This window comes from Hibiscus syriacus, unplaced genomic scaffold (assembly GCF_006381635.1).
Source record: "Hibiscus syriacus cultivar Baekdansim isolate YM2019G1 unplaced genomic scaffold, ASM638163v2 tig00110294_pilon, whole genome shotgun sequence".
Classification (NCBI taxonomy): Eukaryota; Viridiplantae; Streptophyta; class Magnoliopsida; order Malvales; family Malvaceae; genus Hibiscus; species Hibiscus syriacus.
Window position 1 is genome coordinate 265,475 of NW_024062666.1, and position 70,769 is coordinate 336,243.

The window sequence follows — 70,769 nt, forward strand, 5'->3', positions numbered from 1 at the left end:
AAATATATGATAAATTTTAATTTTGAGGGAGAACGACTATCCCACCCACTATCCTATATTCGACCCGGCTTAAATCATGTAATGGAAAAATCCAAATGGGGTGAAATGAGAGCCACATAAACCATAGGAGACCTAAAATGTGGTCCAGAGCTCATGGTACCATGCTTATGGATGAAGTCAAGTCACATCCTGCACAAAAAAGGAAAGATAGGAGATGTCATGTGGTCCACTATTCTAATAAAAAAATATCACAAACCACAGATAACATCTCTTTTGTCATCTTTCCTCTTTTTATGAATTGAGAATTTATTTGATCCCTTCTCACATCACCTTCAAATTCCAATGTGAACTTTAATCATGCAGGACGGCATGAAGAATCAATTTGTATTATGCATGATCTTAGGGAAGGAAAACAAAATTCTTAAATTAGTATTGCCGATGGGAATAAATAGATTATGATAATTGAAAATAATTTATTTTTTTATTTAAACGAATGAGAAAGCTAGAGATTTTGTAGTATTCTTTTAACATGTTGCTTGTTGGCGTTTAAGATGTTGCTATGTGAATAGCTCTCTATTAAGAAATTGGACAACTTCATTGACAATTATTTTTAAATTTTATATATAGGAAACTAAATTACAAAAATATCCCAAATATGACTGATGATTACTAAAACTCGCACATACATTATAAATAGTGTATATATGTAGGAATAAGCTTTCTATCAAAAGAGCAAATTAGAAGAGGTGGAGATTTGGGAGTTTGGCAAAGTTGCATAATAAATAGGCTTGAAAAGAAAAACATTACAAAGGGCAGAGCAGCTAATGCTAAATAGGTAAAAATAAGGGAAACCAACCAAAGGGAATAACAAAAATCACAACCTTCTCCCAAACTATACTGTGTATACATGAATTCACTAATAATCCAAAATCTTGTTTATGTACTGCCAAATTACACAGCCAACTTGCTTGATTGAGACAGAACCAAGACCGAAAGTAGTAGCAAAAACCCTAGGTGGATCTTATTCGACATTTGCAGATACACATTTCGCTTACCTAAAAGGACGTCCTTCAACCCAAAGAATTACATTATCCAATAAAAATCAACAAGAAAATGTCAACAGATGCCATTTGAGTGCTAACTTCTTGTCGCCCCGTATTTTCGTTTGCATTTTAGTTCATGTAGAATGCAACTCTTTTGTGCAATATCATCAAAAGGAGGTAAAATCTAAAATACTCCCTAATTGTAGATTTTAACAGGCTTCTCAAAGGTGTGCCGGTTCTGCAAAGAAGCGTGATGTCATTTAGGTAGAGTCGAATTTTCGTGGCATCTCAAAGGTTAGCCATTTTTATGGACTCGGAAAAAGCAGATTGATTAATCATGGCCTTAAAGAATATCTTAATCCTTGGGGTAGGTGTCTTATTAACTCGATTTACGATGAAACTTGGGAAATATTTTAATAAAGGATTATTACCTGATTAGCAGCATAAGATCTTTTTGGAGCATTGTCAGTGTGTTCCAGCCCAAGGTACTGCTCCCATGCACCATAAACATCTCGTCTCTGAACATATGTAAAAGTAAAACAAGATTAAGGGAAAATGCGAATGAAACTTGGACAAATGTTTCGAATATCCATACAAAAAAAAATATGCGCACCTGAAAACGGCTAGATACAATATCAGAATCTTGAAGGTAATCTGGCCGACCAAGTGAGAGAAATGCAAACTTCCACTGAACAGAAAATATGTTTCATATAAATAAAAAGTAAAAGGATATAGAAAAACAAAGACAGAAGAGAATGAAAAATGACTAGTTCAAAAAATTATTAACAGAGGAAACATGACAGCCAAGGTTGCATTCAGTCAGCATGAGAAGAGAAAAACGTTGGACACGAGAAGGATTAGGGTAAATCAGTGAGCACAAGCTCACATAGCATTCAGGAAGTACAACAAACCTTTGCAAAATCCTCATCTGGAACTTGCAGCTTCTTCTGTAACCGGATTTTTATTTCAGCCAGGGTTTCACCTTCATGAATCACCAAGAAAAAGGGTTCTCCAAAATTCAGAATTTGCTGTAAAAACAAGACAATTAAATTGGTAAGGAAACATGATAGTTATAAAGAAGCAATCATAAGCAAAGCAAAATGACAACTGAAAATAAGACGATGTGTAATAAAATCAAGATTGTTACCATTTGATTCTGAGCTGTTTCTTTAGTAAAGTGGTAAACATGAATTAAACGATCATTTGGACCAAGATTTTTCTCTTCTTCTGGAATCTGTAAGATTAAAGAACAACAATCAAAACCAGCTCTCCACATCTTAAAGAATGCATATCTAAGAAATTATATTCATAAAATCAGAACTGGCAAAATACAAGAAAAGAAACTGATTCATTAGATCACAGCATGATGTATGAGTGCATGCATGATAGGAACAGAAGGGGGCGGGGAAGGAACTAACCTCTTCTGCCCTTAATGTCCAGTACTGGTCATTTATATTCTCAATCTTCTCACTAGGCGGGAAAATCTGCAGAAATATATAGAAACATACAAAATTTTGCAATTAGAGGGAAGGAAAAGGTACAATAGGTAATAAAGGAACCTCAAAAAACAAACCAGGAAGAGAGAGAAAAACATGAAACACAAAAGTGGATATGCAATCAAGAAACTAAACAAAGCAACCGACTTTTCAAAAAGCAATGTCAAGTTTTAAACAAATAAGAAAATTTGATGGAATTAGAGGATTATGAAAGAACCAAGACATTAGACAATCCATCACCTAAGCATCCAGAGGAAATCAAATAAAGATGTAAAAAGCTCCCGTTGCTCATTTCCCACTTTCAAGGTAAACACCGACATGAGCAAAAAAAAAAACAATGAAAAAATGACATCCAGACCTTGTAGATCTTGTGATAGAAAACTTCAAGCAACCGCAGTTCTGCATCAGGATGAGACAATTCCACCTGTTTCAGAATAATGATTCACCAATTTTATTCTATTATCCATAAAAAAAATACACATGCCTTCAACATGATAATTTTGACCCATGGAATGAAATAAAACTTACCTTTGTCTTAAGATCGTTAATCACATCACCCACAGTGCTCTGTTTTGGAAGCCGAATAGTATGAATAACGACCTGGGATAAAAAAGAACCTAATTTTATTGTACTAAAACATTTAACATCATTCATTAGAACTCTTAAATATGATTCACATACTCACTTCATCCTTAATAGCATGATGAAATGCTACCTTCAAGGTTTTCAGACCTTGTAATTCGGGTAGAGGGATGTCTAAAGCTTCATAGTATAAAATATCAGAAGTCTGTCAAAAAAACAAAACTGGTTAGCTCTTAGCTTTTCATCATTTGGCCTTTCAATATGCACTCCTAAGGGGATTTGACTATTACCTGGTTGTAGTGGACCAGCATGTCAGACAAATGATCCACCCCACGATACTTAATAGGCTGAGGTTTGGGTTGCTGAGAGTAACAGTTGTGAGATGTAAGCCTGATTTTGGACGGATCATTCAAACCAAGTTGTTGAGCTACTCTCTCAACAACATCATCATAAGTATAAAGCCTTGACCTAAACATTCAAAAGAGAGGAGTGTGAAGCTTGGATCATCACATTCATATACAAAAATAGAAGAAAATATCAGTAAATAAAGATATGTCAATTGCAAAAGGAAGTCAACTTCTACCGAAATCTTGAACTTACATCTCCAGACAAAAATCATCTTCCTTGGGTTTTTCCAAAGACCGAAAATGTACAATCTACCATAAAGAAATAAAAAAAAAACAAATATTACATTAGCTCATGAAGCAAAAAAGTTTATTCGAGCATGGATACAAGTATAACTGAAGGGTTAAGGATTGAAAGTGTACAATCTACCATAAAGAAATATGTCTATAGATAGGCTAACAGCTTAACATGCAAAGGGATGGGCAATATTATTTTTTTTGATAGAAGCTAGGCCTCATTAAAACCCCCTTCATATCCTGCATGTTATATCAGTAACATGAAGGACATCGGAAGGAGGACAAGAGCACCTCTGAATTTTATTACCCTGAAACATAACGTACAACCAATTCATAGAACGACCTGCAGCAGTAAGACCGACCTAAAAAACTGGACAAACACAAGAACACAGAAACCTCAACAGAATACTACTTGATCAACCAATACCAGCCTTTGCTAACTCATCCGCTTCCCAATTGGCGGCTCTCAATATATGTCTTGAAATGATGCCCTGTCCTTCCACCTTAGATGCTAAACCTCTAACCAAGTTCTGAAATAGTGGGGTACAGAGGTTAGGATGTTTAGTCCACTTCAGAGCTGTGGTGGAGTCCACTTCCAAAACAATCTTCCGACTTGGAGAGAAACCTACTTCTTTGATGAGAGTCAAACCTCTTTTGATCGCCATTAGTTCTGCAAGAATTGGAGGACCACCTCCAATATTTTCTGAGAATGAACCCAGTAACAAACCCCTGTCATCTCTAATCAAACCACCTATTCCACCTTTGTCCCAACCCTTAGCCATTGCTCCATCAACATTGAGTTTAAGGAAGCCTTGTGGAGGAGGTACCCACTTAGAAGGAGTAGAACACCCTTTTTACAGAATACCATTCGAATCTGCCAGTTTTAGATCCCCAACTAGGGAATCGAAAGGAATATAAACATCCTTAACACCCCGAACCAAGTAGCAGTTCTGTATCTAGCAAGAAAGAACAGCATAGCAGAATCCACCTTCTTTTTTTGAAAAACAATCTTATTTCTGCATTTCCAAACCGACCACAGAACCGCCCTTGGAATGAATTTCCAAATATTAGATCTCGGAACTAAATCATCCCACAAAATCAAAAAATCCGTCATATTCTTAGGAACCACAAATGAAACATTCCAGTCCCTCAAAAATCTGGACCACAGAAACCAAACCACCTCACAATGCAGAAACAGATGTGAAATTGACTCCTCACACTTCCCACAAATCGGACATAAAGGATGATTAATCCCAACGACACCTCTCTTCAACAGCTCCTCTTTAACTGCTACTCTTTGATGTGCAACTTGCCAAACAAACGAGGAGGTGCAACCCCTGTCCAAACGTGCCTGTCCCAAAAACCCTCTTCTCCATTAATGCCCTCCTTATCGAAAAATTTTTCGATACAGGATTTAGCCGAAAAACAGCCATCTCCATTACCTAGCCATATCCAACAATCTTCCTCGAGTAATGAAGGAGATGAGGTGTTTAACAAGGAAATAAGCTGCAACCATTGCTCAACCTCCCAATCCACCAAATTCCTTCTCAATTGTATATCCCAAACCCAACCGGATATACTGTGCAACCTGAATTCTGCCACCTTTCCCATTTTATTTTTTGATAAAGCAAAAATTCTCGAAAACATCTCCTTCAGAGAAACCATACCCAACCATATATCATTCCAAAACTGCACTGATTCCCCATTACCGGCTCTTAAACACATGTTATTCCTTAAGCAATCCCCAAAATCATCAAAAGAAAAGAAATTATTAACCACACCTTTCCATATCCAAGAAGCTCTGGCTGAGCAATTGTTCCCAATCATCATAGAATTCGGGTTCAAATTATTCACACTGCACATCACTATCTTCCACCATGATCTCTTCTCCGAAGCAAATTTCCAAACCCATTTCCCCAATAAAGCCCTGTTCAAAATCAGCAAATTCAGAATCCCTAAACCTCCCAATTTCTTTGGCTTACACACCAGCTTCCAATTCAACCAATGAATATTATTTTTTCCTGCCGAGCTTCCCCATAAAAAAGCTGTCATGATCGAGTTTAGCTTGCTGAAAACACTTATTGGTATCCGAAAAATAGATAAGTAAATGGGGAGAGAGCACAAAACCGATTTCACCAAAACAACCCTTCCCGCCAACGATAGGGATTTAGCCTTCCAACCATATAATGCACTGTAAAATTTCTGCACAACAGGTTCCCATAAAGCAAAAGAGTTCCTCTTGGCCCCCAACGGTAACCCGAGATACTCCGAAGGAAAAGCACCCTTAGAACATCCAATTTCCTTTGCCCAAGCATCTAGAACCTCGTCCTCCACGTTCACTCCAAAAATTCTGCTCTTAGTTAAGTTAAGCTTCAACCCCACCAACAATTCAAAAATCAACAAAACCCTTCTAACATTCAACAAATCACGAATTTATGCCTTGCTGAAAATTATTAGATTATCCGTGAATTGTAAATGGGATAACTTGAAAGAGCTATCAAGAGAACCTAGCTCGAAACCCGAAAACAGCCCTTTTCCACTGCTTTTTCCAACATTAAATGTAACAACTCCCCTCCCAAATTAAACATCGGAGATAACGAACAACCCTACCTTAGTCCTCTTGAAGGTTTAATTCTCTCCGTTGGATTCCCGTTTACTACGACTGAAATGGAAGCCGTTGACACACATTTATAAATCCAAGAGCACCATCTAACACCAAACCCCATTTTGCTCATTAATTTCATCAAAATCTCCCAATCCACCGAATCATAAGCTCTCTTAAAATCCACCTCGAAAATGACTCCCTTCAATCCTTTCTTCCTCCAGTAGTCAATACTTTCATTTGCAATAAAAGAGCAGTCCATAATGTGCCTCCCCGGGATAAAAGCAAATTGGGAGGGACTTATAACTTTGTTAATGCATAGGCTCAACCTCCTTGCTAGAACCTTAGATAGGATCTTATAAAACCCCCCAACAAGGCTAATAGGCCTAAAATCTTCTAATGCCTCCGGATGCACCTTTTTAGGAATAAGAGAAATGTAAGAGTGATTAATCTCCTCATCCCATTCCTTCCCCTCATAAAAATCCTTAAAAAACAGTAGCATTACTTGTTTCAAACTAGGCCAGAATTTCTTAAAAAACCCTAAGTTTAACCTATCAGGTCCAGGCGATTTGTTGATGTCCGAATTGGCAATTACATCCCATATTTCCTCTTCAGAAAATGGCTTTTCAAGAGCTAAACTATGATCAGTCGAAAGTTTTAGAAAATCCAAGTCCAACTCTTCGGCCTCCAGAGTATTTTTTTGCGTGAACAGATCCTTATAGAAATCCACCACTGATGCTTTTATCCTCCTAGGATCTGAGATGATTTCACTCCCCAATTTGAGGGACTTAATACCATTCCTCCTACCTCTGCCTCCTGCACATTGATGGAAAAACCTTGTATTCTTATCTCCTTCCAAACTCCACTTCACTCTCGATTTTTGAAACTAGATAGACTCTTCAATTTTATAAAGGTCCCACAATTGTTTTTTTTTGCCTCTACTAGTTGCTTCATAGACACCCCAGGTAAGTCTTGCTGCAAATCAATCTCTAACTTCTGAATATCTTTTTCCAAACTGCTAATTTTTCTAGGAAATTCTAAGTAGCCCTTATTTGACCAACTCTTAACAGCTTTCTGTACCCCTTTTAGGACGCTGGAAAATGGAATTTTCTTGTCTGTTTTACACAACTTGAGTAGTTCGGCCTCTATCATATTACCAAACCCTTCTTCCTCCATGACATAGTTGAACAACTTGAAAGGTTTAGGACCCCAATTCTAGCCCCTATTTTCCAGCAAAATCAAATTATGATCCGAAATAGACCTTGGTAGAAGACTTTGGGAAATCAATGGAAAAAGTGACAGAAAATTCTGATCCAGAAGAAATCGATCCAATCTCACATAAGTTGGGACATTCCTATTATTACACCATGTAAATCTTCCTCCAGCCAAAGGTAAATCAACCAGATTAGCACTGTTCACAAAATGTCAAAAAACATTCATTGAGACCAAATTAACTTCACCACCAGCTTTCTCTTCCCGTGACAGAAAAGCGTTAAAATCCCCTCCAAGACACACTGGGCAGTCTGCATTTTCCAGAAATGAAAGCAACTCCCCAAAAAACAGCTCTTTTTCAGAATCCACACTCGGGCCATACACATTAATAAACCAACAAGGTCCAGAGGACTCTTCAATAATTCCTCTTACTGCAAAAAATTTGCTGTGAATTACCTCTTCCTGAACAACACAATCATTTTCATTCCACAAAGTAATTAAGCCTCCAGCAGAACCTTCAGCTGAAGATACTGCCGAACCAGTCAGAAATTTGCCTCCCAATTTTCTCAATAATGAAGGACTCACTGATTCCAATTTCGATTCTTGGATAAAAAATATTGAAGGCTTCTTTTCTTCAACACACCTTACCGCTCTAGCTTTAACCCTCCTACCTAGACCTCGAATATTCCAAGACAAAATTTTCCAATTAGACATCTATATCTTACTGAATAACCTTCAATCCCAAACCCCTTAATTACTCCCGTTTCCTTCTCTCTCCTCAACCAAAGAACCTGTTTTTTCCAAAAAGTTTTGTTTTCCCCCTCTAAATTTAACCTCCAACAGTTTGCTAACATTCCAGCACTCAAGAGCCTCCACCCCTCCAGTAGGCTCCCTGGAATAAATAATATCTGAACTTACATCTACACAGCTCGTAGCTCCCCCCTCCTAGACCTCGAATAAACCCGATTACATGAGCCTCTTCTCACTTTACTTCCAGCCTCACTCTTTCCATTAGTAATTTGCAAAGAACCGGATACAGGCCCACACTGAAGAGAGGCCCGAGACTGGTCCTCAATATAATCTACTGTGGGAATATGACCCCCACAATATTTCCTCCCATTTTTTTTTTGATAGGAATAGGAAGCCTTGTTAAAAACCTCCCTCATAGTTGACCATTTCCTAACAGAAAGGATCAAGTAGTGGAGGGAGGAAAAGAGTGCCTCATTTTATTACTAAATCGGAATTACATAAGACTTAACAATACAACAGATGATTTTACATTAGACTTAACAACTTCAGCTACTTCAAGAACCTACATCCATAGAAAAATAAACTATAACTAAAACATACAATCAACCGATCCCCTGCTTTGCTAAACTATCTGCCTCCCCATTACAAGACCTTGGAATTAACCTAATTAAAACCACTTTTTCAGAAAGGATCAACAGAATTTCTCTAACAAGAGGCAACATGAAAACTGGTGCCAAAGACGGAGTGTGAATCCACTCCACTACTGACTTACAATCACTCTCAACAACCAATCTACTGGCAGCAGACCAACTTGAAGCTAGAAAAATTTCGATGCCTCTTTTAATAGCCTTTAACTCTGCAACTGGTGGGGGACCTTGACCAATATTCTCTGAAAAAGTCAAAAGAGTGCAGCAATTCCAGTCCCTTAAAATGCCTCCAATACCTCCAATCGAGTCATTTAACCTAACAGCTCCATCAACATTCATCTTTAAGAAATCAACAGGTGGAGGAAGCCAGCCAATAACAGAATGATCCTTAGGTTTAGGAACAAAAATACCATCAGCAAGTGATGGATCCCCAATTAGCAGATCTTCCTGAATAGGGAATTTAGGATACTTGGCTAGGAACCATTTAGATAACCTAAATCTCACAAAAAAGAGAGACATCCTATCAAGGTTTAAACTTTCAAACACAATCGCATTCCTTGCTTTCCAAATAGACCAAAAAACGACTCTCGGGATAAACTTCCAAATCAATGAATTCAACCTCAAACTCCCCCACGAATTAAGTAAGGAAGGAGGGTCCTGTGGTAGCACAATAGACAAGTCCCAGAAGCTTGCCAGTTTATTCCATAGTTCCCAAACTACAAAACACGAAATGAATAAGTGTTGCATAGATTCCTCATGTTCCTTGCAGAAAGGACAGAGAATATCTTCTTCTAAGGACATTCCTCTTTTCACTAACTCCATTTTAACAGCAACCTTCTGATGAGCTAACTGCCATAGGAAAGCTTCTACACGAGGCGGAGACAAACCCAACCACACCCCTTTTGACCACAAATCAATACCCCCAACTTCCTTACCAAGAGCTTTCCTGCACGATTTCACTGAGAATAACCCATCACCACTTGCTGACCAAGAGAGAAAATCTTCAACCGAATCAATGAGTTTTATTTCCTTTAATTTCATCATCAGATCCAACCATTGTTCCAATTCCCAATCAGACAAATTCTTCCTAGTAATAATGTTCCACTGCCAACCATTCAACTCAAAGCTTCCAAAATCAGCAACCTTACCCCATTTGTTAGTAGAGAGTGCAAAAATTCTAGGGAAAAGAATTTTTAAAGGAACCTCATCCACCCATGGATCAGTCCAAAAAGATATGGACTTACCATTGCCTACTTGCAACTTCGAAAATGATCTAAGACACTCACCCGCCGAATCATTCTTCAAAAAATTATTAGCAATACTTCTTAAATTCCAAGAAGATTTTGGAGAAAAGACCTTACTAATAGACATAGTATTACTACTAATATTATGCTTACTACATAACACTCTTTTCCATATGGAATCCTTTTCATTTGCGAACTTCCACACCCATTTCCCCAATAATGCCCGATTAGAAAGATTCAAGTCAAGAACCCCAAGGCCACCACTGTTCATTGGTTTGCAAACTGTATCCCAACTAACCCAGTGGATCTTCCTTTTTTCCGCACTGTCACCCCATAAAAATCTGGCCATTAAGGAGTTTAATTTATTCCCAACTTTGCAAGGCATTTTAAAGAAAGATAGGAAAAATATTGGCAGGGAAGTCAACACTGACTTTAATAGAACTGTCCTGCCAGCCAAGGACAGAGAAGAAGCTTTCCACCCAGCTAGTTTTGAATTAAAATTTTTAAGGACAGGATCCCATAAAGCTTCAGAATTCTTCTTAGCACCGATTGGAAGACCCAAATAATCTGTGGGAAAACGATCAACAGAACAACCCACTTCCAATGCCCAGTCTGATAAAATATCCTCATCAACGTTTACACCATACAGTTTACTCTTCTTTAAGTTTAGATGCAACCCCGCCATTATACTGAAAATCCTCAACACCCTTTTGACATTTTTAATCTGAGTAAGTGAAGCTTGGCAAAAAATTATGAGATCGTCGGCAAATTGAAGATGAGATAACCGAAGTGTATCCGCAGAATTCCCAATCACAAAACCTTGGAAAAGTCCTTTGTCAACTGCTTTGTCTAGCATCAAATGCAGCAACTCACCTACAATATTAAATAGGAGCGGAGAGAGACTACAACCTTGTCTTAGTCCTTTAGCCATAGTAAACTCTTCCGAAGGGGAACCGTTCACCAGAACCGAAATTGAAGCAGAAGAGAGACACTGTGAGATCCACGAACACCATCTAATACCAAAGCCCATCTCCTTCATTGCTCTGTTCAAAATCGGCCATTCAACAGAATCATATGCTCTGCGAAAGTCAACTTTGAAAACAACCCCTTGTAGACCTTGTTTTCTCCAATAATCGATCCCTTAATTTGCAACAAATGCACAGTCCAACAATTGTCTCCCTGGTATAAACGCAAACTGGAAAGGGCTGATAATGTCACCAACACAGCTGCTAAGTCTCTTGGATAGAACTTTTGATAGGATCTTATACAAACTTCCTACAAGGCTAATTGGTCGATAGTCTTCAACACTTTCCGGATTTAAAATTTTCGGAATTAGGGTAATAAAGGCGTGATTTACTCCATGCTCCCACATCCTTCCGAAATAAAAATCGTTAAAAAATTCCAGTACTTGCTCCTTTAAATCTGGCCAGCATTTCTTGAAGAAACCCATTGTAAAACCATTCGGACCAGGAGATTTAGAACTGTCCGAGGATGCTATAGCTTGCCAAACTTCCTGTTCTGAAAACTTCTCCTCTAATTTTGTAGATTGTTCTCTTGACAGTTTAGAGAAATCCAGAAATAAGTTCTCCACTTCCATTGTAGAAATGGAATTAAAAGCTGTCTTAAAAAAATCAGAAATGTGGGTCTTGATCAGAGACGGGTCTGAAACTACAGTCCCATTAATCTTCAGACTAGTAATTGCATTTCTCCTGTTTCTGTTTAGAGCACACAAGTGGAAAAATCTAGTATTTCTATCCCCTCCTTTGATCCATCTCGTTCTTGCTCTTTGAAACCAAACACTTTCTTCAATCCTGTACAACCTCCAGAGATTCGATCTAAACTGCTTCACCTGGTCCCACTCCTGCGGAGAAAGATTACTACCTTGTGCCTTCAATTCTAACTCATTAATTCGCCCTTCTAAAGTTTCGATAGAGTCTGAAATCCCATTAAATTTCCTGCTTGACCAGTTTCTGATTGACTTTTTAGTTCCCTGTAAAATACTGAAGATACCCCTTCTATCATTCCTTTCCATCAAGTCAACCGTTTGAAGATTTAACCAATTCCTCGAAGCCTTCTTCCTCTAATAAATAATTGTAAAATCTGAATGGTTTAGGAACCCAGTCTACATACGAATCCTCCAATGACACCGGATTATGATCTGATATGGACCTAGGCAGTAGCCTTTGAACTACGTTCGGAAAGCAGGTCAAAAAATTACCAGAAATTAAGAACCTGTCAAGCCTAACCCAGGTTGATTCTTCCCTGTTGTTACACCAAGTAAAAGTTCCTCCCACCAACGGAAGATCAATTAAATTTGTTTGTTGCAGAAAATTCCTAAATATATCAACAGAATGCCAATTTTGAGACCTTCCCATCTTCTCAGCCGGATCAAGATACGTATTAAAGTCCCCCCCAATACAAAGTAGATTCGATTGGGCTGAAACAAACTCCAGTAATTCCCTGTAGAATTCATCCTTTTCAGATTCAGTGGAGGGACCATAAATATTCATAATCACACACTCTTCAACAACATTCTTAAACTTCCCAAATATTGCAATGATCCTGCTACTTAAGTAACTATTGGACACATTAAATTCATTATCATTCCACATTACCGCAAACCCCCTGCAGACCCAACAGTTGGTGAAAAAATACATCCCTCGAGAAGACAACCCCCTATCCTTCTCCTTAGAGCCATAGAACAGTTTTCTAGCTTTGTTTCTTGAATAAGTAGAATGCTCGGCTTATTCTTCCTGACCAACTTAGCTACAGCTCTTGTTTTTTCCTTCTTCCCCAACCCCCTTATGTTCAACGAAATAATATTAATGTTACTCATAAATATATCAAATATCCCAAGAACCTCAAATCAAAAAAGCACAATAGAAAAACCCCTTATTTCAACAATTCCTACTAACCCCCAATCCTTCCTCAAGATCAATAATTTTATCTAAAAACACCTTCTTGCCTTCTTTAAATGAGATCCCCAGCAACGTACTAACCTCCCACGTAGCCACTGCTTCTTCCAAAAACATCGAAAAGGAGGGAGAAGAAACTGTGTGTAAACTAGCCACCTCCAAAGCTTCCCTAGTCAAAATACTTCTCTGTCGCCTACTCTCTTTCCCTATAACTGCTCGAGACTGACAATCTGATCGAGGCACTACTCTACTCCCTGAATGCTGGTCCAAGTCTCCTACTACACTTTTAGAGGGACCTCCTTCCTCATCGTCGCTAATTATTCCATCTTCCTCTAAAATTGGGAGCGGTTGGGTGGTCAAGAAAGAATTGGAAGCTTTTCTATTTTGGTCTTGTACCTCAGCTGGTCGCAACAACTCTTCTTCTATCTTCGGATCATACCAGAATTTTCTATCTTTTGATCTTCTATATACTCTATTACAAGTTCCTCTATTTCATCTTCCCACCGGAACACTCGTCAAAGCCAAACTTCTGGACAAATGAACCAACGGACTCCAGCTCCTCTGACCATTAGAAAACGTCCCCTTACGTAATTCCATTGGTTAAGTTCCAACAGTTTTAATTGAAACATCATCATTTTCCTCCTCCACTCCTTTTGCGTTCGTAACCTCGTTATCCAAGACCACTACGTCCTTTATCGATTCTTCATTGGACTTGATCCATTCCCTGTTTAATTAGGGAATAAATCTGCCTTTGGACCCTTCGGCAATCCATTTCAGATTATACGCAGGCCCTGGAGGAAACAGAATCTTCATGCTTGATTCAGAAATCAAACTGTTACAATCTTGGGCTTGAGAGTCTAGGCCCAATTCTTCCCTGAGACCAAGTCCCGCATGCTCCCCAGCAGGATATTTTCCTTTTTCCCGCAAATCTGAGAACCCAACATCTAAAATATCCATATTTGACTTTTTTGGTAAAAGCTGCTCCCCATCCCCCTTTTGCAACCTACTCCTCTGTTCCTGATCATGCCAGTTGTCTTTCTTCAGCATAGAGTCTTCAGAAGACTTAAAATTTTCAACTTGTTCCAAAGTAAGACGGCGGCCGCACTCTTCCTCGGGAAAATGATTTTCACTGTACCCGTAATTTTAATTTTCACCATCAATCCCCCTGGAAAACTCCTCCGGTTTTAAAAATACCGATCCCAGTATGGCTTTGACCTTGTATGATCTGCCGTAAGACCCTATTGTGACCATTTCAAGGACATCAAACGGACTGGCGACCCTGATCAAAACTCTTGCCGACGATAAATCTGACCTGTTCTTTGAAGAATCCAAGATGCCAATGAACTTTCCCCATTTCTGAACAAGTTTCTCCAAGAACTCTACATTCCAGCATAATAACGGTAATCCCATTAATTCCACGAGACAGAACGCCAATGGAACTCCCTCCTCGTTTAGCAATGGCTCCAGCCAATCAAACCAAAAACAGATCTCCTCCTGTTTTCTTGCCCATGTATCAGAGTAGTCTTCAATCGATTTAATGGTTACAACACAGGCATTCCATGCGTAGCCCCATCTCGCTATTTTTACCTGAATTCCTTCACTTGCCAAAGCTTTTTGAACAAATTCTTGCTCGAAGGAATGCTTGATTACCCCTGTTAAAGACCTTTTCACCCAAGTTGAATCCTCCGAGGAGATATGCATCTCCCAGACATTCCTTATCCCATTAGCAGCCTTCCTTATCCTTTGACCATCCTCTTTATTGACATTTCCGCAATCCTCTCTATTGGTCGTTTCCACCACCTCCTTGTATGATCTACTATCCCTCAGGTTTCTCAAAGATCCAGCGTGCTTCTCACCATTTGTTTTCTCCACCCTTATTGGGATTGGCCCATCCCTCATAGACCTGCCTTCAGTAACTTCTCTATTCCTGTTGTTCTGATATTTTTCTAACCCGACTGAAACTCTTTTCCCGTCGATCCAAGTTCCGTTAACACACTGAATAGCCCTCCTCCTCCCTTCCTCACTTGCAAACTGAACAAACGCGAAAGTGTAGTTCTTGTATTTCGGTTTCTGAGTAAAATTTGGAATGAAAATCCTCCCATTATCAAATTCCACAGTAGCATACTCACGAGGAACATCCCCCATGTGCTTCCCATTTTCTCTCTCTTCCTTAGTGCTTTTAGAATTTTCCTGCAGTAAGGGGACAACTCCTGCAGCATTCGAACGCTTGCACAAGTCCACCGAAACAACATTTGAATTTGAGCAAAAATTCAAACCCCCCTCGATTTATGTGTTTTTGCCTTGCTGGGAACCTTGAATCCATTCCTATACCCTATTTTGGGAATCTGACACCTCCTGAGTACCCACGTGCTCATCCTATTGTAACTGAACAACCCCTTTGCTCCAATCGAAGGAGCTCTCCTCCCATGGATCCTCTGAAACAGCATCTTCAACCATATCTGATAACTCAGGAAAATAATTTTCAGCACATTCAACCTTAATCTTAATCAAGAACTTCCTCCCTAACGAATTGATGATAATATGTTCAGGAATATCAAATGGACTGGCTACCCTGAGAAGCATCTGTGCCACTCTGCAATCCACTCTATGAGTAGTTTCATCTTGAATCTTCACTAGCTTTCCCCATCTGGATGCCAAACTAGTAAAGAAAGGAACCGACCAACAATTTAATGGAACTCCAACCATAGAGATCGCACAAGGCAGGGGAATACCTCCCTCATCCAAAACAGGTTCCAATCTTTCAAACCAGAAGGACAAAGCTTTCCATTTTTCTTACATCACCATCCTTCTCTCCTCCACCGTTTGGAAAATGACCAAACAAGCATTTTTTGCAAATCCCCACTTAACCACCTTTGCATTGATGCCGTCATTCCTTAGAGCTTTCTGCAAAAACTCCACTTCAAAAATTGCTTTACATATACCCGTAAGTGATGATTTCAACCAGGCCCTCTCCTCCACCGGAATAAAGACTTCCATAGGATTTTCCAACTTTTTTCTATGTCTATCCACTTGAACACCCACAGGATCTTTGCTCTCCCCAACCACCGTATCTTTATAGGTCCTTCCATCATGGAACCTATTCAACATCTCCATCTTCCTTACCCCATCAGCTGGAGAAGACAACCTTCCATGCTTAGCCCCTCCTTTATCATTGCTATTTGAACCTTCAACCCTTCCTTCAATTTGCTTCCTCACCCCAGAAAGTTTCTCATATTTCGCTACTGTCACAAAAATCCTCCTTCCATCGATCGTGACATTGTTCATCTTTTCCACCGCATTGCACAGATCCGCCTTGCTTGCGAAATGGACAAACGCAAACGTACTAACCTTATAATTCGGTCTGTTGTTAATAAATGGAATGAACACCCTAATGACTTTTCCATAATGACTAAAACAATCCCATAAAGCACTACGACGCACTCTCCTACTAAGATTATTAACGAAAGCCGACCAAGAATCTCCCCCCTTGTATTTCGAAAACTCTCTCTCTCTCTCTCTAACTCTCTCTAACTCTCTCCATCCCTTTTTGGGATGGGCAATATTTACAAGTGAGCTAAAATAGTTTGAAAAATATATGGATACATAGAGCCTTTACTGTATCATTAATAGATAAAAATATATCCATAAACCTTACTCCTTCTTTGGGTAATGAAAATACATAATCCACAAACGTATATAAATAAAAAAGGCTGCATTCATCACAACCGAACAAGTGATACTTCTCGTAGCATTTTTCTCTTCTATTTACTACTTGTGTACTAGACTACTATCCTGTTAACTTTTATGTTTAACATAAACAAATCGGAATTGATTATGCTTATAGATAATTTTCTTTAAATAGAAAATGCAGAACCAAATGTGATTTTACCATTTTCATTCATCAAATGCATTTTTCAAAGAGAGAAAGATTGAATTCTTTCAAATTAGGAAAATTAACATAGAAATTGACGGTGTTTTCTGGAACAAAACACTATTATTGACAATTTTAGATATCATTATCTTATCAATCAGACTATAAGGCCTATTGAGACAATGAAACAGTGCAAATGCAATAAAAATACGTTAATTTGTTTCTGCTTTAATCTATTAGCAATGATGACAAACATTGATATGTGTGACCACTATCCTAAGATGATAGATCAAAAACTGCTCATAGAATTAATAAAATGTGTCCAGAGAAGCCTACAAAAACTCTCCAGCTAATCAAACTAATCAGAGAGAACAAAGCGCTCATTCAGTTGCACATTAGCTCCCGACCAATCAACCTGACCCACCTTCAATTGCAAGAAGAATTTCTAAAAGCAATCATATAATAAGCAGCCACATGACAGACAGATCAACACTAGCACATATCATCAATCGAAGCAGAATTTTTAAAAGCACCCATATAAAAGTAGCCACATGACAGACAGGTCAGCCCTCGCATCAAGACTTCAGATGAAAATGAAATAGAAATAATCGAATACACTCATTGCAAGGAAGTTGCATATATAAAGGACAAAGAGAATGTACTTGACGATTATGCACATATTCCAAAAATGAAGGAACATCTGGATAGCGGAATTGTTCAATGCTTTCAACAGGGGGAGACTTTTGAAAGCAAACTATGTCACCATCCTCAAGCTGCAGTGGAAAATGATATATGAACAAAGAACTTAAATAGGATCAAACAAAATAGCAATTATTCGAAAAATGAAGTGCAATGCATACCTGGCTAGTTCGGAATGTTATTTTCTTGTCAATTGGTTCACACATAACACTGGGCTCAAATTTAATTTCCTGTACATTAAAGCATACTCAAGGTATTATTCCTCATCGGAATGTCAAAATTTATACAAATGTTTGGACAAATTAACCAGATGGAAATGATAACAAATTCACAGTCAAACGCAAAAATACTGTTATATAGTTACTACTAAACAAGTAATTTGTCGAACCGTCCAAGTGAAAATAGCTTAGAACATGTCTGAATAATCCCAACTAAAACCACTGCAGGGGGTGGGGATCATTTCTAGAACCATACATTAGCTTCAATTACTATCACCAAATGCATGCAAAAGAGAAATAGAAATGAAAGGAACGAGTTGAAAGAGAACTGAAAATACAACCGTTGTAGAAAGAACTATAAGAAGCAAACCTCGTAAAGGTTGATCTCTTCATCAGGAGCATACCCTGCCATTTTGTTTAATTTTGATAAAATTTCTATTGGCTTGCCTGTGCTTTTCACAAGCATCCTTCCAACAAAGCTGACACAACAGAAAGATAATCCCTCATAAGATTTCACATACCTTCCCAAAAGACAAGGAGAAACAAACATGAGACAACTTACCGAAGCTCTTCTTTCTCAGGATCATAGTGCTTGAAGAAAAGTAAAATGTCTTCCTTTGTCTTATCTGGTGGAGCAATTGGGCGTAAATCCTGAACAGCAATGTTTAAGTCATGAAGCAAATACAAGACAACCAAAAAATAATCAAGGAGAGACTGAATTGAACATTCATTTTTACAAGATTCATAGAGAGGACTGCCTGAAGAATTCAGCAAAAGGGAGCTAGTTACAAATCTCACTAACTTGTATTTCAAGGACGAGTAACGGTAAGTAATTCTACAGTGGACATGAGTGAAGCTTAAAACTTCGAAGTTTGATGCCTAATTTTTTTATACATTTGAGGTTGCCAACCTTAGATCCATAGACTCACTGCACTGGAACTCAGAGTTCAACAGTCTACCAATAAATGACAAGGCTTGTTGGCAATGCCTAATTTCTACTCTGACAAAACAACCTTTTGCACTTGAGCCTCTACAGAGAAGGAGAATGGCCAGTTACAGCAAAGTTTATAGAAGGAGGGAGAGAAAACATTGGCATGGGGAGATTCATAAGGAAATTAATGTTACAGAGGTTGTTCCAGTTCAAAAGAAAATTTGTGATCAGGTCTGCACGCCAATACAAAAGATTTCTACAGCAGCAGAGCTTAATTCTCCAGGCAGAGAGGAGACAAATTTAGTAGAGAAAGCTGGGATTAGTAGTCTCGATGGAGAGCCAGAGGGTTGTGTTACGGACAGTCATTTGATTAATTCCAAATCAGGATTTTGCAAAAGAAGGGCAAGAAGATCATTGGTAAGAGAAGCTCTAGAACATGTTAATATTTTTACAGCCTCTTCTACAGAATTCTCAGAGCTTTTAGATGAAGCAGTAGCCACATGGCAAGTGAGTCAGATTTTGGGGGTCTCTTTTACTAAGGGGAAGGAAGCTTTTCTGGACAAAATAATTAAATTAGAACAGGGCTTGAATTTGGCCAGTTGAGTTGCCATAGTGGGGAAGTCAGGTTATCAAGAAATTTTAATGAAAGACAAATTAGCAGTAATTTCATGGAATGTTAGGGGCTTGGGGAAAAGAGAAAAACAGAAAGCAGTCCAGAGATTGGTCTCTAGTTCATATCCTTCTTTTCTTTGGTTACAAGAAACTAAAGTAAAGAAGGTTCAAAGGTCTTTTCTGAGAAGGAATGGACTGAATACTCTTCAGAGTGTTATTGAATCTCCAGCTATTGGTTCTTCAGGGGGCTTATTATGTTGTTGGGATGACAATGTGTTTGAGATGGAAAATCACTGCATTAACAGAAGATTCATTGCTGTTGTAGGGAAATTCAGGTTGCATCAATTCAGAAGTGTCCTCATTAATGTTTATGGGCCTTCAGTGGAGGAAGAAAAAGAGAGTTTTTTTGAAGAACTCAGTGTGTTCATTTCTGGACAGAATCTGCCGGTTTGTGTTGGAGGAGATTTTAATGTTTACTTGTGTGAAGATGAGAAGGTGGGTAAAGCACAGAATAGGTTCTCTATGAGGATTTTCTCTCAGTTTATTCAGTCTTTAGGTTTAATTAATCTGCCTTTGAATGGGGGAAGGTTCACTTGGTGTAATAACCAAGATGATCCAACTTTTGTTAGATTGGACAGATTCTTGGTGGATGGTCAATTTTTAGCTACTTTTCCTGAGATTTCTCAGTCTCTTATTCCTAAATCCATTTCAGATCACAATGCTATTTTATTGAAAGATGAAGGTATTGATTGGGGGAAAAGACCGTTTAGACTCTTTAATTATCTGATGGAGGAAGACGGCTTTGAGGATATGGTCAGACATTCTATCACAAACTGTAAGAAGACTGGGAGAAAAGGTGGGATCTTAAGTATTTTGAAGAACTCTAAAGCTGCCATCAAGAAATGGTTAGGGAAGAAGAATCAATTTCCGGGAGTAGCAATATCAGATTTGGAAAAGAAAATTCAGAAGCTTGAGGAGGACGCCCAGCAGCTGAATAACAGCTCTGTTCAGGGGATTGCTAAAGAGCTTAGTGTTTGTAGAGCAGAGTTATGGAGACTTCACAGAATTGAGGAGCAGATTTGGCTTCAAAATTCTAGGAAGAAGTGGCTTAATGATGGGGACCGAAACACAAGATTCTTTCATACTTGTGCTTCAGTTAGGAGGAAACGAAATGCTCTGAATGCTTTAATTGTTGATGGGAATACTACTCACGATCCAACTGTTATCAAGGCCAAGGTCAAAGATCATTTTTTCAAAATTTATAATGATCGGTCTACTTTAGAAGTTGAAGATATTGGTTTGGTTTTTCCCAGAATTTCTTTCGAACAGAATATGCTTTTAGAGAAGGAGTTTTCCGAGGAGGAGGTTTGGGAAACTCTAAAGTCTTGTGATAGCAATAAAGCTCCGGGGCCCGACGGATTGAACTTGGGTTTTTTTAAAAGGTTTTGGTCTGTTATTAAGGGGAATATTATGCAGTTTTTTCACAGATTTTTTTGTGGGGAAAGAATGGGAACATGGTATTAACCATACTTTTATTACCCTTATTCCTAAGGAATCTAACATTGGAAGTCTTGATGATTATAGACCTATAAGCCTAGTAGGAGGAGTGTATAAGATATTATCCAAGTGTCTTTCAAGGAGGCTTAGAAGTTGTATAGGAGATCTTATAAGCCCGACTCAATTCGCTTTTATTCCCGGTTGACAAATCTTGGACTGCTCACTCATTGCTAACGAGGGTATTGATTATTGGAGGGAGAAAGGGCTAAAGGTTGTGTGTTTAAAGTTGATTTCAAAAAGGCATACGATACGGTTGACTGGCCTATCTTGTTCAAGGTGATGGAAAAAATGGGTTTCGGTTTCACATGGATAAGTTGGATTAGGAGATGTGTTTCTACAGCTTCAATCTCAGTGTTAGTTAATGGGGTTTCATCCGAGGAGTTTCCAATGGCCAAGGGCCTTAGACAGGGATGTTCACTCTCGCCTTTACTTTTTAACCTAGTGGGGGAATTATTGAATCTTTTAATCCGAAGAGCTGTTTCGGAGGGTTTATTTGCTGGTTTGACAGTTGGCAAGGAGGAGGGGTCTTTTAATCTTTCACACTTGCAGTTTGCGGATGACTTAATTATTTTTTGTGGAGCTTCGAAGACTCAAATTATGAATGTGAAGAGGGTGCTTAGAGTATTTGAGGTTATGTCAGGGCTGCAACTAAACCTTAAGAAAAGCAGACTCTTCGGGATTAATATATCCCAACAGGAGGTTAAAACTTGGGCAGATTCTATCGGTTGTTTGGTGGGAAACTTCCCATCTAATTATCTAGGCCTCCCTCTAGGTGCTACTAGGAATTCCTTTGTTATCTGGGAACCAGTGGTACAGAATTTTCACTCTAAATTAGCAGGTTAGAAGGCTGCTACTCTTTCTTTAGCAGGGAGACTGGTTTTGATCAAATCCGTTCTGTCCTCACTACCTACGTATTTTTTGTCTATCTTCAAGATTCCAGCTTCTATCCTCAAGACTCTCAATTCTATTATGTCTAATTTTTTATGGGGAGGGGGCAATGGTATTAAGAAGATACACTGGGTTAAATGGGATGATGTCTGCAAATCAAAGACTGAGGGAGGCTTGGGAGTTCGGAATCTGATTTCTATGAACAGAGCATTGCTAGGGAAATGGTCTTGGAGGTTTGCAAATGAGAGAAATTCTGTTTGGAGGAATTTTATTTGTAGCAAATACAACATTGACTCTTCTAGATTATTGTTTGACAGCAAGATTCCTTCTCAATCCTCCTGGTTGTGGAGATCAGTGGTTAATAACCATTTCAAACAAGACTCATTTGGTTGTAAGTTCCGTAGTTTGTGCAAGTTTTATGTCGGAAATGGTAAGCATGTTCGATTTTGGCAAGATAGCTGGGCTGCTGATTTTCCGTTTCAGATTCTATTTCCTAGACTGTTTTCACTGTCAACTAATAAATTCGGTAAACTTTGTGAGTTTGGGGAATTTCTTTCTTCGGGCTGGATTTGGGATGTTAAAGTTCGAAGAAATTTAAACGATTGGGAGCTTGAACAATGGTGCAATTTGGTGAGCATCATTTCTTCTTTCTCTCTATCTATTGATTCTAGCGATGGATTGATCTGGAAAGGCAGTGGGGATGGGGTTTATACAGTCGGTTCTTGTGTTAAGAGTTGTTCTTCAATTTCAGAAGAGTCTCATTTCTGGAACAAGATTGTTTGGAGAGGATTGGTTCCCCCTAGAGTTGAAACATTAGTTTGGCAAATTGTGCTTCAAAAAATTGCAGTTAAATCAGAATTGGTTAAAAGAGGAGTTCAAGGTATTGAGGATGGCTTATGCCCTCTTTGTAAAATGGTTGAAGAATCTTCTTCGCATCTATTCTTCTCCTGTTCGGTTGCGTGGTCTTTGTGGAATAAATTTCTAAATTTTTGGAGATTTAGTTCTGTGTTTTCTGCAGAAGCAAAAAATTTTCTTCTTGCTTGGGATGAGTTGAAATCTAATTCGGTAATTTGGACTTTCATTCCTGGGGCTGTTATTTGGACAATCTGGAAATTCAGGAATTACATAGTTTTTGAAGGGGGGAAGCTCGATCAGACTGAATTATTCTTCTTAACAAGAGTTAGGTTGGCCTCTTGGTTAGGCTGGCCTCTTGGTATTTAGCAAAGAATAAGGATGTTTCTATTCCTAAGGACTCCTTAATCTCTGATACTTCTATAGGGGATTCTTACTCGTCCTACAATTTCTTGAAGTCTTCCATAACCCCTTGGTTACCTCCCCCTACGGGTTTCATCAAGTTGAATGTGGATGCAGCAATTAGTTGTGATTGGGAAAAATCAGGTCTGGGTGGTCTTATGAGGGATCATTCTGGTGCAATCCTTGGTTCTTTTCAGGAACCGGATGGTTCTGGACCTCCGACATTGAAGGAACTTAAAGCTATCCAAAGGGGTATCTCTTTCTTTACCTCTGTCCTAGGGAGGGTTAAAGATAGGTTGATCATAGAGAGTGATAGCAGAGTTGCATTAGATTGGATCAATAAGGTTGTCTCATGTCCAGCTGTTTATGGTTTCATTGTTAGAGATATTGTTGAGTGTCTTAAAACTGTCGGGGGGGTTGTTAGATGGATTGCAAGGACAGTTAATATGGATGCCGATGCTCTAGCAAAGGCTGGTATAGGTTGATTATTATGTTGTTGACTTCTATAGTTCGGTTTTAAGGCTCAAGAATTGTTGTAAGGGTTCTACTTGGATTTTTCTTTCCAAGGTTGTAATTCTTATTTTCTTCAATGAAATTATAAGGCACTCTTTTCCTCCTTCCGATGATTAAGAAGCTTCTTTACAAGCTCCATTAATCAAGGAGGATTTTAAAGAGACCTTCAAATCTTATCAAAAAAGCTCTTAGAATCTCAAAAAAGACCTATCCATTTGGATCTCTTATTCTTATTTCGGGGCTGACAATGAAGATCCTGAATGAGATAAATAACATCACTAGACAGAAAATTTAAGATATGGAAAACCATACTACCAGTCCAAGCTCAACTTCCAGGAACAACTTTAATTCTGCATTGTGGACCTTATTTGATACCTCCCGCAGTGTTCCAACCTACGGTGAGGAAAGTCATAGTTAGCAGAAAGTTTTAGAAAGAAAGTAAATTCAGCATGCTTTCAACATTTTCCTGGTGTTTTCTGTATATTTTTTTAAAGAGAAAAACATGTATATATATATTCATTCAACAGGAAAAGCATATTTTTTAAAGATAAATGTATGTATAAATATATATATTCATTCAACAGGATAGGCATAAAATGATTCGCATGCAAAGGCTATCAGGATAAATGAAGACAACCAGTTAAAGCAAAAGGGCCTGTATCTCTGTTTAACAAAAACTGAAGCAAAAACTATACACAAATACTCCTGAAACAAGGTTTTTTAACCAAAACATATATAATTTATGCCAACAAATATTACAGATTGTGTTTCCTCCAAAGGTGTCAATGGCCGGTTTGGACGGTATGTATGATTTTGACGCTTGGCCCACAACCAGAAACGCTGAAATTGCACTGGTATGCCAAACTCTTTAGCAATCTCTTCCTGCGTGTACCAACAAGATAATCAAGAACGCGGTAATACTATTACCCCAAGAGCAAAGTAACACACTGGAAAGAAAAACCTCTTTTTTTTTCTATTTACCATACCTTAAACACATTGAAAGTTATCTGCTTCTGAATCCGGAAACTCCTGACCTTATCATGATCCACAAGATCAAAATATATATCCTTCCCAATCTGCTCTGCAAGATCATCATCTCGCGCAACCTAGACAATCATATAGCTGTAAGAAAGTAATCTAAAAAATGCTCAATCTAGTCCCTAAAATAATGACTCAAACAACCTTTATAATAGTGTAAAGGTGTGCCTCTGCCTTCTCTTTTTTTTTATGCTCCTTCTCTTCTTGTTCTTTCTTCAACCTCTCCTAAGAAAATAAAAAACATTGCATATTATAATGTGAGAAAGGAAGGATCTGAAATAACCAAATTGAGATACAACTCTTAAAAATCAGCTTGGTAAGAGCTCATTTCTGATTACTCTTGATAAAGCAACCAAGACACAATCAGGGGATGAAAATTCTTGGTGGAGATGGGTGCAGGTGGAGCATCACCGCACACCCCGTCCCAATTGACATCCCTATCCATATACAACCCAAGCTCAAACCTAGTTAGGGACTAGTAACCGAATCTCAAACCTAGTTGGGGAATAGTTAACTTTTTCAAGCCTAACTCCCTGCCTATCACACTGTTTGACTCAACTCATTCAGCCAAAGGCAGAGCATAAGATGTGCCAAGGAGGCCTTGGCCCCTCAACGAATTTTGAAAACAATTAAAGTGTACATATTTATAAGTAATCATATATTAAATAGAATTAGATTGGACCCTTGACATAAACTTTTTATTATTGACAGTAAATTCTATGTACAATAAACTAAAGAAGTTAAAACAACATTTTCAAATTGTATCGTACCCCCAATCTTATTTATTTTGTTATAAATATCAAATCAAAATCATGTAAACTTAAACTAACTTCTCTAAATACTAGTTTTTCTACTATACTCTTACCAAGAGTCATTTTTTCTACTTTTGCTGTTGCATGTTTGTCTTCTATTTTCATCTTCAAAATCTGTTTTAGTTTTCAATCCTCAATAAGAATCTCTTTGCTTTCTATGTCAGAAACATTTATGTCGGCTTATTTACAATATTAAGTTGATATATTCAGGATAGGAAGTTCAAAAGGAACTGTTGAAGTTAGGAAAGGAATTAAGATAGCATTAATAATATATATTATATATAGGAAAATATACTGGCATGAAAATATTAGTAAATAAAGCATATAAGTTTGTAAGAATCAAACAGAAATAGCAACAAGAACATATTCGACAAGATTGCAATTTTCATTTACCAATTTAGTTTTTCAATTGGCCCCCTCAAAACTAAATGTCAAGATCCACCACTGTTTTCAGCTCTAACATATAACAATGAAATCTTACCCTAAGATGTTCGGCAATATCCTTCTCATCCACATTACATATTATCTTGTCTTTGTCACATTCACGTATATACACCAGCATGTATGCATTTGAATATTTGGTAAATTTAAAAGGAGTATTATTGAATCCTGGATTTGTCTGCGGTAACTGGCACACCACAAGAAAAGAAATTTTGTTAAAAACGATAACCCTGAAGATACATACAGTTCAAAGCAGAAAAACTGAAACAAGAAGCTTAAAAAAAACACAGTGCACAAAACATACTAAGATAGTACCTCTTCTTCACCACCATACTGCTCCTCTAATGCCCTTTTCATATCTTCTTTGGTTACTCTTTCATCATCAAATTTATACCTGAAAAGCAAACAATATCAATATGAAAGAAGTATCACCTTTAATACTCAAAAGCATAGCTGGCATATGCAAGCTAAAAATAGAGTACCTTAAATACAATCTGCATGAGCAATTTAATAGTCATGCACCAGACTAAGCATTTAGTAATCCATTCCATTTTTCCAAAAATAATTATTATCCTACTTATTTTTTATTTATTTAGCTTTTGCATAGTATAAAGTTTACGCATTGATATGATCTGTACCATTGATCAGAAAGTGTCGGCCTGATAAATGCATAATAATGTCCACCATGCACACCACCACTGTGAACGAGGACACTGTAGCCAAACTCAAAGATGTAAGCACCAGATGTTATACAAGCATTAAATAAACATAAAGTAATGTGTGCTGCCCATAAAAATTGTGCAACAGCAAAAAAAATTTTGATCAAAGAGTTTTTTTTTTTTTTGATAGGAATATTAGGCCTCATTAAAAAACCCCTTCATGATTAATGGAACTCTGAAAAAGTTCCTTAATCAGCGGAAGGAGGAAAAGAGTGCCTTGGATTTTATTAATAATAAACTTAATACAATATATTACAAAAACCTAAAACTCCTTGAAGGAAATCGACAACCTAAATAGTTACAACCTTAAAAACAACATAAATATTAACCAATTCCAGCCTTAGCTAGAGCGTCTGCCTCTAGATTAGTTAACTAAAACCAAGATCTGAGCCGCCAACCCTTTAGAGGATAGTGTTCTGGTTAAAGAAAACCCATTGCTCATGTAGATTCACCTTGCTTCCTCGATTAAGGAGCTTTCAAGATCCATTAATCAAGAAGGAGGTTTTTAATGAGGCCTTCTAATCTTATCAAAAAAAAAGATTCACCTTGCTTCGTAACATCCGTTTACACATAAATCTAATGATCACACTTCTCGCCATTACAAATTCAGTAATCTAAGAGGAAAATCACATTTAATTTGCCACAGAATTTTGTTGAATGGTGAATACGATAAATTCAAATCCTATTCACAACAAGTATCCAACCGATGAAGCTTATGGTAATGTGCAACAGCAAAATCAACTTGTGTACATATACCATCTTTCATAGTTTCATTAGAGAACCCAAGTGCATGGTCAGTTTCTAAATATAATGTCTTATAAGCATTAAATAAACATTAAGTAGTATGTCTTGCCCCTAAAAACTATTCACCAGCACTATCAACTGGCACACGCATATGCAACCTTTCTTAACATCATTAGAGAACCTAAGTACATGGGTGCTATCTAAACTTTTCTTTTGTTAATATCCAAGATATCAAAAAAGTTATAAAAACATCTAGAAGTATTTCCACCATAAACTTTATTTGAAAAAAAAAGTTAAAAGGACATGGGAAGGTATAAATTTTGGTTTATCCTTCAACTTACTAGCTACTGATTACAAGATGGAAATGAAAGAACACAGCTGAGACAGCGTAAATGCTTAATGGTTCAGGCACCTGTGAAGTGTGTAAAGATTGCGGACTCTCCTATCAGCATCTGGTGATAAGTATTTTCCACCATCTCGGTCAAGGTCAAGTTGCAATGGGAACTCATAGCGATCATTAATCTACATAACAAGTGGAAATATTAACTTAACCATTAGAATCAAGGATATAAACACACTTAACACCTTTTAGCACAGACCAATAAAAGCATGCCAATAAAAAACTGATATCTGTCAGATGACAGAACTACAAAAACGTCTCACTGATATAAAAAAAAGGTCATCATACACTGAAGAAGTAAAACAGTCATGATGGTGCCTCTTTTAAGTCTTTAAAGCAAATTAGTCATTGCATTATGTTCTCTAAACAAAATGAAGCGAGGTTGGAAAGTCTATGAAGTTAGTTTTAACACAACTTTATCAACACCAACCAAAATTGCATGGATCAATACCACATAAAACTTCATAAACAAAATTGTATCACATTACAACATCTGCTAATGAAGATATAGAAAATTAGTAAATGTATTCTGCCAGATGAGCGGGTCTGAACCATGTGCTTCCAAACCAAATAAAAATTAAATAACTTTTTCACATTTGACTAACACAGGACATGAGAACCAGTAGGGGCGAGAACCCCCCCTCAGGCCTCTATTCTTTTACAGTCTTGGGGCCGGTCGCCTATGTTGCTTTGACTATTCAGTTTTTTTCTTAAGTACATGAGTCTGACACATTGATATGGAAATATGACCTCCAAGGTCCCTCCAAATAAATGAAAAAACTTCCATATGTGTGTCGGTACATACTGTATCCGACACCCACCCAGGTCTTGATTAACATAGCTGGTTAGCAGCAGACAGTTAGAGCTCATGATATCTGTTTATATAACAATTGTTTGCATATATTAAGAGTTAATCATGAACATGGAACTAACTTTTTGTATACTTTCTGCAAAAGGAAAATTATCGTCATGTTTTATGCATCAACAGTGGAGACCACTGGACTGAACATGTACCATTGACTAAGAAGAACCAAACAGAATTAAGATGTTATAACTGCTAACCTTGACCATAGTGTCTCGCATAAAATCATATTCAAATCGTTTAAGCTGAAGTTGAAGGACCGGAGGGAAGTCGATGAACAACACACCCTTCTTAGCATCCTGGAATAACATCATCCAAAATTCAAAATGCAATTATTTAAGTATGAAAAGATAGTATGAGATATAATCCAGTTCCAAAAGTTGCACAAGAAGACAATATGTTACAACCACAGCAAAAATAGACACACGCTGTGCACCCAGGCCAAAATAGCAACTCTTATGCAGCTTTTTACTACTGCAGAATGATCTAACAAAAGAAAAATTCTCGAGCAATCAAGTAATTTGTGATGTATGCATAGATCATCCTATTGGTTTTGTCTTAGAAGCATGAAAATTGATTGATGAAATTCTACATCTACTTTAATCATGTCATTACAAATATCTTTTAGAATCTTGCGTTTAACAAAATAAAACAGAAGGTTACCTGCAATCCATATTGCTCAGCATGATATTTATTATCACCTTCGAGGCGTTCAACTTCTACATACTTGTCAAAAGAAGCATATACATCATGACAGCCTTTAACATCCAGCTGAAGATCTGGTATAGGCAAACAGTAAATTAGCATCAAATGGAGAACAGGACTCATGAAATCCCAAGCAGTAGTTAAAAAAATTTGAAAGAAAAAGATACCATAAAATGACTCCTTCCTTGTAGATTTATAGTCCACATTAATACACTCAATGTAGTTCATATGGTGCCCCTCAAACAATTGCTGTATAGTTCCCTCCACAACAGTTCCCTGGTGGCAATAATAGAAGCAATCAGAATCTAATTCGGATTCACATTAGAATAAACTCGCGATTAAAGATCACTGATGTATTTCACCTTCATTTTATCTTCAAGTTTTTCGCAAAGAACCCTATTAAGTTCCTGAACATCATGCTGCATGAAAGAATCATGTGTGTCCCATCCAAAAGATTTGGTCAGCTCTTTTGTTGCAACACTGCTGTCGCTGTACTGGAGTTTGTAAAATAAACTCTGCAGAGCGAGAGGGATGCTTCCAGATGGCATATCATTCTCTGTTGTAGGCATATGATACACTGCCTGAAATATAACATGTGAAGAATTAGCAAAAGAAACCCAACAACACATCATTTCAGCAAAATATGGAGCATCAGTACTTACCTTCCTGAAGTAAGGAATGTGATAAAGAGTTTGGAGCAGAGAGTTCATGTAACATGTTGCTCCTTGATTTTTAAGTCCAACATAACCAGTTTCCTTCTTTGAGTCATATGACCAGTAATCAACAATTCTGCGGACAACAACCTCTGCTTCAACAATCAAAGTGTCATTCACAAGAAACCCTCGGCAAGGATCGTATAACTCGCCAAGGGGCATAAAGGATGTAAAACCCCAATCACTTTCTCGTGCATTAAACTGGTGTTGTGTGTCTGCAAAATCCAAGTCAGGTAAGTGCAAATTTTAATAAGCTTAAATTACACTTTCCAATGTTATGATAACATTCACATCAAGTAACCAATAAATAGTTGAGAAAAACTAAAGATTTGAACATATTACTAAGAGCTAAGCTAGTGCATCATAAAGGCTATATTTTCCTTTTAATCTAATTAATAATAGGGTATCATAAAGGCAGCATTTTAATTTTAATCTGATTAATAATCAGAGATGACTTTCATTGCATCAACCCATATTAGACAACTTATCAAAAGGGTGAAAAAAGCATAACTCTTTGAAATGATGAAACAGCATCACAAATGAGGACGTTCTTGACCTGGCATTGATCATAAAAACGAAACCGCCGCAGCAAAATAGCAGCAAACTATTTTGAATTTATAGTACCAAGAAAATAATACTTAAACGTGTACATAAAATCTACTTAAAGGATAATACCTTTTCTAATAGAATATTTGCTATGAATTTGATTAACTACTGCCAAACTGAACTGCGCATATCTACTCCACCCATACGGTAAGCTTGCTGAATCAGCAACGTCCAAATACATAGACAAATGATCCACATTGTTTCCCTTTGGAAATAGAAGTACTCGCCTAAGCAATTCAAACCAAAAATATCAAAATCATCAATTACCATCACCAAAAAATAGAGAGAAAAAAGAACAGTAGCACTATCAACGAGAAAGGAGAGAGAGATATACCATTTATAACCACCAACAACAAATACTTCAGAATAATGCTTCTTAGCGTTTAACCTAGAGAAGTTTTCAATCCTCCAAGTGAATCTCGATGAAGGAGGATCCTCAACTGGTTGATTTTCCACGGTATTTGCAGTCTCGGGTTGCGCTACAACTAACAATCAAAGATACAAATCACGATGATCGTAATCAGATTAAACCCCCTCTCTTTTCAGTGCTATTCAAAAGACAGCTAGAATTTTATTTTATTTTAGAAACTTGCATTGATGTAAGCGAATCAAAGTAGTAAATTTCCCGAAAGGAAAGAGAAAAAGAGAGAGGAAAAGAGTACCTTCCATGGGCTGGTGATTTTCGGTCAAATCAGACTGTGGGACGAGCATTTCCTCGTCTTCGTGTTGCTAAAGAAATCGACGAAAAATCCAAAAAAAGTTAATTAAATCAGAAAAATCAGATCCATAAAAAAACCAAAATGTCACCCCCAAAAAATCAATTAATTAAAGAAAACAAATCATAAATAAAAGGAAGTAACAGAGAGAGAGAGAGAGAGAGTACATCGACGGGGGCAGGGGTCATGACAGTCATAGCTATGAAATTGAGAGGTAAACTTCGAAGTTTACGAAAAACAATAGGAAAAACAAAGGGGACACTGAGAGATAATTTTTTTTTTGGATGATTTTTTTGGGTGATTAATTACAGTGAAGAGAAGCGAGGAGAACGAAAGGTCTTGCGATGGTTATTTGGGACATGGGTATTTTCGGTATTTCGCAATGTTCTCTGCACTTCCTTTTTGTTCTTCGGACATGAATTGTTGGGTACGGACCAATTCAATTCAATACAGTACTATACAATACTATACCAGTATTCAAATACGGCGTATAATTAGAAATAAAAACTGAACTTCCATTTTAAACCCTTACTATGTAATATAAATTTTTTCTTTTATTGCCAAATAAATTAAGATATAAGCCTCATTTGTTGAATCTTACAAATAGGATTGTAACTACGATGAGACAGATCGTTAATTATTCATATTCAATTCGATAAGTTTAATTAATATTTAAATTAATTGGGCTCGAATCAAATTTTTAACGAGTTAGAGTAAGTTAATACATGATTTGAAAAGTTTGTAACTCAAGAAAATTATATATTAAATTTTTAATTTTTTTTAAATTAAGTTATTAAAAGTTATATGTTGTCTTTTAAATATAATATAAAGTTTTCATGTACTTAATATTTATGTTCGAATTTGAGCTTCGATCGAGTTAAGTCTGAGATTGTTTCGAGATTATTTTTTTTTGAGCTCGAGTCAAACTTCAATTTTTAATTTCGAGTTTAAATCAAACTAGACAATTTTAAACTTACAAGCTTTTGAGTTAAGTTAAACTTTAATTTATACTTTTTAAATTGAGTCGAACTTAACAACCTTTAGAAAATTAAAATTTACTTTTATATATAAAACAATTGTATAATATAAATTTAATGCTATTTTGAAGTAGTGAAATTTTTAGGCTAAATTACAAATTTAGTACCCCAACTATCACTTTTGTCCCATTTTAATCATCTAACTATTTTTTGTTTCAAAATCATACTTAACGTTATATTTTAGTTTCATTTTGGTCACCCACAATTAAAATGTTAACAATGATGTTAATGTGTCACCATAATATGATGTCATATCATCATTAAAAATTTCTTATAAATGTCACATTAAGAATTATATTACTTTTTTAACCGTGGCGATCAAAATAAAATCAAAACAATACGTTAGATATGATTTAGAAAAAAAAAACAGTAGAGTGACCAAAACATAACAAAGTGACAGTTAAAGTACTAAAGGTGTAGTTTATCCACAATTTTTATTTATTAAACAACTATGTATTATTAGCCATCAACTTACTCATCCTACACAACATTTTTATTGAAAATTTTGTATTGATCAGAATTCCATATAGTTTGTATAACGAAATTTTATTTCGATAGTCTATCAAAAACACGGAGATTATTCAGGCAAGCCAAACGATTTCAGTGATTAAAAGAACAATTATTATTTTTAGAGGCCCCGTGTCGGATTAAAGGGATAATTATTATTTTTAGAAGTCCCGAATTCCAACACGGAGTTTGCATGAGTTTTTGAACATTCATTGTCAAATTATAAAGAATTCTTAAAACAAATATTATCTTATATTCACTTAAACTAATAAATAAAAAAATAGTCTATCAAAAACATTAAGTGAGCCCTTTCTTTCTTTCTCAGAAAAAGAGGTGCCTGACTTTTATATATAAAAAGAGAAAACAGTCTTTAGAAGTTAAGTGATAAAATAATCTCTACCAAAGAAGAAAATAAAAATCAATTGTATTTTTAAATTATCCATATGGATTAGTAATTGGCGGTCAAAACTAATAATTCAACTGATTAAACAATTTTATTCACACATCAGGAATATGACCTTCAACACAAAAGGATTAAACAATACTCGACCAAAATAAATCCAACAAATTTCATCCACCTTTAGTCTTGTAGGTTTAAAAGCTCAATCAAGCTAGAATCTAACCTCACTTCTCACCAATCAGGATATCCTGATGAAGTCATTTCTGAAAGCTGTTGAGTTTGTTTAGACATGAACCAAAACCCCATCCATAACAAAATTGATCTTAGGCTCTTTTCCGGAGCCTGGTCGAGAAAACACCCGCCGCACCAGGTGCACAGTTTTACAGGTGTGTACAAGAAGACAGACCGTGTATTACGACAATGGTAAAGTTTTCCTAAACGTATCCATTCGGTTTCTCTCCACTCTGTGTGGATCTCTTCTGCATACTAGCTTCATAATGTTGAATAGCGGCGTCTAGAGCCTGCAAAAGGGAGTGAACTTCAGAAAAATAGGTATACCTAACAAAACAAACTTCGACTAATAATATGCCGTAATAGGCATTGTCTACAGGAACCGGAATGAATGTATTATAGCTAATTTCATTCCATATGACACGATTCGTGACTGCAACTGCATGTGCTGCTAATACCATCAGCTCATGACACTAATGCAATTAGAACAAACCGAGCCAAGATTCAACCAAGGTCCAAAACCAGCACATGGGCAAACACCCAAGCCAGTACTAGAATTTTGAAGCCCAAAGTTCATGAGAATAAGTGAAACTACTACTGCCTGTAGTTTAATTCATATACTTCTTTGTATTCTCCCTTTCATTTTTCTGGACTTGAACTAAGAATTAAGAGAAGTTCTCACCTGATGCATTGGACGAACAAGGAGGGAAACCTGATTCCGAAGCTCCGATGGGACAGAACCCTTAAGCTCCTGGAATTTTATGGCAGGCTTATAAATGATATAGCTAAATTGGAAAAGCTAATTTTATCAATTGACGGAAATAAACAAATAAATAAATAAAGATACAGCCAAAGCATCCTCGACTAATCATCCAAAAAAAAATTATGCTTCAGCATCACTCAAGCCAGGAAGGGAAGTGAAGGGTAAGGGAGGGAAATTAGACAAAATCGCTTCATAAAAGGTAGAATTGAATAGAACTGAGCTTAAAAAATGCTAGTTAGGAAAATAATAGCATTAATTTAGAACTACAGGGACTATACTGTTATCATATGTAGACATAAACAACCATGAAGACAGGTACCAAGACGGGAAGCAGAAATTTAAAAACTTTTTTGTGAAAAATTTACCTCTAATTGTGGATAGATATTTGACATGGCATCCTTCAATCTGTTAACCTGCATACAGCAACTGAATGAACACTTTGGATGATAAATTCTAAAAAGTAAAGATTTTTAATCAAGGAAATTAATCACATTGCGATTTAACATTAAGAATGCTATGTTAGAATGTAATGTACATTTTCAGTTATCATCTGCTTTCAGTACAATGTTCAACAACTGAATACACAGCTTTTCCTTGAAAAATACACAAAAACAGTGTTGCTTCTTGTTTGAATAGAAAGGTTTTCTTTTTCTTTTTGGGACATAATTTCCCCCCTTTTGAAAAATTATATAAAACTTGAATCTTCATCCATTGACAGGAAAAATCATCAACCTTTATTAGTAAGGTATACCAGCTCCAGGTTTCTATAACTTAAACATGTAAGAATAAGTGCAGGATCTCCAGGTTTCTATAACTTAAACATGTAAGAATAAGTGCAGGATTTACCTTCGCATATAGGTAAGAGGTGGTGATAGGATATGATGCCCAAAAATGTTTGAGTAGTTCAAGGATTGAAGTCCAATGCTGGAAACATAGAGAAGTTTCTATAAGCAAGCTAGAAATAAAATTATCAAATTAAGTAAAATAAAAATGCACAGCCTTAACAGAAGGCAGGACAGATAATGTTCCAAAATCCATGGAGTAAAAAACAGCTATATCAATTACTCTAACGAAGAAATCTCACATGCAATAGGTCCTCCTTAGTTTTCCTTGGTAGCCTGTCCAGAACACTCTCTTGAGAATTTTTCCCAATATTATGTTTAGTATTGGAGATACTATAAGTCAAAGCATCAAAAACCTGCATCATAAAGTTTCACTGTTAGTTATTATCTCCAGCACTTTCCATTTTAACAAGCACCGCGAAGATATGGCTATTACCTGATGAGCAACTTCGGGTTTGACAATAGGCTCATTCAACCCCATAGCTTTGATCGATGATATAGAAGCCCTTAAAGAACCATACACCTCCGGGATGCTCAAACTGCATTTTATTTGTTCAGTTCCACTAAGTTCATCTCCAGAAGTTCCAAGTGCATTGGCTTGTTGAGAGTCAAAATAATCCCGAGGATCCTGGTTTGGGGCACAAACAATCAAGACATCTACAAAGAAGTGATCTATCAAAGCCACAAGGGAAGAGGAGTCACCTTAATGCAAAGTGGTGCTAATGGAAGAGTATTTGATCCCTGGAGATCTTCTATTTCAGTCATCCTTGATAACCTATCCAACCTCTCACGAGTTGTATCCCCATCAGATTCTCCCTTATTCGATGATTCTAATGCAAAGATAGAATGTAAATACACATTCTAGAGTATAAACCACAGTCGTCAGATGAATTAGGACAGAACAGATACAAACCCCGTTTTGACTGAGCAAGTGCTTCTGCTACAGCCTTTGTGTCTTCCAACTCCAGGTCTACATTTAAATTCATAGAATAAATGCAATTTAACAAGACAAATCTGTTTTCAAAAAGGAATATTGTACATCAAGTGTCCCCAAGACATTACTAAACAATATATACATATATAAGGATAGGATCCTGACCTGTTACACAATGTAAAACTCTTTTAGTTTTACACAGATTTAGAACTGTTGGATGAGTGAAAATAGATGGTTGAGATTAAAAGAGGAAATGAGAAGATATTCATTGGGGAAAAAAACGAGTCAATATCAGCCATTTATTTTCACTCATCCAACAGTCCTAAATCTTTGTAAAACTAAAGAGTTTTACATTGAGTAAGTAGATCCTAACCCTATATATTCATGCAAGAAGAAAAGAAAAGAAAAAATTAAATTCTCTGGTGGTAGATAACTTAAATTCAAGGGATAGCCTTTACCTACAGCTCTTCCCTCAAGAACAACTGCAGCATGCCGGTTAATATCCTGGGATAGAGTTCTTTTGTATAGCTCATTTTGTGACTCTTCCATTCCCTTATTACCATCGCGAAAGAGTCCATGATCCTGCAGATTAAGAAACATAAACAGATATGATTAGATATTTTGCCTGAAGTTGAGACTATAAAACTCATCCATTACAAACCTTAAACAAATATATATGAGCCAAAGGTAAAACCTAATAATTGAATCCAAAAAGTTCACTTTTATCTTCAAATTATCAAAAAGCAAACCTCCAAAAAGCAGTTACAAATTTATTTCACTCAAGTAATGACATCAAACATACAGGAAGATGTGTATAATCATCACCCTCATCAGCCTCCATGTCCAAAGTTGGGTCAACCCGACGGATCTGCAAGGAACATATTATACAAAGGGGTAAAGATCGTCCTCATCAATAGTATTATTCACAAGAAAGAATGTAGAATCAATGGAGAATGAAGATATCCCAGTTACAAGATTAAGTTTACCAGGTATTTTATGACTTTGATCGTAATGATTATGACATCAAGGCTATTCAAGGTTATTGTGAGGTTATAATTCATATTAATTGTAAATACCAATGTTATTTTAGTTTCATTTGGGTTTAGCAGACCAAGACATTCATGTATCTGTGACATGTTTGTGTAATATTTCAGTTTCATATTCAAGTTTAAAGTGTTTTATATTCAAATGATTTTTAAATAGTCGTGTGATGATGTGGAAGGAATTGGGAGCATGGGGTTAACCACGCTTTTATAACTCTGATTCCAAAGATCAGTAATCTGGAATGCATTGAAGACTACAGACCAATTAGCCTAGTTGGCTGTCTATACAAAATTATTTCCAAAGTTCTTTCTAGAAGGCTTGTGTCTGTCATTAAAGATATTATAAGCCCTACACAGTTTACTTTTATCCCGGGTAGGCAGCTGCACGAATGTGCTTTCTTAGCTAATGAAGCTATTGATTTTTGGAGGAAAAAGGGGAGGAAAGGCGTTGTTTTTAAGGCCGATTTTCGGCGTGCTTACGATTCGGTAGAATGGCCGATCTTATTGAGGCTTTTGAAAGTTATGGGCTTCGGAGATAAGTGGATTTCTTGGATTAATCTCTGCATATCTTCTGCTTCTATTTCGGTTCTTGTTAATGGTTCTCACACTGAGGAATTTATGATGGGCAAAGGGTTAAGACAGAGCTGCAGTTTGTCTCCTCTGCTATTTAATATAGTCGGGGAATTGCTGAACCTTATGCTGGTAAAGGCTGCTGATAATGGTTTGTTTGAAGGGTTTAGTATTGGTAGGGAGAATAATATTTTCTTGTTGACCCACTTACAATTTGCAGACGACCTAATTATTTTTTGCAGGGACTCTCCTACTCAAATTTTGAATGTTAGGAGAGTGTTGAGGATCTTTAGTCTAATGTCAGGGTTAAATCTTAATTTATCCAAGAGTAAGTTGTTCGGTGTTAACTTGGGAGAGGAACTTTTAGAAGAAAGGGTTTCGGTGGTAGGCTGTTGAGTGGGTGCTCTGCCTATGTCTTATCTTGATCTTCCGGTTGGTACTTCCAAGAACTCTGATCTGCTGTGGGAACCGGTGATCCAGAATTTTTCTTCGAAGCTAGCGGGTTGGAAAGCTTCAACTCTCTCGTTGGCGGGGAGATTGGTGTTAGTGAAGACGGTGTTGTCATCCTTGCCGATTTTCTTCATGTCCATTTTTAAAATTCCCCCTAAGGTTAATCGTAAGCTGAATTCTTTAATGGCTAGTTTCCTTTGGGGGGAAGGTCCAGAAAGAAAACGGATTCATTGGGTAAATTGGAATTTGGTGTGTCAACCGTTTGACGAGGGAGGCTTGGGTGTTTTGGACCTAAGATTGATCAATCGAGTGCTACTTGGGAAGTGGGTTTGGAAGTTTGCTAACGAGAAGGATTCCTTATGGAAGAACTTGCTTTGCTGCATTCACAATAGCAGCAACTTATCCTTATCTTTAAGCTCGGCAGTTTCTCCCCAAGACTCTTGGGTTTGGAGAGGTATTAGGAGTAACTATGAGAAGAGGGATGAAATTGGTGACTGCTTGAGGTCAAACTCGAAGATGCAAGTGGGGAATGGTAGATCTATTGCATTTTGGAATGATGTTTGGGTAAATAATTCAACTCTTAGAGAACAATTTCCAAGGATTTTTGCTCTTTCTATTAATAAAGGGGGGAGAGTTGCTGATTTTGGTAGTCAGGAAATCAGTGGTTGGGTTTGGAATATTCAATTACGGAGGAATTTATGTGACTGGGAACTAGATCAGTGTATTTCCTTGATGTCTTTGCTGGATAATATTGGTTTGTTGGAGTCAGTTGATGATTTTTTGGCCTAGTTTGGGATTGGTGACGGTCAGTTCTCGGCTAAATCTTGTAGATTGACTATTTCGGGCAAATCTAGAGGGAATTTCCAGTGGAGCAGTTGGGTGTGGTCTGGTTTGGCTCCTCCCAAGGTTCAAACTTTTTTGTGGCAGTTATCTCATTATAAAGTGGCTGTTAGAGTAGAGCTGAAAAAGCGAGGGGTACCATTGGAAAATGTTCTATGTCCCTTATGTCTTAAGGCTGATGAGACAATTCAACATCTTTTTATTGTGTGTCCGATTGCGGGGGAGTTATGGAGTAGGTTCCTTTGTCTTTGGGATGTAGTAACTGTTCTGCCTAAGGATCCTCAGTCTCTATTGTGCTCTTGGCCTCATCTTATGGCTTCGTCTTCTATTTGGAAGTTTATCCCCGGTGTTGTTTTGTGGTCTACTTGGATAGCTAGGAATTCGGTGGTGTTCGAAAACGGCAAACTTGACTTGGCTTTACTGTTTTTCATCTCCAAATTCAGGCTGGCGAACTGGTTTTTAGCAAAATATCCCAGGGCAAATATCCAGGTTGATTTACTGGTAGGGGATCCAAGGCTTGCTGACACTATTGGAGTTTGCCCTCCTAAGCGGAGGAAGGATACGTGCTGGCACCCCCTCCACCTGATTTCTTTAAGTTCAATGTGGATGGGGCGGTAAGGTCTGATGGGTCACAAGGAGGAATAGGGGGAATTTTGAGAGACTTGATCGACTCTAAGCTTATCTCCTTCTCTACTGCTGTGGGTCCTGGTCCGCCCTTGTTTGCTGAATTGAAAGCAATCAAAGAGGGTATTGTTGTTTTTCTGTCTTCTCATTGGGCGGGGAAAAGTAGATTAGTGTTAGAGAGTGATTGTTCTACGGTTGTGGATTGGATCTTGAGGCCTATTTTGACCCCCTCTTTTTTTAGGTCTTTGGTCGGGGACATTGCTGCCCTAGTTTTTGCAAAGGATATTTTGGTTAGATGGGTCCCTAGGAGCTGCAATTATGAGGCGAATAAGCTAGCTAAGGAGGGGATAGGTTGAACGCTTTGAGTGTCGTCGTTGTTATGTTGTGTTTCTGTTAGGTTTTGTTAGTGCAAAGTGTATCTTATGTAATTCGGTTTATTAATAAAATTGAGGTACTCTTTTCCTCCTTCATCTTGTTGCCTCTTTTTAAGAGGCAACGATGATGGAGGTTTTTAACGAGACCTCCTATTCCTATAAAAAAAAAGATTTCCCACTACAAGTTCTGTCTGATTCTCTTGATAAGTTCATCTGTTTCTCCTTCAATCTCTTGTGTTTCTCTCTAATTGAGCCCATCTATGTCTGATTTTCTCTCTTTCTTTCCATATTCTCTGTCCTTCCCACTTGTCAACATCAAGGATTATTACAATTTAAGAACATTCAGAATATAAGAAAAATCTAAATTTTTAAAAAAAAAGAGCACCTTCCTCCGCGCTTCACTTGCCAATATGTCATCCTGCTTCAGAAAAACAGCAAGTTCCTCATCTTCAGCAGCCTCGGCCGCAGCAGCAATACTGTTTTTCGTACTATGTAGGTATTCTGCTCTAAAATATTTGGTCCAGAAATTCCTCTCTGACATCTATAATCCAAAAAGGGGGGGGGAACACAAACACACAACAAGATATACAGAAAACATGCACAATAAACCATTACTCAATGGTCATCTTCAAATAGCCAATATAATAACAATAAGATCATCATTTGACAGGCTGGCTGCTAAAAGAAAAAAAATATTTTGATGCTCCAGGTACCTTGTTAGGAACATAACTTAAGAATGCACGATGAACAGCTGGCTTCTCGGCAAAAATCTGTCACAAATCAGCAAGTAACAGTTATACCAAGTCTGAGAGCGAAAGACCAATGCTTAAACTAGTCCTTCATATTTTCATATATGGTAGAAACAAAATCTACGAAACAGGATAAGTTAAAACAGGTGTTTGGCATTGACTAAATATAATGAAAGAAAGAAAAAAAGAAAAAGATACCATACTTGAAGAATGATCTCTGGGGTCAAATTAAATGTGACTTTGTTTGTCTGCATAACAACAGAACAAAAATCATCTAAACCTTTTGAACACTACTTACTTGGATAATGGCATGAAATAAACTAATGCATGGTAACCAATCTTGTGAGTGAGAGATAGTCACATGGGATGGTGAAAGATGTAAGCAGTACACAAATGTAAGTCAGAGTGCAAAAGAGAGAAAAGTTGTACCCGACCATCAGCTGATGGCTTGATGTCAGAAATCATTGCACTTTTAAAACCCAGCCGCTGTTTTTTCTTTTTACTGGCCTCTCTATCCTGTAATTTCTGCAATTGATGCATAGGAAGATTTTAATATTTATTCCAATATAACAGTATCTACAGGAGAAAACAAACGACTAAATGTGAAGTTAACCTTCCGTGTTGCCCAAAACTCAGCTTCTGTGAGGACGCCACTAAGAACAAATTGCTTGTGAAGTTTCTGCAGTTCACTGAGAAGAAGAAATGTTAATTTAATATGTTCTTATCAGCTCAGGAAGTTCCATCCAGTAGCAAAGAACCTAGCCAAGCAGCAGCAGTGAGCCAGTGACTTTCAAACTTAATGTGCAAGATGTGAAGGATAAGAATTATCATACATTCAGTTCAAGCAGTTACAGAATTTATGGCAGCAGAAAATATGTGATCGTTTACAAATCAAAACACCCTATCAGAAAGCATTATATAGGACTTCCAAGTCCATCATACATGTCTTTAGAAATGTAGATTATGGGGCTTCCAAATAATTGGTCCTATTCATGAACAATCACAGGATCCACCTCAAATTAAACAATATGAAAACAAGCAAAACAAGAGCCAACTGCATAAAAAAAGAAACATTTAGGGCACACATCCAGCAAAGAGTTTTATTTTATTTGCAATTCTGCCCAGAATGCTTAAATGGTTGTAGCAACTCGACTCAAATTCTGATTACCTTATTTATTCTATTTGACTTGAAAGATGTAAATATAAATATAAAGTAGCTATAATGTACAACATCCTTTGCCCATTTCAAACTTGCATATATTACATTCCACTGCTTGTGCATAAGCACTAAGGAAAAAAATTGTTGCAGAAATGTTCATACCCACAAAGATATGAAATATTTCTCCCAAGGAGGTTATTTCAGAGCAAACTTGCTGTCAACACCTTGTGGTTTTATTTAACTCCCTCAAGAAGTTATGATTTACAGAGTTATCTAATGCCAACATGAGTTTTTTACATCTTTACAAACTACAGACTGACTAAAAGTTTCTGTATCTATCTGAAACCCTTTCAAGCATAAACTTATTCCTCTAAACCACCATTATCTAAATAACTTCACCTTGCAGCATGCCTCTTTCCTATTTTCCTTCCCACGTTCAAATTGTTTATAATATATATTTTTTTTGTAGTAAGAAGCTTGAAACCCTCACCCAACCCAATTGGCATTCATAATATAAATTGGCACGACACCAAAAGGTAAAATTACCTATCTTCCTGTAATAACTTAATCCGTATCTCCATTTCAGCGGCACTGAGTTGTTCATCGGGATATGCAACAGAAGATTTTTCAGAAACTTCTCCACTCTTTGCAAGAACTTTTCCTATTCATGAGAAGCAAAAATCACATCTTGAAACAAGTGTACTAAAAATTCAATTAATGCAGTGTAACATGCAAGACATTGATGAGAAAACTTAAAAGAGAAAATAAGAGGAGGATGTTTTAAGATTTTATTTAGGATCAAAGAATACTTCATAAGTAAGCATGCATACAAATACATCTCAGGCTGATAAAGCCAACTATAGAAATTAAACAGAATTATACACTTGTTAAAAATGCAAAAAGACATTTTAATTGCCCAAAACCAAAAGCAAGAACAAGTTAACACCGTTGATTAGCTATGCATGCCAACAAGGAGAGATGGAGAAGCCAAAGGCCTTCTTAAACAATTTACCAAAAAAGGAAAAAAAAAAGATGTTCAAAAATATACAAGACAACAGCGCAGAACAACGAGAAACATAAAATTAAATCCTTAATAAAATCCTAAAAACATACCATTCCTAAACTCATTCAACTTAAACCTGTAACTTACCCACAAAATCTCGACAACCTTGGAGATCTGAATAATTTTCAAATTCGAAGATGAAACTCCCATTCTGAAAACATGTAAAGAAAACTTTTCAACATATCATTGATCCATCATAAAAAAAAACATTTGGATTCAATCTGAATAAATAACAAAATAAATAAATAACCAAAACCATGATTATCCATCCCTATAAAAGAATCATACATTCAATCAACATATACGACGATACCTGATTGTTAGTAAGGTTAAGCCATGGTGGCTTATTCGATCCCTCCTTTGTATGCTTTTGACCTGTGAATTTCATCATTTAAGCAGCAGTTTTTATAAAGTATGATAGCTAGAAAATGTACATACCGAATCACACACTGCAATATACCTTTGATGTATCGAAATTCGACATCAAGCTTTATGGCTGATTTAGGGTTATGAGGTACAAATAAAATTTTCTCTAAATTCTGTACAAAGCAAAGGTACTTAGATCATTATCTCTCTGAATTAAATCATTAGAACATTAGAGTAAAAATATATATACTAATACAATAAAATCCACCACAAACTTAAACTTAGTTCCTATAACATTCCAAAAATAATAACAATAATAAATCAAAAACATTTATCAATAAATAAAATGCACTTAAAACTTCAAAATTCAAAATTCATTAAAAAAATATGAATTATAAACGTAAGTTCATTATTCCTCTTCGACAATGATCAAATAGAAATCCAATAAATAAATTCAATAAAAACAAAATGAGTACCATTCTAAGAGTACCGGGAGTTCCAGGATCCTTGATTGTGGTCTTATACTTAGCTCGCTTAGTCACATGACCGGTCGCCATCTTCGATTAATCAGGAAAACAATTTACAAAAACGAATTAATATTGATTGCGGAAACCCAAAAATTGAGGTTTACAGTATTGTTTATATGGTAGTTAGAGAAAGAGAGAGCGAATCGAAAGGGGAAAACTGAAGAACGAAAGAGAAAGGTGTAGGCAGAGTGAAGAAGAGACGACTGAGAATTGAAAAACCAAGATCAACCCACAGAATTGAACAACTGGGAGAGACAACTATTAGCAGATTTTTATTTTTATTTTTATTTTCTTGAATACTGGATTTAATGAGTTTCAGATTCAAATATTAAATTTTAATTTGGGCTTCTTTTAAGCCGTTGGGCCCTGAGACAATCGCTGCTTTTAAATATGATTCGAAATTTATGATCAAAATTTAAATAAAATAATATTATTAATTAATATCATATTTATTAAGTATAAAAATATATTATTTAAATAGAATTTAAATAATTAAAATAAATATAAAATTATCAAAAAGTAACATAAAATTCTTTTTGATATTTCACTTCAAAATAAAGTAAGCATTATTTGAAGTGATATCTTAAATGTATCTTTATTTGAAAAATTATTATAAATTAAATCTTTAAAATTATATATATGTTGATTATAGATACGGATGTTAGAGGCAAATATTCGAATAAGTGGAATCAAAATTTTTAAATTAACGAGTCTTATTTTATAATTTAAATTTTATTTAATTTTTTTAATTAAGTCAAGTTGAGTTATTCAAATTTATATTTAAATTTAATCATAAATATTTATAATGTTATGATAATAATTTGTTTAATGACTTTTTTTAACTCATATATTAAATTTTTTAATGATTTTTTTAAAAAATATATATTTAAATTTAATTATTAAATAACTATTTGTTCATTTCTATTTTAAAGAAATAGATACCAAATACATTTCATTAGTTTCATTTATAAATGCAATTATACAAATTCTCATTTATATTAACCAAACATTTTTTAAATTTTCAGAAAATTAAAAATAAAATTATTTTCTAAAAAACATTTTCTAAAAAAAATTATTTCTGAAAAATAAAATTAAAAGATATTTTTTTAGAAGCAAACGGATCCTAAAATTTTTTGTATCTTTTAATAGAAATAACGAATTAATTTAGGAACGAATCTTAGCTTTTAAAATCTCGACATAATATAACTCGTGTTAGTATTAGTATATATTTTCTATACGTATTAGCATGTGTATCTTTTATAAAGAAAATTTATATACGTTTATTTTAAAACTTTCTAAATAGTCAAATAATTGTCTTTCGAATTCATGAACATTTTGGGGTTGGAAAACACATTAAAAGAATGTCCGACTTTAAACATGTTTTTGTGTGTGGATAATTCATCTTTTATTACCCAAAGAAGCAAAATCTACTACAAAAAAAATACCGATCTCAATACATTATATAAATTCTACATATAAAAAACAGATCGGTTTTAGTCAATCTCCCATAAAATACAGAGGTGAGAATTAACTCTATCATTCCTATTGATTTTCCCCCCTCTAAGTTTAATACCTACAAGTTATTTGATGCAAGCAAGGAGCTCGTTTTTGGATCAGGAGCATCCTGTAAAAATTCTTCGATTATGCTCCTCCCATAGAATGTAGATGTAGGCACACCAAGCAAGCTTGAGATTAGTGGTTTAAACATGTTTTTATTCGTTTCTAACTATTAAACAACGTTAAAACATGTTTTTGTACCAGTTTATTTATCTATTTGTTTCGAGGTGTAGTAAAATTTACCGATAGAGATTGATTCAAGTGGTAAACAGCTTAATATCATTAAAATAAGATCTCGAGATTCGATCTGAATTAGTCAAGACGAAACTTTGGACCCAGAATAACAACCAAAATAAATAAATATATATATTGACAATATTATGTCTAGCAATTCCAGACAAGGTTACTAAAATTTATTAATAAGTCATGTACTTTTTGGATTTGTTTTTACTTTTTGGATTTGTTTTCTCTCTCTCTGATAGTGTTATGTAATTATAAGATAATATTTATTTAAAACTTTTCTTTGTTATTAACTACGTATACATAGCCATATATACATAATTACTTGTACCCGTGACCTCTAAATAAAATAAGATTCTCTTTAACAAGTCATTTGAGTTTTTTTAGATTTGTTTTTAAGATAATGATTTTTGTATTAATATGTTTTGTAGTAGTATATATTTAACATTTTATATATTTTATCTATCATTATCCACAGTTGTATATATGTCCAATTCAATATTTCATCTTGTACATTGTACAAACAATAATACCAATCAAACTAAATTAAAGCTCTTTTTGCACACCTATTAAATATACTATTGAGAGAACTTGAAATATTTGATTTCTCCCTTTTCCATCCCATGAGCTCTAACGTGAACTCAGTTGTGCATGGTAGGTTTAGTAGTCAAACCAAATCCAAACGGAAAGAGAGGATCGTAATGTGGATCACCTAAGTTCAAGGGGAGCTGCTCAACAGTCTTGAACCAAGTCCTCGCAAGCTTGCCGGTGAACCCATAGTCACCAAACAGTACATCGGCAACACCTTGGCCCTCGGTCCCTGGAAGCCAAGCAGCCACAAGTGCATGAATCGACAAGAGATAGGGCTGCATGACAACCGGCCGGCCTGAGATGACAACGACAACACATTTCAAAGCCCCACAAACGTTGTATATAGTTTGCGGACCAGGCTCGGATATCGTAAGGTTCAGGCTGTCACCAAATGTTTCCGAGTACGATGGTTCTCCCACCACGACAATGGCAAAAGAGAATTTGTTGGTTTTGATAAAGTCTGCATCAGGGTTCTCATTGTAGACAACTTGAGTGGTCGGGTCGACTGTATTTTTGATAGCCTCGAGGATAGTGGTACCTGCATTCATGCAGATTGTGTTCATTCAACTGTAGAATTCTTAAAATAAAAAAAACTGTAGAAAATTTAAATTCGGTAATACTTTCCCTATCATAGGTCAATCGATCTAACTCTTCCATTACAAAACAACTTCAACAACGGTTGATCACTTTATTTGTCCAATCGGAAAGCATCTATGCTTCAATATGTTCTAAAGAGTGAATTCAAAATGTACCACTAGTGAGATCATTGCCACCCAGACCCTGCCAAGTAATGGTCCAGCCTCCGCACTGATAGCCCAAGTTATCAGCATGACTTCCAGCAACTAGTACCTTGGTTGCTTTCTTGGGAAGTGGTAACAATGGCGAATCAGCCGATTCACCGTTCTTCAGAAGGACGAGGGTTTTCCTCACAGCTTCCCTTGCTAACTCCCTGTGTTCCTGATCAAAGCTCGTTAACTAAACATAAATGGCGAGCATTCAAATCTCCATTTATAAAAACAGAATAGATTCAATGTAATGTACCACACTCCCAAGTTGGTCTACCAAGCCATAATCAGCCATCGGATTCTCAAAGAGACCCATGACAAATTTAACTCTCAAGATTCTTTTTACAGCATCATCTATCCTGCTCATTGGAACGATTCCGTGCATAACCTGATAAGTTAGCTCATCGATGAACTCCGTGAAGTTATTAGAAACCATGATCTGCACAACACCAAGCGATTGTATATACAAATATTAAATGCTTAAAGGGATGTCAAACAAAATGCTATCTGTAAATAAAAATTGGTACACTGTTGGCAGCAAATATTTGAAGAACATGACAGAGATAATAATAGTACAAAATATTCACAGACCATATCAATACCAGCACCAACTCCAGCTTCTACAGAATACGAGTAGTTAGCATGTGGAGGAGAGGTAATCTTATCGATACCGAGCCAATCTGATATAACGAAACCCTGAAATACACCCAAAGACATATGTCGAACCAAATGCTTTATACCGGTTAGCATAGGTAGAGACACATTTAGTTCAATTCATTTTTGTTACCCTGAACTTTAGCTTGTTTTTCAGGAGGCCGGTCACAAGATCATGATTTGCGTGCATCTTTTTCCCATTCCAGCTAGAGTAGGATACCATTATTGTTGCAACACCCTTTTGAATAGAGTTAACATAGGCTGGCATGTGAATGCTGAGTAATCCATTCAAGCTAATTGCAGTATCGTTCTCATTTATTCCATTTGTTGTACCTCCATCTCCCAAATAGTGCTTAGCACAGGCTGCCACCTTTCTCCTAAATATGAAAAATTGATTGATTAGTTAAAAACGGAGACCTAATCAAACCAATTCGATTCACTGAGTTCATGCATACATCATGAGAACCTATATAACTTGGAAATTATATTAATCTTGAATATATATAGGATGGGACAAAATTTTGGTTGATCTTTACTCTGCCTTAAGCATAAAGCACTAGATGGAGGTTCAGCCTGTAATGGCCTGCAATGTATTAACCAAGCCACATTATTAAACCTAAAGGTGTCTGAAAGATTTAACAGAAACTTGGGGCACTTATCGTTCAGAATTTGGCAGCATAACTAAGTGCTAGCGTTTATAGCAAAGACTATTACTTTCCAGAAACAAAGGGAACACCCTTTTTAGAATTGGCAGGGATATCTCCTTGTAAACCAGGTATAATCTCTGTCATTAATTGAACAATCTTATGATCCTCGCTGTAGCTTTCGAAGCATCGACCCCATCTTGGATCCCTGCAAACCTATGAGAAGTAAAAACAAATGCACTATTAGTACACATGGTCTAGGCTTACTCACATTATTCAACGGTCGAGCATGTTCCTGTGTTCAATTACCGCAATGCATGGAGCAAAGACATAGGGAATTCCTGTAGCTCTAACTTCGAGAGCAGTTGCATCTCCAATATTCTTGATAAGCTGAGGATCCCTGCAGAGTAAGTGAAGATGACTGAAGAATCCCAAAAAGGGAATTGTCGATCTATTGATTCGACTTTAGTTCCAAGGCTATCCATCACCTGCTTGATTGATAGGGTATGGGAACTCAAATGTAACTTAAACTATTTGCAACTGTTCAAATTTCATCCATTGAAATTAGCACCATTACAATTTGAACCTCAAATCATTCCACTTCAACAATAAGACACTTAAGATCAACTTTCTGAATGACAACCCAAAAGTGAAAGACAATCTCTCAGGCTAAATGTAGAACCTTGAACAATGGCTTACCTCAAGATATATGCCTTACCTGGTCACTCCAAGACCAACATTATGAGGAAAAATAGTAGCTTTATACACATTGTTGTGGCCATGAACCGCATCGATCCCATATATCATCGGAATACCAAGACGTGTCGATAAAGAGCCATTTTGAATCGTGTTAACCATCCTAATCCAAGTCTCAGGAGTAGCTTTTATAGCGGGTACACTCCCTCCACCACTCAAAACACTACCTAAAAAAACCACAGAACTCCAATTACCTCACAATTTCTAATGCAAAACTAATAGTGGAATTGCCCTAAACAATCAAGGAAGACAACTACAGAACAAATGAGATATCTAAACCATTTAATGATTGTTCAAGAGATGGTTTTGTTTATACCAATAAAGTATTTGTTCATAACATCAGGCGTGGCAACATTGCGCTCGATCTGAGTCATTTGGCCGATCTTTTCAGCCAAACTCATCCTGCTCATCAAGTCTTTGATTCTAACACCCAATGGCTGTTTTGGGTCTTTGTACTTCACATATGATGCTTCTGAGACAGCTGTTAAGCAGCATAACAGTAGAAATCCCAAGTTGGGTATTGAAAATCTGCCCATTTTGTGAGTTCCCAGATCTAGTTTTTGCTCTGAAAGCCTGAAGATATGAAGATAGTTAGGATCGTGGTAAGTAAGCTAAAATGTATTTTAGCATGAAAATCAAATATTGGCGTTACAAAATGGCAGAAAACATGGAAATCAAATGCAAAAGCTAAAAGTTAAGTGCTGTAAAACCAAAAGAAAGGGATGGTTTAGAGTTCAAAAGCTACTAGGAATTGACACCAAGGAGATTGTAAAAGATAGGTACTGAAGATATTTTTCTCTGGTCAGAATGAGACTGCGTGGGAAGGCTGAAACTGTAAGAGTGGCATATATTAATTATCTTATCATTTAGAGAAAATAATCTCAGCGATAAAAAATACCTTATAATATATCATTTTAATCAAAAAAATTAGATTTATCAAAATGACCAACTAAATCGCAATACAATCGATAATTCACAACGTGATCTCTAGTATCGCAAATCAGTTTCCAGATTCGCAACGCGATTCTGACTATCGCATTGCGATTTTCCAAATTCGCGTTGTGATTTTCCGAATTCGCAATGCGAATATGTAAATCGCAATGCGATTATGACTATCGAAACGCGATTCTAATTATCGCAACGAGATTCTGACTATCGCAACGCGATTCTGACTATCGCAACGCGATGCTGACTATCGCAATGCGATTTTCAAAGCGCCATTATTATCGCAACGCGTATTTTTTTTTAAATTCCAAACACGAATATTAATATATCGGAACACTTTACCGTCCACAGTATATCCCGTAATCGCAACTCATAACCTAAAACCCTAAATCACAACTCAGTCTCATCTTCATCTCTCACTCTCTAAGGCGACATCCGTCCCCATCTCCGACGAAATCAGTCCCCATCTCCGACGAAATCAGTCCCAATCTCCGACGAAATCCGCCTATCTCCATCTCTCAGAGCCACCCTCACAATCATTCACGGTCAGAAATGGAAAATCAACCAAATCAACCACCGAATGTTAGTTTTTTTAATTATTTTTATTTTGAAATTGTTGCATTATTATTAGGTTTTTCATATTGAAATTGATGATAAGTTTACTGGTAATTTCAATAATAGATTAACCATTTCATTTAAATTGCTTATTAAATTCATTCGATTGTTGTCAATACTGTTAAACTGTTTAGTCTTTAAACCATGTGAATTTAGTATTTGTCTTTGTTTTGTCTTTTGGTTGAAGTAATGCAACCCATTCAAGTTTCAATTTTAGTATTTGAAATCGAAAATCGCAACGCGAAATGAAAATCGCAACGACAGAATCGTAATGCGATTTTAGTTTCGCGTTGCGATAGTCATTTTCATGTTACGATTTTAAGTTTCAGAAACTATTCTTCTTCTGCAAATTGAAACTTGAATGAATTGCATTACTTCAACAAAAAAACAAAAACAAATACTAAATTCACAGTGTTGCAAATTTAAGTTTGAAGAATAAACTACTACTCTTTATGTTTATTGTTCTTGGTATATCTTCACAGTGTAGTTTTTGGTATATCTAACTTGGTATGTTTATTGTTTTTGTAGAACTTTTATTCGGCTCAATTGACCTTAAGAAATAAAGTAAGCTTGGCCAAAACAATTGCGTCGAAGCTTTCACATGCACAAAGAAAAATATTTGAGGATACTTGCTTCGGGCCATGGCTGAAAGTACAACATCCGGGTGGAGATGCTATGTTGACCCCATCTGTTTCTTCAAACCATGACTAGAGATCTACCAGAGACTATACAACGTCGTAATGAAGAGATATGTTTGATTTTCCATCGGTATATCTTCACAGTGTAGTTTTTGGTATGTCTAACTTGGTATGTTTATTGTTTTTATAGAACTTTTATTCGACTCAATTGACCTTAAGAAATAAAGTAAGCCTGGCCAAAACAATTGCGTCGAAGCTTTCACCTGCACAAAGAAAAATATTTGAGGATACTTGCTTCGGGCCATGGCTGAAAGTACAACATCCGGGTGGAGATGCTATGTTGACCCATCTGTTTCTTCAAACCATGACTAGCGATCTACCAGAGACTATACAACGTCGTGATGAAGAGATATGGTTTGATTTTCCATCGGCGTATACGTGTTTTAGGCGGAAGGAGTTTTGCTTAATCACCGGTCTACGCTTCGGACACGATGATGTAGGTCGGTACACTAGACATATTACCCACCTATCATGGTTATCCCGGGTTTATCCTGAGCTATCAATGGAGAAGCCGAATTTACACGTGAAAGACTTGACGAGATTATTGAATAAGAAATATGGTTTTACTCGGATGAATGACGTCGATGTTGTTCGAGTATGCCTTCTAATACTTTTGCATGCCGGCTTTTTAGGCAGAGAGACTAGACAACCTATTCCTAATGATCTAATTAAATTGGTAGAGGACCTAAATGGATGGAACCTGTTTCCGTGGGGTTCGTATATATGGAAAGCTACATGGAATAAGTTGTCGTCTACCTTTGACGATCGAAAAAGTTTGCGTGGCGATGGTTCCAAATACACTTTGTCAGGCTTTATTTGGGCCTTTAAGGTAATAATTTTTATATAATGTTTCCAAAATTATAATTAATTATTTAACAATTACTAATGGTTGTTATTATATTGTTTGTAGATTTGGATATTTGAGGCCTTTCCCGCCATGCAGACATATGCATTAAAAACCTCTAATGATATTCCTAGGGCTATTTCCTAAAAAAGGAAACGGACCTTGCAGCAATGGGAAGATTTACTACCGTATACGATAATAAATAATGTAAGTTAACACAAATACTACCATATATTTATAAAACAAGTTATTACTAGTACACATTTAACTTTGTTTGAGATTTTATATTGTTAGGAGGCCAACACTCTATTACAGAGGCTGACACCCACGGAAGTTGAGCTTGCCACTGATTGGTGGCAAGCTAGTAAGCGTTTTTTGATGGCACGGATGATGAGCAGCCTCCACTTCGAAAGCCATCACCTCACCCAGAGCCATCACCTGATCGACCCGACTATACACCTCCACAACGAGAGCCATCACCTATTCTGTCACATCATCGAGCCTCTTCTCCACCATTACCTCATGATAAGCGACCGGCAAAGATGCCACGACGTTTATATTCCTGTTCTCCACTTCCACGGGATGAGTTAGGGGAGTTACGTGATGAGGTCAATGTCTTGCGTGAGGAGGTTGGTACTTTACGCGATGACAATGGTGCATGGCGTGTTGAGGTGTCTACTTTACGTGGTGAGGTAGCCGCTCTACGTGAGGTGGTAGCATCGTTGCAGAATGAGGTTCATACTCTACGCAACGAGGTAAGTTTAATATTTTTCATATTTAACTTGATGATAAATTTACTCGTAATTTCACTTAGATTAACCATTTCACTTAGATTAACCATTTCACTTAGATTGCTTAGTAAATTCATTTGGTTGCTGCCAATACTGCTAAACTGTTTATTCTTTAACCCTGTGAAGTTAGTATTTGTTTTTGGTTTTCTTTTGGTTGAAGTAATGCAATCCATTCAAGTTTCAATTTGCAGAAGAAGAATAGTTTACTTTCGCAACGCGAATTTGACTATCGCAACGAAAGAATCGCAATGCGAAATGAAAATCATATTGCGATTCTCTTGTTGGGATAGTCAAATTCGTGTTGCGATAGTCATTTTCGCTTTGCGATAGTCACTCGTGTTGTGATTTTAAGTTTCAGATTCTATTCTTCTTCTGCAAATTGAAACTTGAATGAATTGCATTACTTCAACCAAAAGACAAAGACAAATACTAACTTCACAGTGTTGAAAATTTAAGTTTCAAGAATAAACTACTACTCTTTATGTTGTCATTGAACCTGCACTAAACCTATATGTTGTCATTTTAAATGTTTATATAAGTGATTACTTCTGGAATGTTATCTAATGCATTTTGTGAACAATGATAAAATAATGACTTGGGTAAATACCGTGCAAGTTTGAAATATATTTGTCTTTGTTTTCACTGTTTAATATCATGTTTGTTTATTTACTGATTTATGTATTAATTTATTTTTACCGGCCCGCTAAGGTGGATTCTCTACGTCGGGTTTTTCTTGCAAGACAGAGTTCACGCATCAGATGGCGTGCACGTGCCATTACGTCTCCGTTCACCCCAATAGTGCGAAGAATCCGTAAGAAAAAGCCTGACTCACTAGTCATCGTTCAAGAGGCCTCCCCTATCGTTCAAGAGGCCCCTATCATCCCTCAAGAGTCCCCTCTCACCGTTCAAGACGCCACTGTCATCGTTGAAGATGTCCCTCCCAACATTCTAGAGCCCGATTCACACGGTGTAATATATCGAACTATTGAGAAACCCCCTCATGTGCCGGACATGATGGATGACTGTTGGCTTTTATATAAGTTACCGGCCAGTACCATTCCGGCAGATGAAATGGAGAGGAAACAACTACCGGAAACAATTCTGGATAATACCCTTTGGGCTAAGACCGTAGTTGATTTTTATCTACATGCGCGGAGCCAAGGGTTTTACGCTGACATATACAAACTCAACGATGATATGCATTTGTTGATTTAACGGTCTTGGTGGGGTGTGTTATTAGGGGTTGAAGACAATGGCTATTTCGATGGGGGGTAAGTCTTATATTTCTTCTTATATTTCATTTTGATTAATTTTTTAAAAAAATTATGTAATTCACTAATATATGTCTTTTTTTGTAAAATAGCATATTGATACATGGGTGTCACGTATTCTAATAGTAAGGAAATTGAAGAAAAATAAAAAAAAAACGCGATATACAATTATGCCGACGTCTTTTCACGTAGTTCACTTGAAGAATCAACGATATGAATCATATGTGTTGGCTAATGGACAAGCTAAACTTTATCCTGCATGGTGGGAGGTGGATAAGGTTAGTATTTATTTGTTTAAATATTTTAAAAGTGTTCATAAATAAGTGCGCAATTTGAATTACTACATTTTGATGCAGGTGTTTATCCATGTTTTGGAACGTACTCATTGGCTTCTCGTCGAGCTTCAGTTCTCATCCCTAAAGACAATAGTATATGACATCATGATAAATTACATATCATTGTCTGATTTGAGAAATATTATTAAGGGATGGAGCTCTCATTTGGCTAAATTCTTGGATGCGATTAATTATTGGACTTATTCTGGAAACAAGAAGCCAAATAAGTTTAATGTTACAGTTATCAGAGACGAGACCGCGCCACAAAAAACGCAGGAAGCCAGAGGGGATTGTGGTCCTCTCATATGCATGTGCTTGGAGCGTTTGACGACAGGAAGTACACAGTTTCTACCTCCCACCGATAAAGATAGAGGTGCAGTAGGCTTGTGGTTTCGGCATTTTATGGATAAATCGATATATGCGAGACGATGCCTACCTGCATCCGCGTTATGAAAGTGTACATAAACAATTTGTAAGTCAAATGCAAGTGTTGTTAAGTACCTAGAATTCAATAATAATTTGTTGTTTGTTGGTTTTAGATGTGTAGAAAGTGTTGTTTGAGCAAATGTTTGGTTTCTGCAGGTTAATCATGAAGTGAGCTGCGTGAAATTGATGTATGGGTGCATAAACAACTGTCTGGGTTACACTTTTTTTTATTGTTTAATTGATTCTTAAAAGTCTGATTTGTTTAATTGATGAGGACAAAATAAGAATTATTAGCAATTTTTGCTTGTTTAATTGATTTGTAAAAGTTGATTTGTTTAATATTGATGTGTAAATAATTCTTATTTGTGCTTGTTTAATTGATTGAAATGTAAAAGTTGATTTCAATCTGCATCATATTGAAGGTAAAAGACCTGTTGAAGGTACAATTTCGCAACGCTAAACTCAAAATCGCAATACGAAAGCCAAAATCGCAACGCGAAAGTCAATTCGCGTTGCGATAGCCTAATACGCTTTGCGATTTTCTCGTTGCGATAGTCAAATACCTGTTGCGATAATCAAATTCACGTTGCGATAGTCAAATTCTCGTTGCGATACTCAAATTCGCGTTGCAATTTTCGCGTTGCGATAGTCAAATTCGCGTTGCGATATTCAAATGAATGTGTAATAAGTGATAACAACTAAACATATCATAGCAATGTTCAAACTCAAGTTACTAATACATGCCTAACTGAAAATGTTAAAAGTTTACACATAAAATACACATAATACAACGTTTGCATTTAAAAATCACTTAAGTTAATAGTCCCAAAAGGTGAAGCAGGTTGTGATTGGGATTTTGATTTTGATTGCGATTTTGATTGCCTTTTTCTTGACACCATATGAGCTTTTGATTTTGATAAGGATCCATATTTTGGTAGAGGAAAAGATGATTGTGATGGCACTGGTGATCCACATGTCAACCTTGTATGACCACTTTCCTTGCACCGACTATATGTCGATCTCTTCTTCTTTTCACCCTTAGACGGTATACGATCGTGACTTTTTGGTCGGCCAGGTAGCCTTCTGTCCATGGCTGGTGGCAAAACTGTTTGTAAGTCATCTGATATGTCCCACTCAGAAGGACGTGGAATAGGGTAGATAATCTCGGCATAAGTCTGTCGATATTCTTCTGTAATGTAGCAATCCATAGCGTATGCGCTTGAATCATCTTGGTTTAGATGAAGAGCAACTTTTATAACATGGCCACACGGATAACCAGATGTTTTCCATTTCATACAACTACACGTCTTTGCATTTAGATCGACAAGCCCATTTAAGTTATTATCAAGTACTTCAAACAAAGTGTTTGAACATGGTTCAACTCTCCATGACGTTGACTTCACAACACGTTTCGTTATCTTTTTTCAGTCCATGGTGTAACACGATGTTTCAATGTTCCTGTAAATTTAAATAAATAATACTTAGTAAAATATATGATAAGTTACGAATTTAAAGAAATAATAATTGCATGGTTTCTTTTCTTGTAGTACCACTGTTGAATAGAGGCTCCAAAAAACTCCATTAACATAGTAATGAGTAATTTTCGGGAATGACGACTTAGAGCGTTGATTGATTCTGCACTATTAGACGTCATGAAACCATATCTTGCTCCAAGTTGATGTACTCTTGACCATCTTTCAAACCCGACATCTTCTAGTGTTTGAGTACACTGAGGCAAAAAACGTCTTAAACAATTTATATGCTTATTAAAATCCACTTCCCGATAAGCTTTTACAGCCTTCCAGTATATCCATTTGTGATTTTTTATACCAGCAGACCTTGATTTTAGATTTCTATACAAATGAACACCACAAAGTCCATGAAAAGCATCTGGGAAACACCTTCTAACAACGTTGTCAATTGAGCTTGCCCTATTGGATATGACTGTCATACTGCTAATAGGACCTATGCAATCCCTAAGATGCCCCATAAACCATGTCCATGAATCAGAGGTTTCAGATTTGCCAACCCCGTAAGCTATTGGCAGTATCCCATTGTTAGAATCCATGACTACTGCTAATAAGTTTACTCCAAGGTATCGACCTTTTAAATGTGCTCCGTCAACTATAATAACTGGGCGCATGCAAGTAATAAACGAACGAATCTACAAAATCAGATACACAAGAAATATAATCATTTAAATGTGAAATGCATATAACTAACAAAAATGAGTCAACAAAATTATATTGATTTACTAACCGCAGCACCAATGGCGATAAACAGCAACTCAAAGCATCCATCTCTATATGTTTTGATATGAGTTACCGACCCAGGATTTTTCAGCTTTAAATTGTGACAATAAGCCGGCAGTTGGGAAAACGATGCTTTCGGTCCAAGGCATAACATTTGGCTCTCTAAGTTTGAGAATATGAGATACTAATCTTGAACCGAGCATTCATGTCAGTCATAATTTTATGTCTCCGATATACCCTGCCATTCAAAAACATTAACTCAGCTAGAAAACCACCCAACACCTTTTTGTTTGCATGTCTATGGTGAGGAAAAACTTGGGTTCTTGAACATGTATGTTTATCAATAAAAGTCCTAACTTGAAACATTTCGCAATCTTTTATCCTCTTTGCAATCATACGCCACATACAGTTTTTGTCAATCATACACCTTGTTTCGAAACGATATTTGCTTGATTTGTTAACTTGTAGTTGATAGCCATCTTCCACACATTTCGTATACAAAACTATCTTCAAGTCTTTCTTTGTATCAAAACAATCATCTTTCTTGATACGAATAATTTTTGTGTAACAATCAACTGCTATATTTACCAACTCTTCTTCCGGTATCTGAAATAATTCTGGCATATTCCAGTTATACTCCCGTGGCATTTTCTTCGGGGACTTTTCTTTGGGGATTTATTCTTCTTCTTTTTTCTTCTTCAGGGTTATATGAATTACATAATGGATGTTCAACATGTTCATTCACAGTCGTAACTTACCCCTCATTATCATCAACAACATCTTCCTCGGCAGCGGCTGTTTCATCATCAAAATTCGGGTATTGACCAATATCAAAATCATTACACGCAGGGTCTGTTTCTTATTCTGAGACATCATCAAAATCTGAGTATTGACCAAGATCAAAGTCCGGGTATTGACCAAGATCAAATTTCGAATACTGACTAGTACTAATAATTTTTTTCTGTTGGCTCATCATCATTTAACTGGTCAATACGAAAACCAAAATTTGGTGCTGAAAGTTGATTGGGATTTGGATTAGGGAAATGTTGTGGGTTTTGAGATTGTGTTTGGTATTGGAAATGTGGTGAAACAAAATTTGCTTGGTGATGAAATTGTGGTGGAACCATTAAATTTTGAGCACCATAAACTGAGGTTGAAAAACTTAGTTGATTACTACCCGCTACTGACCCAACTTCACTACTTCTAGGTTCAACAACATACAATGTAACATCATCTTGCGAAACACTAATGTAAACAATGAATCGTTCAACATCTTCATTGTCGGTTAACAAATAAACTTTACATTTTCTCTGATGAGATAGCCTAAATCCACTTAAGGTCTCTAAATTCAATTTATTTGCAACACGTAACATTAAAGTTTCATAAGTTAACTTTTTTAATGACAGTTTTAGTTAAAGATTCATGGGTAAAGGAATATATTGTAAAACACCATGAACATTCTCCCATGACCCTCCAAAACACAAATCTATCCAAACATGATCAACATTAGATGATTTCATTATTGTAAATTAATTTACTAAACAAACGAGCTGTGAAACTAAAACCTATTGTCGGATGGGGAATGATGTCGTTGGATATAGAAACGGATGTCGCCGGAGAGAGTGATAGATGGAGATGGAATGAGTTGCGATTTAGGGATTTAGGTTATGAGTTGCTTCTGCTGCGTAGTTATATACCCAAAACATTTGTGTTGCGAAACTAAAATATGTTGCGAATTTGAAATCCAGTGTTGCAACAGTCAAAATAGCGTTGCGATAGTTAGAATCTCGCTGCGATAATCATAATCGCGTTGTGATAGTCAGAATCGCATTGAGATAGTCATAATCGCATTGCGATTTACATATTCGCATTGCGAATTCGGAAAATCGCAACGCGAATTTGGAAAATCGCAATGCGATAATCAGAATCGCGTTGCGAATATGGAAACTGATTTGCGATACCGGAGATCGCATTGCGAATTATCGATCGCATTGCGATTTAGTTGGTCATTTTGGCAAATCCAAAAAAAATGGTTAAAATTATATATATAAGGCATTTTTGGTGACTGAGTTTATTTTCTCTATAATTTATCTCAAATTATTAAAAAAATTATTAGTTCCTAACGTACAAGCAAATCAGATTTTCGAGTCAGATTATTTCAGTTAAATATCAAACATCACATTTCAAATCAAACAAATCGATCTTGAAAAATCATTGAGTAACATGTATATATATATATATATAGGGAACTTCATTATTAGAAAATATGAGTAAAAGTAACAAAATCAAAGGACAACACGATCATAACGTAAAAGAGACATCAAGCAACTATTAAACTTTTCTTAATAGGAATGATAGAAAATATGCATAAAATACCTTATTTTATAAGATTAATTATTTGTTAATTAATGATTTTTATTCATTGAGTGGTCTTTTTATTTCAAAATAAAATATTATGGGGTCAAAATATTTTAAAATGTATAAGGTTAAAATGATAATTTAATCAAATATTATGAGTATTTTTTGACATTATGTCTATTATTTAAAGGATGAAATTTTAAAAATAAAAATTTTAAATTAAAAATTCGTTACGAATATTTATATGCTATTATTTAACTTGAAACGGACTTGGAATAAGTATTTAGAAATCAAAATTAGACATAAAACGAAAGAATATTTAATAATGGAAGAAAACATGAGAGCGGAACGGATGCCTTAATATTGGGCCTTAATTTGGGCCCTTTATATAGCCCATTCCCTCCATTATTTTTCGCATTCAATCATTTTATTCCGCGATATTCTCTCTCCCCAAACACATTCCCAAAAAGAAAAAGAAAAAAGAGCAGTTTAAGCCAACGAGAAGACAATGACCGATCAGCTCACGGATGATCAGATCTCTGAGTTCAAAGAGGCCTTTAGCCTATTTGACAAGGATGGCGATGGTTCCTTCTCTTCTCATCCTTCTCTTTTATTGCTATTTCTTTATGTTTTTCATTTTTAGAATTTTCTTTGTTCGATTCGGCTCCGGTTCGTTGATATATGCCCCTTTTCGTTTTTATGTTTATTTTTTAAAATATTACCGATCCTTTTCTTTTATGACTTGAATGATGTAGCGAATCTAGGGTTCCGATTTATGAATTTATATTTCTGTTTCATTTTTTTATTTCATTTCATGTCTTAGATTTTTATTGTTACGGCTGTTAATTCTGATTGCTTTAAAATTTCCCCCTTGTTCATCATCATAATAATTCGTCTTCATGTTTTTATTGTTAGGCTTATATATTTTCTTGATGCAAGCATGCTTGTATAGATGGATAGGCCGTCATTTTATTGGTTATTCGTTGCATATCTACTTGAGATTTGGAGTTTCTGATTTGATTTGTGATTCAACCATGACTAAATGTTGCATTTTCATTGTGTAAATTCTAATCTAATTAGCAAAGTTTCCATGGATTTTGGATGTGATTCCCTATGATTGAAACCTTCATTTTCAACCTATTTTGTGATACAAGATCCTTGCTAGTATTTTATTGGACTTGCATATTTGTGGTAACGCAATCGGCTCATGGTTCCATCATTGAATTTAGGTTCTTTGTTTATGTTTAACTGATATGAATCTAGTATCAAAACGTGCTTGGCAGGTTTTGTTAGGTTATAAAATTTTGTTGTGAATGATTCAATTTACTTTTATGATCTTCTTATATTGGGAAGATGATCACCATCCTCTTCAGTTCTGTTTGTCTATGCATATGTGTTCCTTAAATACTTCAGCTACATTTTAGAAAAGTTTGAAAATCATCAACTAGCATGTTTTTACATGAAATAGAGTCACACCCTTGTGTTTTCTTCAGGTGATTTTACATTATTTTGCATGCTTGTTTTCTAGTCAAATCCACTTAATTTTGTTGATTATTCGTACCCAATATTGTAGCATAATTGTGTTGCATTTATTTTTCACCTTTGTGGCAGGTTGCATCACTACTAAGGAACTGGGGACTGTGATGCGATCGCTCGGGCAGAACCCTACCGAAGCGGAACTGCAAGATATGATTAATGAAGTTGATGCTGATGGAAATGGGACAATCGATTTTCCTGAATTCCTTAACCTGATGGCAAGGAAGATGAAGGATACTGACTCCGAAGAGGAACTTAAAGAGGCTTTCAGGGTGTTCGACAAAGACCAAAATGGTTTCATATCTGCTGCGGAGCTACGCCATGTCATGACAAATCTTGGTGAGAAACTTACAGATGAAGAGGTTGACGAAATGATCCGTGAAGCTGATGTTGATGGCGACGGGCAGATCAACTACGAGGAGTTCGTTAAAGTCATGATGGCCAAGTAAGGTTCTCACCAACCATTACAAAGTTCCAAAAATTGATAAAAAAGAACAGGGAAGACAGGCTTGCTAAGACTTGTATTTCTGAATAGGACCTTCTATGTTATTAATTTACTAGCTTTTTTATTTGGTTGTATCTCTTTGTTGCTTGAATTATTTTACCGCCCCGTACCTTAGTATCATACTTATTTGCTCTGCTTTTTTGCTCAGTAGTTTTTAGTGTTCTATTTTCTTTTTGATTGGTTTCATGCAAACCTTAAACAATTTGGAAGGTGTGTGTTCTGTCAATCTGGAAATTACTGTATTTGAAATTTTACTCTATCTTTTAACGTGAATACAAGTAGGGATGGATACAATTTTATGTTAGGGCGTATTTATAAAATTTTGGGACAAAAATATATTTTAGAATATAAAAAATCTATCTAAATTATACGAAAATTTGAAATTTTCATATGATTTTAACAGTCTCCTCAGTCCATCTTGGTTCCAAGTTTGAAACAAAAGGAAAATATATAGTATTTTTCTTATGGCTTAGTTGGTTGGAAAGAAGGGTAGTGAAATGCCCAATATAAAAGTATTTACTTTTTTATTTTCCCAGTCGACCTATCTGATCTATGGTTATTCCAATTTTGTTTCAGAAATAAGTTATAAAATTTAATTTAAAAGATGCAACTGATCTTGGGAAAAACAATTGGGATTTCCACAAATGCCAACGAATGATCATTTAATATTATGAAGGTAGCGATGTAAATGATTAGCAATCTATTTTTCCATCCAAAAAATCCTCCAAGTAGTTACTGGCTGAATCAGAAAAAGGTAAAATATCTAAGTTGATAAAATATTTAGACCATCTTTCTCTTATCTCTATTAGGCTTGTCGTCGATTCGATCCTTATCTTGTCTCGTCTTCGATTATTTTAACTATTTTTTGAGATATTTCTTGAAAGTTATTCTTAGAGCATAGTCAAGCGACTACTTTATGAGGTTTCCAATTGTTATCGGATTGAAGCACAGATTACACAGGGCAGGGAGTTAGAGAGATCTTATTGTTTTCCATGTTCGAGTAGCTACATTTTCATTTCCATGATTCTAATGTAATCGAGGTTCGAAGTAGTATGGATACTAAGGGGAGCATTGATGATCCTGCTGGTTATTTCTCGTCTCGACCGCCATTTGATGATTCTCGGAGTTCGTTTACATTTTTCCTTTTCGAATCCTGTAATTGCCCTCAAGAAATATGCAGAAGACTGGAAGCCTTAATAATCTTGAGTGTGGCTAATGTTTGTAGAATACATTCTTCCTTCATCAGAGTAAGTATTCAGGGATACTAGCTTGTGTTGAATTTGTTGGGTAAGGTAGCTTTATGTACTTGGCTGCTTAAAGAAACGCTATTTTCAATGAAATAATGTGTTCTCTAAGATCCGTTGTTGTAACTTTTTTAGAACACTTTTTCCTCAATAATTGAATAGCAAAGAATGACTTCAATAGCAAGCAACAGTTTCAAGCCTTTTATGCATTTGTGAGTTGGCATTTGGCTGACGAAGTCTGTAATGAAGTGTTCGATGATTAGGGGTGTAAATGAACAGAAATATGAACTGTTCGTGAATCTTTTGTTTATGTATACTTATTAAGCTAAATAAATGAGTATGAACAAAAATTTTACGTTCGTTTAATAAACGCATGAACACAAATATGTATGTTCAATTCGTTTATGTTCACAAACAAATTCGTTTGTAGACTCGTTCATGATTCTCTTTTGGCTTTTAGTTTTTCATATTTAAATATTGGTAGATATAGAGACTAAATTGAACGTTAGGTAACTTTGAAGCTCAAACTATAAAGTCTAAGAAAATTAAGGACTAGTTTCGTAGTTTCACCATTTTTATTTGACTTGCAATTGATAGTATAAAAAAGAGTGTTGATTACCGAGTATTAAAGAAACGTTAAAAGAATATGTATGTAAATGCTATACGAATATGTTCGTCAATACTAAATGAACATGTTGACCAACACTAAACGAATAAACACGATACTAAGAATTTAAAAAAATACGTACCGAGCATAAACACTTTCGAAAATAAACAAACAAACACGAACATAACTTTGTTCGCTCAAGCTCAATTCATTTACACCTTTATCGATGATCAAAATGCAAGCGACTTAAAATTTCAATAACGAAATTCCATCCTATATTTATAAAAATATACTCGTATGAAAGACTTACAGTTTCCATCAGGATGTGAATGCATTAACAACTCCTTCCTTCCTAATCAAAGAAAGAACAATGAAAATCATTTCGAAAATACGACAATATTATTCGAGCTCTGCCACCAGATTATTTTCTCATCTGAAAGTTTGCGAGATGACATTAGGGTGTCCTCTGAACTCAGTTACCACTCGCCAATTTGGCACGGACGAGCTTTGCAGCAGCTACCATGTTGCGAAGAGCAGGCTCCACTTCGGAGTATTTGCGTGTCTTGAGCCCACAGTCGGGATTGACCCACAGAACCTTGCTATCAAGGACCTCAAGCATCTTGTTGATACGGTCAGCAACTTCTTCGGTAGATGGGATCCTAGGAGAATGAATGTCATACACACCGGGACCAATTCCGGCGTCATATTTGACTCCCTCTTGGAAGACCGATAGAAGCTTTTCATCGGATCTCGAGTTCTCGATGGTGATCACATCGGCATCCATGTTTATAATTGCGTTAATGATGTCGTTGAAGTTTGAGTAGCACATATGTGTGTGAATCTGCCAAAATATGTTTTGCAGTATGACGTTCAGAAAACAAAAACCAAAGCATTTTATACAGCAAAATTCCATATCCACGTCTATTAACAAATACCACTAAGGTTCTATAAAGGAAAATCAAATACCAATTCAGTAGTCATTTCAAAGCTATTTTGGGATTTTTCCAATTGCAGATTTCTTCGAAGAATCACTTTTCTAGAAAAGTTATCGATTACCAAATTTCTAGTCTTGTTTCTTTTGACACATCATAAATGTTTAAAAGACCAATGACATAAAAGGTTACGGTTTAAGAAACCGGTTCATTGATGGCTCAGTTACTAAATAAGATGATAAGGATTGGAAACCTGAGTAGTGTCTTTGACGCCACAGTTAGTAATCCGGAAGGATTGAACGGCCCATCCCAGATAGAAAGGCTGCTCGGATTTCCTAAGAGGCAAGCCCTCTCTTACTGCAGCTTCATCAATCTGGATAACAGAAATGCCTGCCCTCTCAAGATCCTGAACCTCATCCTTAATGGCTAAGGCGATCTGGTAGCATGTTTCATGCCTAAGAACAGGCAACAATACTGAATTAAAGAAAAGAAAATACATAATCTTGCATTATAAACGATGTTGGATTTACTCACCTCTCCTGATCGTTTCTCACAAAGGACCAGTTCAAGATGGTAACAGGGCCAGTAAGCATTCCTTTCATAGGTAATCTAGTCACACTCTGAGCCGTTGTAGACCAAAAGACAGTCATGGCCCTGGTGCGGCTCACATCACCATAAATAATAGGAGGCTTGACACAACGGGATCCATATGACTGAACCCATCCATTCACAGTGAAGGCAAAACCGGACAATTGCTCACCAAAGTACTCAACCATGTCATTTCTCTGCATCGATAAAGTGCAATTGCAAATGACAATGACAAGTTAGAACTTTATTCCGATAATATGGTCAAAGCATATGCATACCTAACTATTGTAATCATGAAAAAAAACTCACCTCTGGCTCTCCATGCACCAAAACATCAATACCAATCTCTTCCTGGAGCTTGACAATTTTGTTAATTTCCTCCTTCATGGCATTAACATAATCATAGTCATTGATCCTACAAGTATATGACATAGAGAACAGGTTATATATGCAACAAAAACAAAAACTTGAAAGGGATATAGACCAAAAGCACATAACCTCACTTTTTAGCCTTGTACTCACGACGCACTTTTCTAAGTTCACCGGTTTGGGGGAAAGATCCAATAGTGGTGGTAGGAAGAATTGGTAGGTTCAACTTCTTCTGCTGAGCAGCCAGTCTAGCACTTACACTTGTGGCGCGGCGGTGATCAGAATCCTTCAAGGCAGCAACCTAAACAGAAAGGACTGATATGTAAGTAAAAAGAAGGTTGGAAGGTCGGAATAGACCATTTAAGAAATGAATGACAAATGACTTTCTCTTGAAGCTACATACAGCCTTCTGCACATTATCATTTTTCACTCTAAGAGAGGACCTTCTTGAAGCATGAGATGTAGCATTAGAAGCAAAAAATGCCTGCAAAAAATATAAGATGATAGGGCAAATCAATAAATATTGAGATCATACACAACATATTTTGAAGTTACAGAGCATGTCATTTGCTGCCTAGTTGATTGAAAATAAGACAAAGAAAAGTAGAGAAAAGTGCAAGCCTGCAGGTTGAGAGGTCATTAGTGGCTAAAACATATGTTTTCTATATCAATAGTTGTTGATCAACACTTAAAACTTGCAACAGTTAGCATTTATTAAGCAAAAACTAGAAAGAAATACCTGATCCTTTTGCCCAACCAATGCTTTGGCCAAGGCGTTTACTTCAACTACTTTTTGTGCTGCAAATGCAAGCCAGGACTTGATCTCTTTTCCCAATTTAGTTTCATTCACAAGGTCCACCGCGGTGTGGAGAAGAGAGCATGATGTAGAGACCACAACTTTCTCTGTCAGAGAGCAAACAAGAATTGTTCTTAACTTTCAGTAAATTGCATACTGAAATTCCAAGTAGAAAGAATGTAGGAATTCATATATACCTTTGCCAATAATACCCTCAAGAACCTGCAGTATACAAAGTGAAGCAGCAAGATCATTAGCCCAAACATTTCTTCCGTCAACCACTCCAGCAAACAAATATTTATCAGGAGGAAACCCACTCTTTAACAAGTTAAGTGTTCTTGTTCCACGGACTAGATCAAATCCAAAACCAGCTACAGATTTTAATGAAGTAAGTGCCTTGTACGTCTGGACAGGAACATCAGCAAAGTAAGTTTCAATAAGAACATTCAAGCCAGAAAAAGATGATTCTAGCTCTGAGTAGGCATTTGTAAAATTTTGCAGTTGAAGCGCCTCAAGATCCATCACAAGGCTGGGTTCATCAAACTGAATCCATGTTGCACCAGCTGCCTTTAGTTCAGCAACAACTTCCCTGTCGAGTAATAATTATTAGAAAACACTTAAGACAATATGCCGGCACCGATTTCAGAAGAGCTTAGTCGGATAATTTGCAGATTAATAAAGGCCAAGCAAACATATCAGTGCCTTACTTGTAAACTGGAACAATCTTTTCAATTAGAGAAAGAAGAGAGAAGGATTTATCCACGCCCTTAGCTGGTTTTGATAGCAATATGTAAGATAAAGGGCCTAAAAGTACAGGGACAGTGTCAATTCCGAGCTGCACGTAAAAAAATGCAAGAATAATTAGCAATTCAACAAATATAGTTAGGTAGAGAATTTGATTTTTCCAACACCATCAGTAAAGCAAGGAAAAAAAAGCCCAAACATCTTGTCAACACGAATTAACAATATCCCCAAGTAAAAACACTGCAAGTCCTAAGAGGTCATTATCATTTGTTGATATGGATGTCATATGCTGGAGCTAAAACAACATTCCTCTTAAATCACAACTTTCATCTGCAAAGCTGACACCATAAAAGTAAAGCCACGAGGACCGAATCAATGGGTGTCAATTCCGCTCTGATATATGGAATCCATTTTAAAAAAATATTGAATTATTTGAGTTTTCAAAAATGTAAAAGATGCATACGAAAAATTGGATTTACGCAAAGTATGATTTAGCTAATTTCTAATCTTCCTGGTTTTAATTTTGGGACTTGTTTATATAGTCTTACACCACAAAGCCTCGAAGCTACAAAAGTTTTAGAGAACAAATACGTTAACTCTCAGATATAGGTTGTCCTTGGTGCACTCTTTTTACGATAAAACGACTCTCGCGAAAATTATACAAGCTTTAGCATTTTTTACAAAAGGAAAACGATGTGGCATTCCTTCAATTGTTAGCGATATTACTGTTATGAAGCAAGCAGAAAAAGATAAAAAAATTGACAGCCTAGGATAATGAACCAAAGTTGAATATAAGAAATTCCATGTTAACTAAACAAATATTAGTAAAGCAAAAGGGCAAAAGAGCAAAACAGGAAAAGTTTAGCATGAGAAAGTATCAAACTCACAGCTTTGGCCTCATTGTATTCCTCAACAGCCTTGTGAGATGCATAGGAGAATTTGACATCAGGCCCCAATTCCGGGACAATATAGTGACTTCAAAAATGAAAAATATCATTGATGTCATGACATATAAGACATTTTGTTTTGCAAAAAAATACCAGCTACAAAGTATTCTCACTTACTAATTGGTGTCAAACCACTTGGTCATTTCCATAGCAGGAGCAGAGGCATTACCCCTTGCCATCGAGAAATAAACATCAAAACCAATCTCACCACCGTTCCATCCATATCTAGGAGGGACTGCACCTAGCATCGCGGTGGTGTCCAATACATGATCGTAGTATGAAAATGTGTTGCTAGGAATAAACTTGATTCCGACCTCAGCCATTTGCTTCCAGATGGATGCCCTGAGATCAGACGCCGCCTGTTTCAAATCATCAGAGCTGCTTTTACCTTCCCAGAAAGATTCCAATGCAAACTTTAACTCCCTCTTGGGTCCCATTCGAGGGTAACCGACAATGTGGGATGTCATTGCTCTGATTCAGGAACACAGAGTTATCATTAAGATTTCAAATTCAGGTAAAATCAAATAAACAATGGCCTTTTTTCATCAAAACGAGTCATTTAAAAATATATTTAAATTCTTATTGAAGCATAACATAACCAGTTAAAATTAAGCATCCATTTGTTTTTCTCAATCAAATGGACAATTGTGGGATATGAATCCAACTATTCCAATTTGGCGATACAAACATCTATTATAGCGCCAAATACTCAGGTCAAGGTGCCCGTTAAAGGTTGCGAGTTTTATTGGCCAAGAGCAGCGACTGGAAGTAGCAGATTTTAATAACGAAGGGAATATGAAAATTCAAATACACGCAATTATATACGAGACAGAAAAATGTAAAATAAACAGAAAAGAGAAGAAACCCACATACTAATGTGTTTGGTTACTCAGAAATGGAAAGGAAATGAAAAGAAAATCAGCGGTGATAGCGGGAAATTATAAACAGATTTTAAGATCCTAAAAAGAAGGGAATTCAAAACATTGTGTGTGTGTGAAATTTCGTTCAACAGAACCACAAAAAAGCTAAAAAATATCCAAATTTTAGGAAACGAGAAAAGAGGAAAAGAGTTACCTAATAGAGAAAGAAGGGAGAGAGGAGCGTTGAGAGGCAAGTCTAATGGGGGGTTTATGGAAACGAGAAGGGAAGGGGGAGAGAGAGTGAGGAACACAGAGTTGGGCCATTAACAACCACCTTCTTCCTTCTCCCCTAGCTATTGATGTTGCTATACGCTTCATCTTAGGATGGAGGGAAGCTTATACTATATAATTCCATATTTGGTTTTTTTTAAGGACGGGGGTAGATATCCTTATTAATTTATTTATAAAATATATTTTATAAATATTATTTATTTATGTATAATATAATTATTAATATTTATGTTTGATTATTTTACATTTAAAAAATAAGAAAGAATGCTTTATTTAAGGTATGTTTATTTATTATTAATGAACTAACTTTTAATTATCAGTGAACATGTTTGAAATTATTAAAAATCCATTCTTTTAAATTTAGTTTATTTACATGTCTAATGATTTAAGATAATAATATATGAATAAAATGATTTAAGAGGAAAATTAGAACCTTTGCATTCTTATTAATACAACAATAATTAATTTGTGAGGAGTAATATAACATCTCAAATTTGACCTAATCTAAAATCGAATCAGAGATCTCACATTATCTTGTTGAAATTTAAACAGAATCGAAGTAAAAATAAATCAAACAATCAAATAATCATTAAACATAATTTAAGGGCTAAATTATCAATCATAACAAATATATTGGCTTTCATAGTATTCTCACATCATCAAAAGGAGTCAAAGAGTAATATTTGACAACATGAGTTTGTGAGTTTTGAAACTTGTAGAGAAGCGTCGGAATTCAATGTGAAGTTCTGAAACCTCAAAAATTCCTACTTTCCTAGAGTAAAAGCTTTAAAACTTTAATGTCAAGTTTTGAAATCTCATACCCTATAACACAAGTTTAACTATCTTAAGTTCCAAGAAATTTCTGCAAGCTTACTTACTTATCAAGCAACACCTAACAACATATTTTAGTATAAAAATACACTCAATATAATCAAGACTCTAACAAAGGCATCGGAATGGGTAATCAATGGCGTGATTGTTAAGCTGAAAAGATATGGAAATCTTTTAATCCTTAAAATAATAATAATACAGTGATGGAGTAAAGAAATTGAAATCAGAGGAGAAAAAATGTGGGTAAAATGGGAATAGCCATTGCGAAGGGAATCACTGATACTTTAGAAACTCCATTTGAAGGGCTGCCTCCACCTGAGGAATGCAAAATAATTAATATTATATTATGTAAAAAAATTAAGGTATATTATGTATTTAATTATCTAATTATTTATGTAATTATATTTTAATCACATAACTATTTCTTTTAAAATCATACTGAAACTTATATTTTTTGTTTCGTTTTAATCATCTGTTGTTAAAAATAAAAAATATTATTAATGTAACATTTTTGACGTCTCAATATCACCATTAATTTTCTAATAATAGATGACCAAAAACAGTAAGTTTAAGAAAATAATAATTGAGTCATCCAAACGGAACTATACTAATAATTTTATAATTTACCCAAAAAATTAATACGTTTTCTATGAAAATATTTCTTACCTGGTGAAATTGCCGGAGCGCCGTTGATAACTGTAACATGCAAATAAACAAAATTTATTTAATCACATCATCAATCTTATCCAATAAAAAATCATAACTGACAGAAATATAGTAAATAATTAACACAGGACACGGCACGTGAAGTTCGGCGGAGCAAACCAAAATTATTATATTTTATTAA

General features: G+C 36.0%; 6 protein-coding genes across 11 annotated transcripts in view; 1 reads left to right on the forward strand and 5 right to left on the reverse strand.

The window, feature by feature from the left end:
• Positions 1-865: 865 nt before the first annotated feature.
• On the reverse strand, positions 866-31,784 carry LOC120116391 (ubiquitin carboxyl-terminal hydrolase 13-like). Its single transcript, XM_039136898.1, has 32 exons — positions 31,599-31,784; positions 31,378-31,444; positions 31,050-31,200; positions 30,785-30,942; positions 30,059-30,324; positions 29,759-29,977; positions 29,564-29,672; positions 29,355-29,470; positions 28,892-28,990; positions 27,842-27,951; positions 26,605-26,679; positions 26,282-26,360; positions 26,007-26,153; positions 24,858-24,938; positions 24,662-24,781; positions 24,435-24,557; positions 23,991-24,068; positions 18,483-18,571; positions 18,291-18,399; positions 17,864-17,932; positions 17,666-17,776; positions 3,722-3,777; positions 3,412-3,589; positions 3,225-3,326; positions 3,068-3,139; positions 2,898-2,963; positions 2,462-2,527; positions 2,191-2,277; positions 1,955-2,071; positions 1,657-1,731; positions 1,475-1,561; positions 866-1,281 (listed from the first exon to the last, which is right to left on the reverse strand). The coding sequence occupies exons 1-32, from the start codon at positions 31,626-31,628 to the stop codon at positions 1,240-1,242; spliced, it is 3,354 nt and encodes a 1,117-aa protein (XP_038992829.1). The 5' UTR covers positions 31,629-31,784; the 3' UTR covers positions 866-1,239.
• A 1,760-nt stretch (positions 31,785-33,544) lies between these two features.
• On the reverse strand, positions 33,545-44,167 carry LOC120116393 (general transcription and DNA repair factor IIH subunit TFB1-1-like). Of its 6 annotated transcripts, none has more exons than XM_039136900.1 (20): positions 43,860-44,167; positions 43,478-43,556; positions 43,331-43,392; positions 43,105-43,168; positions 42,501-42,615; positions 41,409-41,484; positions 41,225-41,320; positions 40,999-41,043; positions 40,760-40,816; positions 40,432-40,587; positions 36,948-37,013; positions 36,604-36,727; positions 36,125-36,181; positions 35,914-36,041; positions 35,648-35,839; positions 35,454-35,567; positions 35,216-35,293; positions 34,735-34,782; positions 34,289-34,357; positions 33,546-33,896 (listed from the first exon to the last, which is right to left on the reverse strand). In XM_039136900.1, the coding sequence occupies exons 1-20, from the start codon at positions 43,938-43,940 to the stop codon at positions 33,810-33,812; spliced, it is 1,794 nt and encodes a 597-aa protein (XP_038992831.1). In that variant the 5' UTR covers positions 43,941-44,167; the 3' UTR covers positions 33,546-33,809. The 6 variants fall into 6 exon arrangements, 4 of the variants coding, with proteins under 4 accessions (XP_038992833.1, XP_038992831.1, XP_038992835.1 ...); XR_005515543.1 differs by having other exon boundaries at positions 33,817-33,896; positions 34,289-34,656; XR_005515544.1 differs by lacking the exon at positions 33,546-33,896 and adding an exon at positions 34,559-34,656 and having other exon boundaries at positions 34,296-34,357.
• Positions 44,168-46,217: 2,050 nt separating this feature from the next.
• On the reverse strand, positions 46,218-49,927 carry LOC120116363 (beta-glucosidase BoGH3B-like). The gene is made up of 9 exons (XM_039136873.1): positions 49,454-49,927; positions 49,100-49,304; positions 48,691-48,781; positions 48,452-48,597; positions 47,871-48,114; positions 47,675-47,779; positions 47,340-47,522; positions 47,051-47,255; positions 46,218-46,836 (listed from the first exon to the last, which is right to left on the reverse strand). Exons 1-9 carry the CDS (start codon positions 49,671-49,673, stop codon positions 46,349-46,351), a joined length of 1,887 nt encoding a protein of 628 aa, XP_038992804.1. The 5' UTR covers positions 49,674-49,927; the 3' UTR covers positions 46,218-46,348.
• Positions 49,928-60,074: 10,147 nt separating this feature from the next.
• Positions 60,075-61,860, forward strand: LOC120116395 (calmodulin-7-like). The gene is made up of 2 exons (XM_039136905.1): positions 60,075-60,256; positions 61,284-61,860. The coding sequence occupies exons 1-2, from the start codon at positions 60,181-60,183 to the stop codon at positions 61,655-61,657; spliced, it is 450 nt and encodes a 149-aa protein (XP_038992836.1). The 5' UTR covers positions 60,075-60,180; the 3' UTR covers positions 61,658-61,860.
• Positions 61,861-63,830: 1,970 nt separating this feature from the next.
• Positions 63,831-69,208, reverse strand: LOC120116396 (5-methyltetrahydropteroyltriglutamate--homocysteine methyltransferase 1-like). Its single transcript, XM_039136906.1, has 12 exons — positions 69,015-69,208; positions 68,058-68,411; positions 67,881-67,968; positions 66,957-67,084; positions 66,447-66,838; positions 66,193-66,356; positions 65,857-65,937; positions 65,588-65,754; positions 65,394-65,499; positions 65,031-65,281; positions 64,750-64,951; positions 63,831-64,405 (listed from the first exon to the last, which is right to left on the reverse strand). The coding sequence occupies exons 1-12, from the start codon at positions 69,176-69,178 to the stop codon at positions 64,037-64,039; spliced, it is 2,466 nt and encodes an 821-aa protein (XP_038992837.1). The 5' UTR covers positions 69,179-69,208; the 3' UTR covers positions 63,831-64,036.
• Positions 69,209-70,048: 840 nt separating this feature from the next.
• Positions 70,049-70,769, reverse strand: part of LOC120116418 (non-specific lipid transfer protein GPI-anchored 12-like) — a 2,454-nt gene continuing 1,733 nt past the window's right edge. The window contains exons 2-3 of the mRNA XM_039136921.1: positions 70,589-70,618; positions 70,049-70,237 (exon numbers count right to left, since the gene is read on the reverse strand). Of these exons, the coding sequence (XP_038992852.1) occupies positions 70,146-70,237; positions 70,589-70,618 (122 nt within the window). The 3' untranslated portion in view covers positions 70,049-70,145. The remainder of the gene's footprint in view (positions 70,238-70,588; positions 70,619-70,769) is intronic.

What these genes read in the sequence shown, in the direction of transcription:
- LOC120116391 (XM_039136898.1), bottom strand. Translation starts at nt 31,628, where the DNA reads ATGACTGTCATGACCCCTGCCCCCGTCGAT. An exon ending in AATATGTGCATAATCGTCAA is followed by an intron (nt 3,778 to 17,665) that starts GTACATTCTCTT and finishes TCTTTATGGTAG; the next exon opens with ATTGTACATTTTCGGTCTTT. An exon ending in TTAACGATCTTAAGACAAAG is followed by an intron (nt 2,964 to 3,067) that starts GTAAGTTTTATT and finishes ATTCTGAAACAG; the next exon opens with GTGGAATTGTCTCATCCTGA.
- LOC120116393 (XM_039136900.1), bottom strand. Translation starts at nt 43,940, where the DNA reads ATGGCGACCGGTCATGTGACTAAGCGAGCTAAGTATAAGACCACAATC. An exon ending in CGAATTTCGATACATCAAAG is followed by an intron (nt 43,393 to 43,477) that starts GTATATTGCAGT and finishes TGAAATTCACAG; the next exon opens with GTCAAAAGCATACAAAGGAG. An exon ending in ACTTGCTCAGTCAAAACGGG is followed by an intron (nt 36,042 to 36,124) that starts GTTTGTATCTGT and finishes TCTTTGCATTAG; the next exon opens with AATCATCGAATAAGGGAGAA.
- LOC120116363 (XM_039136873.1), bottom strand. Translation starts at nt 49,673, where the DNA reads ATGGGCAGATTTTCAATACCCAACTTGGGATTTCTACTGTTATGCTGC. An exon ending in GTTGGTCTTGGAGTGACCAG is followed by an intron (nt 48,782 to 49,099) that starts GTAAGGCATATA and finishes CTTACTCTGCAG; the next exon opens with GGATCCTCAGCTTATCAAGA. An exon ending in AAAACAAGCTAAAGTTCAGG is followed by an intron (nt 47,780 to 47,870) that starts GTAACAAAAATG and finishes GGTGTATTTCAG; the next exon opens with GGTTTCGTTATATCAGATTG.
- LOC120116395 (XM_039136905.1), top strand. Translation starts at nt 60,181, where the DNA reads ATGACCGATCAGCTCACGGATGATCAGATCTCTGAGTTCAAAGAGGCC. An exon ending in ATTTGACAAGGATGGCGATG is followed by an intron (nt 60,257 to 61,283) that starts GTTCCTTCTCTT and finishes CCTTTGTGGCAG; the next exon opens with GTTGCATCACTACTAAGGAA.
- LOC120116396 (XM_039136906.1), bottom strand. Translation starts at nt 69,178, where the DNA reads ATGAAGCGTATAGCAACATCAATAGCTAGGGGAGAAGGAAGAAGGTGG. An exon ending in AAGTGGTTTGACACCAATTA is followed by an intron (nt 67,969 to 68,057) that starts GTAAGTGAGAAT and finishes TCATTTTTGAAG; the next exon opens with TCACTATATTGTCCCGGAAT. An exon ending in TGAGGGTATTATTGGCAAAG is followed by an intron (nt 66,357 to 66,446) that starts GTATATATGAAT and finishes GCTCTCTGACAG; the next exon opens with AGAAAGTTGTGGTCTCTACA.